General features: G+C 37.8%; 1 protein-coding gene across 1 annotated transcript; it reads right to left on the reverse strand.

Annotated features, from left to right (window-relative positions):
* Positions 1-11830: 11830 nt before the first annotated feature.
* MMP13 (matrix metallopeptidase 13) lies at positions 11831-54972 on the reverse strand. Its single transcript, XM_082339972.1, has 10 exons — positions 45927-54972; positions 45597-45838; positions 44767-44915; positions 44475-44600; positions 42358-42519; positions 40803-40920; positions 39669-39802; positions 38545-38704; positions 36581-36684; positions 11831-35914 (listed from the first exon to the last, which is right to left on the reverse strand). Exons 1-10 carry the CDS (start codon positions 46044-46046, stop codon positions 35814-35816), a joined length of 1416 nt encoding a protein of 471 aa, XP_082196098.1. The 5' UTR covers positions 46047-54972; the 3' UTR covers positions 11831-35813.
* Positions 54973-72089: the final 17117 nt, after the last annotated feature.

A 72089-nucleotide genomic window follows, 5' to 3' on the forward strand; every position in this document is an offset into this window, starting at 1 on the left:
AAAGGCATTAAGTTGGGGGCTGCTGAAAACAAAAGCAATGGTTTGGAGCACTCAGTCACCATATGCTCTCCCACTGGCTCAGTGTAGAACCAAGTGGGAGGGAAGCCCCAACTCCTGGCTTCTCCCTGGGAAGGGAAAGTGTTGGAACATGTGTCCAATCCTCTAGGTTTTCAGGGGCCTGCCTAAGGTACTGGTTTCCATCTCACCTGTCTTGGAGCACTGATGGGACCAAGCAACACAGATGGATAGGGACCTCTGAGAACAAATGAGACCTTAGCTGCATGCTATTTCTCCAGAAGACCTACAGTATAGCAGACAGAGGTTGATACAACTTGACAGTCTCTCTTTTGGGGGGAAGGAAGAGAAGTGAAGCATGAATCTAACATTCTGATTTTTCAGGGAACTGCCCAAGGGACTAGATTCTGTTTCATCTGACTCAGTGCTTACAGAACCTGACATACTCCAGAAGCCTGGGGACCACTGAAAACAAAAGAGACGCTGGTGGCTTGAGGTAGCTCCAGAGAACCTGCACTACTGCAGACAGACCCCAGGAAGCAAGAGATAACTAGCTCCTGAAAAAAAGAAGGCAGCAAATCCATCTAATTCGAATTTACATGTGCAAATTCAAAGAAGACACATCTACAGGGAAGGTTTGAGAGGTTCCCAGACTCTCTAGCTGGTCAGATTGGTGAAGGCTTTTCCTTATACAAAACAGTCCATAAATACCAGGAGAAGTGGCTGGTTTTTTTTTAATGTGTGGATCCTAATACAAATTTACAAGGCACATGAAGAAACAAGAAAATGTGACCCAATCAAAGGAACACAGTAGACCTCTAGAAACTGACCCTAAAGAAACAGAGGTATATGAATTAATTGACAAAGAATTCAAAATAACTGTCATAAAGATACTCAACTCAGGAAAACAATTTATGAACAAAATGAGAATATCAACAGACATAGAAATATAAAAAAGAAATCAAAAAATTCTGGAGCTGAAGAATACAGTAACTGAATTGAAAATGCCACTAGACTTGTTCAACAGCAAACTTGATCAAGCTGAAGAATCAGTGAACTTGAATACAAGTCATTTGAAGTTATCCAGTCAGAGAAAAAGAAAAATAAATGAAAAAGTGTAAGGAAATTCTAAGGCACTTACGAGAGATCATAATGAGGACCAATATAAACATTATGGGAATTCCAGGAAAGGAGAGAGAAAGGAGCAGAAAGTTTATTTGAAGAAAAATAAATGGCTGAAAACTTCCCAAATCTGGAGAAGGAAGTAAACTATAACTATACTATAAAATAACTATAACTATACTATAAGATAAAATAACTATAGCTATCAAAAATAACTATAGCTATCAAAAATAACTATACCTATAAAAATACATTAATGGAGTCACAATACAGAAAGATGTAATTTGTGATATCAATAACATAAAGTGGGGGTGATGTAAAAATGTAGTTTTTGTAGGCCATTGAAGTTAAGTCGTTAACACCTTAAAACAGATTACTATAACTATAAAATGTTTTATATAAACCCCATGGCAACCACAAAGAATGTACCAATGGCAGGCACACAAAAGAAAATGAGAATAGAATCAAAGCATGTCACTAAAAAGATCAGTGAAACATAAAGGAAAGCAGCAAGAGAGGAAAAGAAGGAAAAAGAGCTACAAGACAGATCAACAATTAGCAAAATGGCAAATGGTAAGTCCTTCTCTATCAACAGTTACTTTTAAATGCAAATGATTAAACTCCCCAATTAAAAACAAAACAAAAAACACAAACAAAACCCAGAAAGTAACAGGTGGTGAGGATTTGAAGAAATTAGAAATCCTGTACACTGTTGGTAGGAATAATGCATCCACTATAGAAAACAGTATGGAAGTTCCTCAAAAAAATAAAAATACAACTATCATGTGATCCAGCAATACCAATTCAGGGTATTTATCCAGAAGAATTGAAAACAGGATCTTGAAGAGATATTTGCACTCCTGTGATCATTACAGCATTATTCATAATACCCAAGAGATAGAAACATACTAAATGTTCATCAAAGAATGAATGGATAAAGAAAATATGCTATATAAATAAAATGGAATCTTATTTAGCCTTAAAAAGAAGAAAATCTTGTCATACACTACAACAGGAAGGAACCTTGAGGATATTAAGCTATGTGAATAAGCCAATTGCAGAAGGACAAATATTGGATGATACCATTTAAATGAGGTATCAAAAATAATCAAAGGGACTTCCCTGGTGGTGCAGTGGTGAAGAATCCGCCTGCCAATACAGGGGACACGGGTTCAATCCCTCGTCTGGGAAGATCCCACATGCTTTGGAGCAACTAAGCCCATTCACCAAAACTACAGAGCCTGCGCTCTAGAGCCTGCGTGCCACAACTACTGAGCCCACGTGCCGCAACTACAGAAGCCTGTGCGCCTAGAGCCTGTGCTCCACAACAAGAGAAGCCACTGCAATGAGAAGTCCGTGCACCACAATGAAGAGTAGCCCCTGCTCACCGCAACTAGAGAAAAGTCCACAACAAAGACCCAACACAGCCAAAAAAAAAAAAAAATCGAAGTCGGAAGGAGAACATACAATGGTGGTTTCCAGGGGTTTGGGTGAGGGGGAAATAAAGAGTTTCTATTTAATGGGTATGGTGTTTCAGTTACACAGGATGAAAAATTTCTAAAAATCTGCTATACAGCAATGTAGATATAGTTAACAATACAGTACAGTACACTAAAAAAATTGTTAAAAGAATTCATTGCATGTTATATGTTTTTTCTACAATAAAAATTGTCATCTTAATGGGTGTGATGTGATGTCTCACTGTAGTTTTGATTTGCATTTCACTAGCAACTAATAATGTTGATTACTCATTGATTATTAGTAAGCTTCTTTTCAAATATCTGTTGGCTATTTGTATGTCTTCTTTGGAGAAATGTCTATTCAAGTTCATTTCCCATTTTAAAAAAATATTTATTGAAGTATAGTTGATTTACAATGTTGTATTAGTTTCAGGGACACAGCAAAGTGATTCAGTTATACATATACATATATCCATTCTTTTTCAGATTCTTTTCCCATATAGGTTATTACAGAATATTGAGTAGAGTTCCCTGTGTTCCACTTTTTAACTAGGTTATTACTTGTGTGTGTGTATGTTCTTCCCACTATAGGACATTTTTGTCTTTAAAAATATTAACTGCCACAACAATATTTTTTCTTTCCCTGTGGGACAGAATCTATCCATTCTATCCAGAGTATTTCCTCCTGGTATGATACAATCCAAATCCCAGTTTTGAAGCTACATGTAACAACCAAGCATCACTTCAAAAGTCTGGGTCAAGCAAGTTCCAGGACTGGACACCCCATGCCAAACAACGAGCAAGACAGGAACACAACCCCACCCATTAGCAGAGAGGCTGCCTAAAATCATACTAAGTTCACAGACACCCCAAAACACACCACAGGACATGGTCCTGCCCAACAGAAAGACAAGATTCAGACTCATCCACCAGAACACAGGCACCAGTCTCCTCCACCAGGAAGCCTACACAATCCACTGAACCAACCTTACCCACTGGGGGAAGACACCAAAAACAACGGGAACTATGAACCTACAGCCTGCAAACAGGAGACCCCAAACACAGTAAGTTAAGCAAAATGAGAACACAGAGAAATATGCATAAGATGAAAGAGCAAGGTAAAAACCCACCAGACCAAACAAATGAAGAGGAAATAGGCAGTCCACCTGAAAAAGAATTCAGAGTAATGATAGTAAAGATGATCCAAAATCTTGGAAATAGAATGGAGAAAATACAAGAAACATTTAACAAGTCCTAGAAGAATTAAGAGCAAACAAACAATGATGAACAACACAATAAATGAAATTAAAATTTCTCTAGAAGGAATCAATAGCAGAATAACTGAGGCAGAAGAATGGAAAAGTGACCTGAAAGATAAAATAGTGGAAATAACTACTGCAGAGCAGAATAAAGAAAAAAGAATGAAAAGAATTGAGGACAGTCTCAGGGACCTATGGGACAACATTAAACACACCAACATTTGAATTATAGGGGTCCCAGAAGAAGAGAAAAAGAGAGGGACTGAGAAAATACTTGAAGAGATTATAGCTGAAAACTTCCCTAATATGGGAAGGGAAATAGTCAATCAACTCCAGGAAGCACAGAGAGTCCCATACAGGATAAATCCAAGGAGAAACACGCCAAGACACATATTAATCAAAATATCAAAAATTAAATACAAATAAAAAATATTAAAAGCATCAAGGGAAAAGCAACAAATAACATACAAGGGAATCCCCATAAGGTTAACAGCTGATCTTTCAGCAGAAACTCTGCAAGCCAGAAGGGAGTGGCAGGACATATTTAAAGTGGTGGAAAGGAGAGGGACCTTCAAGATGGTGGAGGAGTAAGACATGATCACCCTCCTCCCCACAAATACATCAGAAATACATCTACATGTGGAACAACTCCTACAGAACACCTACTGAACGCTGGCAGAAGACCTCAGACTTCCCAAAAGGCAAGAAACTCACCACGTTCCTGGGTAGGGCAAAAGAAAAAAGAAAAAAACAGAGACAAAAGAATAGGGACAGGACCTGCACCTCTGGGAGGGAGCTGTGAAGGAGGAAAAGTTTCCACACACTAGGAAGCCCCTCACTGAAGGAGACGGCGGGTGGTGGGGGGAAGCTTCAGAGCCATGAAGGACAACACAGCAACAGGGGTGCAGAGGGCAAAGCAGAGAGATTCCCGCACAGAGGATGGCTGTCGACAAGCACTCACCAGTCTGAGAGGTTTGTTTGCTCACCCGCAGGGGTGGGTGGGGGCTGGGAGCTGAGGCCTTGGATCTGGAGGTCAGATCCCAGGGAGAGGACTGGGGTTGGCTGTGTGACGACAGGTGGAAGAGGGTTAGGGTGCCACAGCTAGCCGGGAGGTAGTCTGGGAAAAAGTCTGGAACTGCCTAAGAGGCAAGAGACCATTGTTTCAGGGTGGGTGAGGAAAGGGGATTAAGAACATCGCCTAAACGAGCTCTAGGGATGGGCGCAAGATGTGGCTATCAGTGCGGACACCAGAGATGCGCATGAAACACTAAGGCAGTGGCTGCAGCCACCAAGAAGCCTGTGTGCAAGCCACTCTCCACACATCCCCTCCCGGGAGCCTGTGCAGCCCACCACTGCCAGGGTCCCATGACCAAGGGACAACTTCCCCAGGAGAACACATGGTGAGCCTCAGGCTGTTGCAATGTCACACTGGCCTCTGCCACCGCAGGCTCACCCTGCATTCTGAACCCCTCCCTCCCCCCAGCCTCAGTGAGCCAGAGTCACCTAATCAGCTGCTACTTTAACACTGTCCTGTCTCAGCAAAAAACAGATGCTGTCAGGTGACCTACATGCAGAGACAGGGCCAAATCCAAAACTAAACCCCAGGAACTGTGAGAACAAAGAAGAGAAAGGGAAATTTCTCCCAGCAGCCTCAGGAGCAGCAGATTAAATCTCCACAATCAACTTGATGTACCCTGCATCTGTGGAATACCTGAATAGACAACAAATCACTCCAAAATTTAGGCGGTGGACTTCGGGAGCAACTGTAGACTTGGGGTGTGCTTTCTGCATTTAATTTGTTTCTGATTTTATGTTTATCTTACTTTAGTATTTAGAGTTTATTATCATTGGTAGAATTGTTTATTGATTAGGCTGCTCTCTTGCTTTTTCTTTTTTTTTTTATATAGATAGATATACATATTTTTTTCCTTTTTCTCTTTTTGTGAGTGTGTATATGTATGCTTCTTTGTGTGATTTTGTCTGTATAGCTTTGCTTTTACCATTTGTCCTAGGGTTCTCTCTGTCCCTTTTTTCTTTATGTTTTTTAGTATAGTTTTTAGAGTTTGTTATTATTGGTGGATTTGTTTTTTGGATTGGTTGCTCTCTTCTTTCTTTATTTATTTTTTTTCTGTTTTTTAAAATACTTTTTAATTTTTTATTTTTAATAATTTTTTAAATTTTTATTTTAATAACTTTATTTTATTTTCTTTTTTTCTTTCCTTTTCTCTCTCTTTTCTTCTGAGCCGTGTGCCTCACAGGGTCTTGGTGCTCTGGCTGGGTGTCAGGCCTGAGCCTCTGAGGTGGGAGAGCCAAGTTCAGGACATTGGTCCACCAGAGACCTCCCGGCTACAAGTAATATCAAAGAGCTAAACCAAAACCTCTCATAGAGATCTCCATCTCAACGCTAAGACCCAGCCCCACTCAAAAAACAGCAAGCTACAGTGCTGGACACCCTATGCCAAACAACTAGCAAGACAGGAACACAACCCCACCCATTAGCAGAGAGGCTGCCTAAAATCATAATAAGGTCACAGACACCCCAAAACACACCACCGGACGTGGCCCTGTCCATCAGAAAGACAATATCCAGCCTCATCCACCAGAACACAGGCACCAGCCTCCTCCACCAGGAAGCCTACACAACCCACTGAACCAACCTCACCCACTGGGGGCAGACACCAAATACATCAGGAACTATGAACCTGCAGCATGTGAAAAGGAGACCCCAAACACAGTGAGTTAAGCAAAATGAGAAGACAGAGAAACACACAGCAGATGAAGGAGCAAGGTAAAAACCCACCAGACCAAACAAATGAAGAGGAAATAGGCAGTCTACATGAAAAAGAATTCAGAGTAATGATAGTAAAGATGATCCAAAATCTTGGAAATAGAATAGACAAAATACAAGACACGATTAACAAGGACCTAGAAGAACTAAAGAGCAAAGAAACACTGATGAACAACACAATAAATGAACTCAAAAATTCTCTAGAAAGAATCAATAGCAGAATAACTGAGGCAGAAGAACGGATAAGTGACCTGGAAGATAAAATAGGGGAAATAACTACTGCAAAACAGAATAAAGAAAAAAGAATGAAAAGAATTGAGGACAGTCTTAGAGACCTCTGGGACAACATTAAACACACCAACATTCGAATTATAGGGGTCCCAGAAGAAGAAGAGAGAAAGAAAGGGACTGAGAAAATATTTGAAGAGATTATAGCTGAAAACTTCCCTAATATGGAAAAGGAAATAATTAATCAAGTCCAGGAAGCACAGAGAGTCCCATACAGGATAAATCCAAGGGGAAACATGCCAAAACACATTTAATCAAACTATCAGAAATTAAATACAAAGAAAAAATATTAAAAGCAACAAGGGAAAAGCAACAAATAATATACAAGGGAATCCCCATAAGGTTTAAAACTGATCTTTCAGCAGAAACTCCACAAGCCAAAAGGGAGTGGCAGGACATATTTAAAGTGATGAAAGGGAAGAACCTATAACCAAGATTACTCTACACAGCAAGGATCTCATTTAGATTCAATGGAGAAATTAAAACCTTACAGACAAGCAAAAGCTAAGAGAATTCAGCACAACCAAACCAGCTTTACAACAAATGCTAAACGAACTTCTCTAGGCAGAAAACACAAGAGAAGGAAAAGATCTACAATAACAAATCCAAAGCAATTAAGAAAATGGTAATAGGAACAGACATATTGATAGTTACCTTAAATGTAAATGGATTAAATGCTCCAATAGACTGGCTGAATGGACACAAAAACAAGACCCATATGTATGCTGTCCACAAGAGTCCCACTTCAGACCTAGGGACACGTACAGACTGAAAGTGAGGGAATGGCAAGACAAATTCCATGCAAATGGAAATCAAAAGAAAGCTGGAGTAGCAATTCTCATATCAGACAAAATAGACTTTAAAATAAAGACTATTACAAGACACAAAGAAGGACACTACATAATGATCAAGGGGTCAATCCAAGAAGAAGGTATGACAATTGTAAATATTTATACACCCAACATCAGAGCACCTCAATACATAAGGCAAATGCTAACAGCCATAAAAGGGGAAATAGACAGTAACACAACTATATTAGGGATTTTAACACCCCACTTACACCAATGGACAGATCATCAGACAGAAAAGAAACAAGGAAACACAAGGTTTAAATGACACAATAGACCAGATAGATTTAATTGATATATATAGGATATTCTACCCAAAAGCAGCAGAATATACTTTCTTCTCAAGTGCACCCAGAACATTCTCCAGGATAGATCACACCTTGGGTCACAGATTAAGCCTCGGTAAATTTAAGAAAACTGAAATCATATCAACCATCTTTTCTAACCACAACATTATGACATTAGAAATCAATTACAGGAAAAAAATTGTGAAAAATACAAACACATGGAAGCTAAACAATATGCTAGTAAATAACCAAGAGATCACTGAAGAAATCAAAGAGGAAATTGAAAAAACCTAGAAACAAATGACAATGAAACCACGATGACCCAAAACCTATGAGATGCAGCAAAAGCAGTTCTAAGAGGGAAGTTTATAGCAATAAAATCCTACCTCAAGAAACAAGAAATATCTCAAATAAACAACCTAACCTTACACCTAAAGCAATTAGAGAAAGAAGAACAAAAAAACCCCAAAGTTAGCAGAAGGATACAAATCATAAAGATCAGATCAGAAATAAATGAAAAAGAAATGAAGGAAACAATAGCAAAGATCAATAAAGCTAAAAGTTGGTTCTTTGAGAAGATAAACAAAATTGATAAACCATTAGCCAGGGTCATCAAGAAAAAAAGGGAGAAGATTCAAATCAATAGAATTAGACATGAAAAAGGAGAAGTAACAACTGGCACTGAAAAAATACAGAGGACCATGACAGATTACTACAAGCAACTCTATGCCAATAAAATGGACAACCTGGAAGAAATGGACAAATTCTTAGAAAAGCACAACCTTCTGAGAATGAACCAGGAAGAAATAGAAAATATAAACAGACAAATAACAAGCACTGAAATTGAGACTGTGATTCAAAATCTTCCAACAAACAAAAGCACAGAACCAGATGGTTTCACAGGCGAATTCTATCAAACATTTAGAGAAGAGCTAACACCTATCCTTCTCAAACTCTTCCAAAATATAGCAGAGGGAGGAACACTCCCTAGCTCATTCTACAAGGCCACCATCACCCCGATACCAAAACCAGACAAAGATGTCACAAAGAAAGAAAACTACAGGCCAATATCACTGATGAACATAGATGAAAAATCCTCAACAAAATACTAGCAACCAGAATCCAGCAGCACATGAAAAGGATCACACACCATGACCAAGTGGGGTTTATCCCAGGAATGCAAGGATTCTTCAATACACACAAATCAATCAATGTGATAAACCATGTTAACAAATTGAAGAATAAAAACCATATGATCATCTCAATAGATGCAGAAAAAGCTTTTGACAAAATTCAACACCCATTTATTTTAAAAACCCTCTAGAAAGTAGGTATAGAGGGAACTTACTTAAAAATAATAAAGGCCATATGTGACAAACCCACAGCCAACATCATTTTCAATGGTGAAAAACTGAAACCATTTCCTCTAAGGTCAGGAACAAGACAAGGTTGTTCACTCTCACCTCTATTATTCAACATAGTTTTGGAAGTCTTAGCCACAGCAATCAGGGATGAAAAAGAAATAAAAGGAATCCAAATCAGAAAAGAAGAAATAAAGCTGTCACTGTTTGCAGATGACATGATACTATACATAGAGAATCCTAAAGATGCTACCAGAAAACTACTAGAAATAATCAATGAATTTGGTAAAGCAGTAGGATACAAAATTAATGCACAGAAATCTTTTACATTTCTATACACTAAGGATGAAAAATCTGAAAGAGAAATTAAGGAAACTCTCCCATTTACCATTGCAACAAAAAGAATAAAATATCTAGGAATAAACCTACTTAAGGAGACAAAAGAACTGTATGCAGAAAACTATAAGACACTGATGAAAGTAATTAAAGATGATACAAAGAGATGGAGAGATATACCATGTTCTTGGATTAGAAGAATCAACATTGTGAAAATGACTATTCTACCCAAAGCAATGTACACCTTCAATGCAATCCCTATCAAGCTACCAATGGCATGTTTCAAAGAACTAGAACAAAAAATTTCACAATTTGTGTGAAAACACAAAAGACCCCGAATAGCTGAAGCAATCTTGAGAAAGATAAACCGAGCTGGAAGAATCAGGTTCCCGGACTTCAGACTATACTACAAAACTACAGTAATCAAGACAGTATGGTACTGGCACAAAAACAGAAATATAGATCAATGGAACAGGATAGAAAGCTCAGAGATAAACCCACAAACATACAGTCATCTTTTCTTTTATAAAGGAGCCAGAGTATACAGTGGAGAAAAGACCATTCTTCAACAAGTGCTTCTGGGAAAACTGGATAGCTACATGTGAACAAATGAAATTAGAACACTCCCTAACACCATACACAAAAATAAACTCAAAATGGATTAGAGACCTAAGTGTAAGGCCAGACACTATAAACTCTTAGAGGAAAACATAGGCAGAACACTCTATGACATAAATCACAGCAAGATCCTTTTTGACCCAGCTCCTAGAGAAATGGAAATAAAAACAAAAATAAACAAAGGGGACCTAATGAAACTTAAAAGCTTTTGCACAGCAAAGGAAACCATAAACAAGACGAAAAGACAACCCTCGGAATGGGAGAAAATATTTGCATACGAAACAACTGACAAAGGATTAATCTCCAAAATATATAAGCAGCTCATGCAGCTCAACATCAAAAAAACAAACAACCCAATCCAAAAATGGGCAGAAGACCTAAATAGACATTTCTCCACAGAAGATATACAGATTGCCAACAAACACATGAAAGGCTGCTCAACATCACTAATAATTAGAGAAATGCAAAGCAAAACTACAATAAGGTATCACCTCACACCAGTCACAATGGCCATCATCAAAAAATCTACAAACAATAAATGCTGGAGAGGGTGTGGTGGAAAGAGTACCCTCTTGCACTGTTGATGGGACTGTAAATTGATACAGCCACTATGGAGAACAGTATGGAGTTTCCTTAATAACTAACAATAGAACTACCATATGACCCAGCAGTCCCATTACTGGACATATACCCTGAGAAAACCATAATTCAAAAGGAGTCATGTACCACAATGCTCATTGCAGCACAATTTACAGTAGCCAGGACATGGAAGCAACCTAAGTGTCCATCTATAGATGAATGGATAAAGAAGATGTGGCACATATATACTATGGAATATTAGTCAGCCATAAAAATAAAAGAAATTGAGTTATTTGTCGTGAGTGGATGGACTTAGAGTCTGTCATACAGAGTGAAGTAAGTCAGAAAGAGAAAAATAAATACCATATGCTAACACATATATATGGAATCTAAAAGAAAAAAAAATGGTTTTGAAGTACCTAGGGGCAGGACAGGAATAAAGATGCATACGTAGAGAATGGACTTGAGGACACGGGGAGGGGGAACGGTAAGCTGAGCTGAAACAGAGTTGGAGAGTGGCATTGACATATATATATATAACGAAATGTAAAATAGAAAGCTAGTGGGAAGCAGCCACATAGCACAGGGAGATCAGCTTGGTGTTTTGTGACCACTTAGAAGGGTGGGATATGGAGAGTGGGAGGGAGACGCAAGAGGGAGGGGTTATGGGGATATATGTATACGTATAGCTGATTCACTTTGTTATACAGCAGCAACTAACACAACAATGTAAGGCAATTATACTCTAATAAAGATGTAAATAGATAGACGATAGATAGATAGATAGATGATAGATAGATAGATAGATAGATAGATAGATAGATAGATAGATAGATAGATAGATAGATAGATGATAGATAGATGATAGATAGATAGATAAAAAGTCTGGGTCATATTGTCCTCTAATAAACATAATGTATTAGAAAAAAAGACATAAACTATTTCTATTACCTCAAGAAAATTCTTTTCCTCTTTTGCATAAAACCCCCCTCTCCCACACTCAGTCCCTGGTAACCATGGAGCTGATTTGTATCCCTGTGTTTTTGGTTTTTTCTAAAATATTGTAGAAATGAATCATGCAGTACCTTTTGCCTTCTCTCACTTTTTAAGATTTATCCATTTTGTTACATGTATCAAAAGTGGTTTGTGGGCTTCCCTGGTGGCGCAGAGGTTGAGAATCTGCCTGCCAATGCAGGGGACACGGGTTCGAGCCCTGGTCTGGGAGGATCCCACATGCCACGGAGCAACTGGGCCCGTGAGCCACAACTACTGAGCCTGCGCGTCTGGAACCTGTGCTCTGCAACAAGTGAGGCCACGATAAGTGAGAGGCCCGTGCACCACGATGAAGAGTGGCCCCCGTTTGCCGCAACTAGAGAAAGTCCTCGCACAGAAACGAAGGCCCAACACAGCCAAAAAATAAAAATAAATAAATAAATACATTTTTTTTTTAAAAAGTGGTTTGTTTTTTTAGTTGTTGAGTAATATTTCAATTTTTTTGACTTTTTCAAGAATTTGGTTGTAATCCCTCATGTAATAGTGTACCAAGGATACCTGATAATGATGTTCCCCCAAATCAAACTCAACACCTGAGAAACGGAAGCCATATTGAATCACAAACACGTTAAAAGGGAAGTAAATATCCAAAGTCAGACAGACTTTCTTGCTGTGTGATTTTGCTTAGATGATTCTGTACACTCTTCTTTTAAGGCCTATGGAGGATTGAGGAGATTATTATTGGAACCCAACTTTTCTCCTCTCAAAACTGGAATAGCACCAATGTGTGCAGTCTGTCATTCAGTGAAATGAATCTCTTGCTCATTTGTGGAGGGGGAAATAAAAGCAAATTGTAAAACCTCTCATTCAAAGCACTGGTTTTGAATCCTGCTTAAGCATCAAAATTACTGTTAGAAACCTGTACATATGCCAATCCCTACCCATGACTTTGGCATTAGAATTCTCAGGTTGATGGTAGAGTGTGAGTCTTTTAAACATGGTGATTAGCTCCAATGAATAATCAGAGTTGAGAATCCATGCTTGAAGCTCTCCTTGATTCTGAGAACTTGCATTCTTTGGGGTAGTAGACTTAAATTTCACCTTTTCTCATCTATTTCCTCCTCTTTTCCCAGGATGGGACAAAGACTTTGAGACAGTTCATCTGTGGAGAAGCCAGTGACATCCACGTTCACATTTTCTAGGGTTGGGTGTGGGTGCCAGGACACACAACTCGAAAGGGTCCTGAGGGCGCCCTTTATCCACGCCTGCTGCACTTATGGAGAGGGAAGGCCAGTAAAGAGCCAATGTCAGGCATGAAGGGAGACTGAGGTCAACTTACTGGTTTACTTTTAAGGAGAGCACAACACTCAGAGTGGTAGGAGCCACATAACATTATGAGGGATGGTTAAGTATATGTGACCAAAATACTGGACTACATAGTGTTTGGGCCAGCTTAATGAGTAGATTATATAAATTCTGTAACTAAACTTGTGTATAAATTATGCAAAAATAGTCACTAAAATTGCCCAAACTGTTGTGTAATGGAAAGGAATTGATCCGTTTTCTAAATATAGACGCAGCTTCTTTTTTTCCCAGTCTTAATTTTATGACGACTATTAGTGACCTTTGTAGAGGAAATGAAACCATTCCCAGACATACAACACATTTCTGAAACCAGGGTAAATTTACAGTGAAAGAACTGACCACATCTTTCTAAATAACTTGAAAAACTCTAAGTCATGCACTGAAGTTTGAAGAGTTCTTATTTTCTCTTTGTCTTTTGCAGAAGAGTCAGGATGATTTAATTTAGATTCTCACACATTTTTGTAGTTGGCGTAGTTTAGGTGGGAATGAGAATAACTGCATAACTGACTTAAAAATTAATACAAAAGTAACATTCGGTCTAGGAAAATGGTACAGATGAACCGGTTTGCAAAGCAGAAATAGAGACAGATGTAGAGAACAAATGTATGGACACCAAGGGGGGAAAACAGCAGGAGTGGTGGTGGTGGGATGAATTGGGAGATTAGGATTGACATATATACACTAATATGTATAAAACAGGTAATTAATAAGAACCTGCTGTATAAAAAATAAAATTAAATTTAAAATAAGTAGCATTCAGTGATCTGGGTAGCAGTGTGGGATATGGGAAAGAGCATGTACAGGGCATGGAGCTCTGAGTGCCTACTCTGCTCACAGCTTCTTCAGAGCCAATGCCAAGTGGTTTCCTCATCCTCAAATCACCACACTTCTGTGTAAAATGTGACTTGTCTGTGGCCAACAGATGATTAGCTCAGAGAGGGATGCCTCACCCAAGACACTTATGTGTTGGCAGATGGTCTCTGAGACATGGACATAAAAGGTCTGCTCAACAGAGTCTCCATACCAAGTAGTGACTGGTCAACCAGTTGGGTCAGACAGAAGAAGAATCAATATAAGCACACATTAAAAGTTGAGTGACTCCTTGAATAGAAAGTTAAAGTAAGGAGTAATCATGCCCCCTTCCAAGGAGAAGCACACAAGAGCCTTCATAGCTAATGAAGCAAGACTGTGCACAGGTCTACTCCAAATATTGGTGGGAGACCAAGGAGGAAGGATCCAAGTAGAGATCTACTTACTACATGTCTAAATATTTAGACTAGAGGCCAAAGAAGCTGTGGACTCGCACCTCTCCCAACACTCTCTCCACCTCCACCCCCCATCCAGCCCCCATCCCTCAGCAGCCTGTGAACCTGATAGTGCACATCTTCTGGGGCAGGACAGAAGCTGGGCTCTTGCCAGAACTTCCTCATCAAGCGCCCTCCCCAATGCTTCACTTTTCTGATTCAAGATTTCCAGGTAGTTCTAGGCACCTCCCCAGAGGAGCAAAGGAGAAAAGATGTCTGGGGAGCTTCACCTGCAAAGACACCCACTTCACGTGATTTGGGGGAGACATCCTTCTCACCTGACCCTCCCATCACTCACATATATACACTGCCACACCCTCAGTCTTGCCTGTACTGACTTGAACAGCCAATGCAACTTGTGCATCCTCCTCCCATAATATCGTTCACTCAGGGTGGTAGCAAAATTTCAAGAAAACCTTCTTAAGATATAAAACAGGGAAAAAAGAGGCTTTATTTAGAGTTTTTAATATGCAAGACACTCTAAAGTATGGGGCCCAGTTTGGGGGCCCTTCTTGCCCTGCTTAAAGGGTGGCACTGGCTGTGTGCCTGTGGAGCTTCTGCCTATCTTCCTCATGTCTGCAGGCAAAGGTATCCTCACCAGGAACTCCCACTATCGTGTAACCCAGTGTTTTCTTGTGCTCAGTATTTGAATGAACATAACTGCAGGGAACTAGATCGTGAGGTGTGAGATAAGTCACATTACCTCATTACCTCTTTCCTCTCAGTTTGTGTGTGTATAATATGTATGTGTGTGTATACACGTGTGTATATATATATATATATATGCATATATAAGTGTATATATATGTATGTGTGTGTGTATATATATATATATATATGAATAAGGCTTTCATTTCCTGCCATAACTGGGCTTAGAGTCTTAGGGGAGAATACAGAAAAAAAAAAACACACAATTATAATGCAAAAAAGAGGCTCATGTCCTTAACCCAGACCTAGGGTCAGGGGAGGCTTCCCAGATGGCTTCCCAGACATTTAAAATTAGATCTGAAAGTTGAAGAGGAAGTAAACACATATTCTAAGGCCAGAAAGGAAAAAGGGTTTGGTGTCTTCAAGGAACTGAAAGAATGATGGTTGAATCAGGGAGGGCAGTGGAAAGGTGGGAGGGGACATAAGGGAATGGAGGGTCACAGAAATGAGAAACAAGGCTAGAGGGTCAGGTGGGGGCATGGGGTCAGACGAGGTGATGTCTGTAAGCCACACTGAGCAGCTGGAATTATTTCCTGAGAGCTAACTGGAACCATTGCTGGGTTTTATGCGAGGGAGTGACACATTGCTAAATAAGGAGGAATTGACCAGATCTCTCTCCCTCCTCCAGGAACAAAAGCCACTGACTACTAGATGACTTTTGTCTCCAGTGTAAGACCATGACTCTTTGTTTTGATGGCCAGTGCACAGGACTTGGTCACTTGGATTTCCAAAAGTATTTGGATTCCATTCATTTCAGACCAGTTTTGCCCATGATGTCTTCTTCCTGTCCCCAGGCCTGCATTCTAGGAACACGAATGACTCACTTGAGATCTCTTTGAAACAAATTTGTCCCTACAATGGATGTGTCCAGCAGTAGCTAGCTTGAAACGCCTGGTATGGACATATACCTCAGAAATAATTGTGGGTGCGGTTCCAGACCACTGCAATAAAGTGAGCCACACAAATTTTTTAGTCTCCCAGTGCATATAAAAGTTATGCTTACACTATACTGTAGTCTCTTAAGTGTGCAATAGCATTATGTCTGAGAAAACAATGTACATACTTAATTTTAAAATATTTTATTGCTAAAAAATGCTAACCATCATCTGGGCCTTCAGCGAGTCATAGCAGTGACATAAAAGATCACTGATCACAGATCACAATAACAAATATGAAAATAATGAAAAAGTCTGAAATATTGCAAGAATTACCCAAATGTGGCACAGAGACATGAAGTGAGCAAATGCTGTTGGACAAATGATGCTGAAAGACTTGCTTAATGCAGGGCTGCCACAAATCTTCAATTTGTGAAAAACATAATATCTGCGAAGCAAAATAAAACAAGGTGTACCTGTAGTTTCACTTCTCTGCAGAGAAGTCACATTCTAAAAACATGAGGATTACCAAAGTGAGGCAAGTTAAAATTCTCTCCAGCCCAGTCAGCAGTATCCAGGGGAGTGCTAGAGAACTCCACCAACCTCAGCCTACAAGACTAGGGGCAGCCAGGGAACACCTTAGCCTTTGTGTAAACTATAAATTTATTTAAAACTTGTTGGTTTTACTTCTTACATTTCAATATTTTCTATAGGTTAGAGTAAAAATAACCAAGTCTTCTCTTTACTTAGAATCTTTCAATCTACAAGAAGTCCTCATAGAAAGTCTCATTTATTTTTCCCTACCTTGGCTGTTGCTTAGTCCATGGACACTGGGCTTGCCTAACCAGGTACTTTGGAGTTTTTCACATGACAGTCATAAGATTTTTGAGACTTTCATTCATCAGCCATTTCTTCATTACCATGCTGCCTCTCAATAGCTTTTCTCTAAGTCTTTTCCAGCTTTTTTTTAAGTCTTAGATTGAGGTGCTGTGTCCTGGGCTGCATAAATTATTAAAAGATATTTTGTACAAGCATGGAAAAATACTTTTATTAAAAATATGCATCAGGACTTCCCTGGTGTCACAGGGGTTAAGAATCCACCTACCAAAGCAGGGTTTACGGGTTCGAGCCCTGGTTTGGGAAGATCCCACATGCCACGGAGCAAATAACTACTGAGTGTACAACAACTATTGAGCCTGTGCTCTAGAGCCTGTGAGCCACAACTACTGAAGCCCGCATACTAGAGTTGGTGCTCTGCAACAAGAGAAGCCACCACAATGAGAAGCCCGCGCACTGCAAGGAAGAGTAGCCTCCGCTCACCACAACTAGAGAAAGCCCAAGCACAACAACAAAGACCCAACGCAGCCATCAATTAATTAATTAATTAGTTAAAATATGCATCAATCATCTCATATAATGTGCAGTCAATATATCAGAGTAGTTAAAAGCCTGAGTTTTGGGGTCACACAAACCGAGTTTCAAAGCCTTTTCTATTTCTTACAGGCTGTGTTTTTAGGAAAGTTCTTAACCTCTTCAAGTCATGGTTTTCTTGTCTGTAAAGTGAGTTTAATAAGACAATTACTGTATACATCTGCTGAGAAAATCAGATGAGATAATGCATATAAGACACTCAACACAATATCACTGTGTTTGCTCAATAAATGTTAGACATTGATAATAATTTCTGATTATTAAAGGATCAAATAAAATTAATGAATGGACCCTGCCTGGAAGAGGAAAATGTATTACTTGCCCCATTTAAGTAGGTGACAAAGACAACTCTGCAAACAATTGTAAAATAGAGGAGGGTGTGTACTGCACATCTGTTTTGGTTTTGTTTTGTTTGTTTGCCTGCACAATATTCTCTCTTCTTTCTTTTAGTAAAAAGCATCCTCCTTTACTTTGATTCTCTCTTCTCTATCCCACGGGATGATTGTGCTGTGGAACTGTCAGTCCAGTTCAGGCCCATTGCCACTCGCCCCTACCAAGGGTGTCCAGCGGTCTTGAGCTGAGAGAACACAACTCTCTCTTCCTGAAAACTGACTCTTGAGTGGACTGACATAAAATGGAAGCAGTGAAGTAGAATCATTTCAATGGAACTGCCCAGAGAAAGTCTGGATTCCTCCTCTTGAGATATCAGGACTGGGCTGGAATCTGTCCTTTCTGATATCTAGGAGTTTAGCTTTTCTTTCAATTCTGTGAACTACCCAGAATCCTTAGCCAGAGTTGAGTTCTATATTTCTCACACTCAAAGAGCCCTGAGAGAGATACAAAGTGCAATAAGGCTAAAATAAAGGGGCTAAGTGCTGGGTTCAGAAGGCAGATGACTTTGCCTAGCATGACAAGGTGAGACTTCATGGAGGAGGTAGTATATCCAACAGGCATCCATCAGGTGGATCAGTCACTTTCTATCTCCATTTCCACTTCTACGCTTGCTGTCAAGGAACTTTGCTCTCTGCATGATGGTCTCTTCCCATTCACAACTTTTCCTGCCTCTTGGCTTCTGCCCAGTGCCTCTTCTCTATGTTTCTCTTCACTCTTTTCCAACCTAATATCTGCAGATTCTCTCAAATCTTGCATTTAAATTTCCCAGGAGTAAGTATCGATTGGTCAGTCAACTGCCGTCCAGTTTAGAACACCTATTAGACAAGGTTTTTTTGCCAGGTTGACCTAGAGGCCACTGCCCAGACTGTAGATGTCTGGCCAGATGCGTTGGCCAGGAGAGTGGGATCCTATGTCACAGAGAACAGTAACCCCTGTGTATGGAACTGTGAGAAGAGGACTGTGGACACGGTAGACTCAAATAGGGCTGTGTCCAGGAGAGGCTCCAAGGTAAGTCTTTTGGATTCATTTTATAGGCAATAAAAAGCCACTGAAGATTTTGAAGAAAGACTAACTACTAGAATATTATTTAGAAAAATCTGTTAGTAATTTGTGGGGAAAGAATTGCCAGCACAGGTTGCAGGGAGAGCAGTGTGGAGGCTACTGTAAGGGTCCAAGTAAAAGGTTACCAGATCCTGACCTAGGGCTTAGGCAGGACCTCCTTTCCATCCTTGGAGAATGGAAATGAAAAATTGATGAGGAAGGCATTTAGAATAATTAGGCACCAGATTGGATAGAGGAGGGGAGGAAGAAGGAACTGTCAAAAATAACTCTGAAGTTTTGAATTTGTGTGACAATTCCAAAAATAGTAATAGGAAATTCAGAGTGGTTTGTGGGAGGACAGGAGAGATGAATTCTGCTTAGGACATAGTCATCATTCAAGACAGAAGTTGCCTTGCTATGATCAGAATCAGACATTTTAAAAGTTTATACTTTTAATTTTAATGTGGACATATTTCTTTAAATGAAATCATAAGTGGAAGACCAATATGTCAAGCAAAATAAAAGTAAAAATATTCTTGTTGAGGTAGGAGTGGGTAGGAGGGTCCCAGAGCCTTCCCACTCAGCCCTGCTCTTATTACGTCCCCACTCTTGACACATACCTAAGTGAGCATCTTAGATGATGCATGGAAAATAGTTGGAAAGTGCTCGCTCTTTTATAGATGGAGAAAACTGCTGTCCAAGGAGGAAAATGAACTGCCCAAGAGCACACAGCTGGTCAATAAAAGATCTAAGACAAAACCCCAGATTTCCTAATGCACAGTTCACTCATGGAATGTTTAATGTGTGCCTGGCCCTGTGCTAAGTCTACAATGTGACAGAGATAGTCAGTCTGTTTTCACAGAACCTATATTCTAAACAAACAAGTGATACATTCAGAGTGATGAGCCCCACAGAGGAAACAGAACAGACTGCTGTGGGAGAGGGCAGCCAGGCTGGGACTGGTAGGGGGTAAGATGGAGCCAGCTGTGTGAAGAACCAGGGGAAGTGGGCTCCAGAAAGGAAGAGCAATTGCAAAGACCCTGAGGAAGAAATGAACTCTATATGTTTGAAGAACAGAAAGGCATCAGTGTATCTGAAAGGCAGTGAATAAATGAGATAAATGATAAGAGGTGAACGATGTCAGAGAGGCAAACTGGGGCCAGTCATGCATGCCTTTGCTTTGTGAAGTTTGGTTTACCAGCAAGATGTTTGAATAGAGAGGTCTAGCAGAAACTGGAAATTCGGATCAAGTTCAGGGTAGAGATACATGTTTACAAGGTTGCATCTTTTCAGGGAAACTCTGGAAGTGCATCAGGCAGCCAAAGGCAAGAATGCAAGGAGAAAGGAAAAAGAGCTGACAAGAGAAACTTAGGGAACATTTATGGAAACGGGGAAAAATCACAGAATAGAGCTAAGAGAAGCACCGGTTAAGCACATTCTCACAGAAGCCCTGGGTGCCATGACCTTCAAAATTGGGGAGGGTGTCAACAGTGTCAAATGCTTCCACCCCCAAAAAAAAGTCAAAGACACTAGATATAAAGACTCTGGGCATGGCAACTAGGAAAACAGCTGTCCAGGTGACCTGAAACACAGTCTCCATAGTATGATGGTGCTTTTGGTTGAAGTCAAATAGCAAGGATTTGAGGAGTGAATTACTTCAATCAGAAGTATCAGTAAAACTCAGTGCAGTTATAAATTACGTACTGTGTACTTACACATGCTATAGCAGCACTTGGTATTGGAGATAGAGAGATAATAAAGAATTGTCAATGAAAAGGGATAAGTAAATGTGACCCTACACTCCCGTATTGCCTAGTGAAAGAGATATGGAAACAAACATCCTAGGACAGTGTGACAGTCTGTTGAAATCAAGTGTATTCACAGTCACACCAGAAGTTTAATGTTAAATGTGTCAAAGATGAAACTGCTCAGGACACAATTTCTGTTAGAGCATTTGCTCATTTAGAAACATTGGCACAATTGTTGTGTTATAGAACCTGTGTGATGTGAAAACCCACAGTTCCATATGGGGGTCAGCCTTCAATTTAATGTGACTAACATTTATTCAGAACTTTCTATACAAAAGCTGTAGCACTAGCCACTAGAAATGGTCCCAACCCTCAGTACTTTTACAAGTTAGTAAGAAATAGAAATACTGTAAGAAAAATAAAAGTAATGTGTTTGCAAGTTCAGAAGAGGGAGGCTTCAATTCTAACTGAGCTCTAGCTGAATTCAACAAGCTGTGGCATTTCAGCTGCATTTAGAAGGTTGGGTAGGACTTTGCCAAGCCCTCCTGTTCAGTCATATAAAGCTGATAGAGCACAACTTCGTAATTGTTAATGGGCTGAGGGGTCCTGCCTGTCTCGCTCCTTCAACTAGGCTTAAGAATGAACTAGGGGACACTTAATGAATGTTTGCCTGCTGAAAATAGGAGCAGCTTCTTGGAGTGACACTAGACTACTGGGTATATATGCCTCATTGTCATATTCCTCTGAATCTTCTGGATTATATTACAGTTACTGGAACTGGAGCTTGATGGCAAAACTTCTTCTAGGGTGGTGAATAAATGACATATACTACCACAAGAAATGCTGCAAGCAGAGAAAGTTCTGGGTTACTAATGAACCATTTGTTTGTTTTAAAGCTCTTCCCTGTAATAACATTTATTTATAATACAATCGGTTTCTCTTTTTCCCCAAATTAGTCATTTGAAAACCTACAAATGAAATACAAGATCCAGTTTGTCTCAGGGCTGTGTTTTCTCTGTCAAGCGTGTCCTGGCTTAGCCATCATGTAATAACAGAACTCTTCTAAATTTATTGGTACAACACCTAAGGAATCCCGATTCAAGTCAACAGGCTTTAAAGAAATAGATTTTAAAAGACTACTGAAAACTAAAGGACAAAATATTTCTCAGTATGAAAAATATGAAAAATGCTTTCCTGTGTAACAAATCACCTCTAAATGCAATGTGTGAATTTACTCTGCCTCCATTCTTCCTACTGATTAGTATTTGTTACTTGGGTTTAAATTTGAACTAATTCATTCAGAGTGAGATAATTTAAACAGTAATCCCCAGTGATGGAAGCTGAACTCCCCTTTGCACAGACCCTAGCCCTGGAGATTGTAGAAGATTGGAGGGATATTTGTACTCTTCCAGTGGCCCAAGCTGGAGGTAAATAGGACTAAGGTGTTTTGCAGCATCCCCCCTGCCAAGTACATACACATCGACACACCCCAGACAACATACTGCACCTCTATACTGTTTAATTTGTGCCCTCTTTTGGGCAGATGCATTTCCCAAGTGTCCTTTGTGTATGGCAATTATGGCAGGGTAACTAGCTGCAAAGGACATACTTTTTCTATTCCCAAAGGCCCCTCATTTCCTCCCATTTCCCCTTCTCTTTCTCCTTGCCCTCTGCTCCCACTTGGCAAGCCCTCTTCTGAGCCAGTGAGTAGCATTTCATACACAATGATGTTTCTGAGTCAGAATAAGACCACGAACCCAGGGAGCTTTGTAGTCAACATGACTATTTTTGAAGCAAAATGACTGCCAGATTCATTCAAGGTTGTACAGCTGGCCCTTGTCTGAAAGTGATGTCATCCAGTCACCTCCTCACATAGCCAGGCCTATGGGTACTACCCCCCATGGGGACCACCACCCCATGACACATTGAAGTTCCTGTCCTTTGTTGCAGGTGAAGACAGAAATTGCTCAATGCCACAAAAATGAAATGAGCATTTGTCTTACTCTTCTTAATTCAGTGATTGGGTATTACAGTAAAACTATACCAGAGAGCAGCTACATAGGGAAAATCACTGGAACTTTTTGCACTTTCATTGAGGGTGAGAAGGGAAACCTTATCAATTTCTAAGACTCACTATTTCCCAATCTACTCTCCCCTTGTCCACCAGTTATGTTCCCAGTGGTCAGGGACCATGCGTATTTACCTACTCTGCCATGGAAATTACTTAATCCCTATTTGTAAAACTATATACTACCTGACGTTTTGTAATTGTAACCTACAAATCAATTCACATGTTTGATTAAATGTGTCTGTTATCAAGCAAAGTTTCCTGTGCCCACAGTGCAGAGAACCAAATTCTGACTGCAGGTATCTGCAGCAAAGTAAGGGTTATTTTCAGGATTCCAGGAAAGGAGAATGGGCAGCTCATGCTCAAAAGACCCAAACTCCCTGGATGGCTTTTAGGATAGATGAATGGGTAAAGAAGATGTGGTACATTTATACAATGGAATATTACTCAGCCATTAAAAAGAATGAAATAATGCCATTTGCAGCAACAGGGATGGACCTGGAGATTATCATACTAAGTGAAGTAAGTCAGACAGAGAAAGACAAATATCATATGATATCACTTATATACAGAATCTTTAAAAAAAAAAGAAAGATACAAATGAACTTATTTACAAAACAGAAACAGACTTATAGACTTAGAGAATGAATTTATGGTTACCAGGGAGGAAGGGTAGAGTTTGGGGAGGGATAGATTGGGAGATTGGGATTGACATGTACACATTGCTATATTTAAAATAGATAACCAAAAAGGACCTACTGTATAGCACAGGGAACTCTGCTCAATATTCTGTAATAACCTAAATGGGAAAAGAATTGGAAAAAGAACAGATACATGTATATGTATAACTGAATCACTTTGCTGTGCACCTGAAACTAACACAACATTGTTAACCAACTATACTCCAATATAAAATAAAATAAAAATAAAAATAAAGACAATGTTAGAGGAGAGGGTCATAGGATGCCTGATCGGCTTGTGGACCTTCTTCTGATTAGTTGATTGTGAGGTAACAGTGTGATATTTCGGTAATCTCAATCATCAACCTTCTGGTTCCAACCTTCTGTTTCTATCTGGTGTCTCTGTGCTTGTGTTCAGCATGTAGTCACCATCCTCCTCGGGGCTCCTAGTTTCTGCAGAACATTTCAAAGATATGCATCAGATTGTTACCTATACCCCTTCAGGGAGATCTAGGAGTCCTGTGACTCTACTGTTTTAATCATTAACTGCTTGAGTCTGCTCTTTGTAACTCAGGGAAGGCCTAGGAGACTAAAACCTTTTTCTACAAACAACAAATGGGGAATATGGAGGGGTTTTGTACCAGGAAGGTCCTGCAGCGTTCTGCTTGGTTTCAATCCCCCTTTTCTTTTGATACTCCTCAATCCTGATGGTCACAGGGGTCAGACAAGAAAGTGAATAAAGTTTTGGATAGAGAGATTAATCATAAACTCACAGGTGAACTTGGTTTTAGGGGGACTCAGTTTCATGTCCTGGCACTTATTACTGAAATTTGTTGCCTAGGTGCCCTGGCCCAATTTTACACCTAAACCTAACTTCACTTCCTCCCTGAGAAATACGCCAACAACCTCAGTTAGCAAAATTAGGCTGCAATATACTCAAAACTACTTTGTTTAATGAATGAGGAAGTGATGAATGAAAACTCTAACAGTTAAATTTTATTCTAAGAAATTTGGAAGACAACCTTATCAATGGTAAGCTTGCCAGTCTCTTTGAGAGCTTCAGCTGTGAGAATTCTACTCTAGGGCATATAGCAAAAGCCTTCTCAAGCTTGACTCAACTCTGATTATCATGACTTCATGTTCAGTAACAGGCATTCAGCTGGTATAAAACCATGTTTCTATAGGGTGTGTTTTGCCCCCCGGGCCCAAAGTCTTAATTCTTCTTCACTAAGTAAAGAATCATCAATGATTATACCACGAAAGGGAACACACCAAAGGGAACACCTTAATCCATTTTCTTTCTTTTCCCAAGGAGGAGGGACTGGGAGTTGATAACATCAGCTGTCAGTTGGGGTTGAAGATGGGCAGAGATAAGTCAGCATATCCGGGTAGCGTGAGACACACCTGTAATGCTGTAACCTAAGGGTGTGGTCATGTAGATGTACTGTCTATGGAATGAGTACATCCACTCCATATAGCTTTAAAACAATAGGTTCAGGCCCAGAGGATGTGGCGTTTTCAGCTGCAATATGAATGCTCAGAGTTGATTCAGCTACTGATGCAGAAATAAAGTCAGGCACATGTCTGGAAAAATTGACTATCTTGTGCTTCAGCTGACTGGGCCATGTCACATGGTTAAGTTGTATAACATATCAGAAGAAATAGGTTTAAGAAAGGGCTGGATATCAACAATTTCTGTCCATGCTCATCCTGAGGATCCAGCAGGACTTTAGTCTCAGATGAGCTATACCCCAGAGTGCAGTGTCTCTGTCATCCCACCTAGACCTTACCTTTCCTTGGGAGAAATCCTTGATGACTGGCTAATCTTCCTTGCAATTTAGAAGCCTCTGGGTCTTTCCACTAGGCTTTGCGCATACTGAGGAAATATGGATAAATTTTAAAACTAACCTAAATAAGACATTTAGTAAAGAAAATCTATTTCCTCCAATAAACCTTAAAATGTATTTCACGGACAAATAATAATAAATCCTTTATTAGGTACTCTTTCTTTTTTTCTAAACTACTGTATTCACATGCTGATATCTACTGTTAGTATAGATAGTACAATAGTTGACTAGATGATCCTTGCAAAGGACAGAAGGGCCTTTTGATGCTACCACCCACATAAGAAGAATCCTCTGTTGGCCCAGAACCAAAGAAAGGGAGTCAGGACTCATTAGCTGTAAAGAAATGGATGACTGATATTTTTTTATTTTCAATTCCAGAGAGCTCCTTCTAGGAATTTTAATAGCAGAATTCCATATTCTCAGGACTTCCCTCGCAGTCCAGTGGTTACGACTTCGCCTTCCAATGCAGGGGATGCAGGTTCGAGCCCTGGTTGGGGAGCTAAGATCCCACATGTCTCCCGGCCAAAAAAACCAAAACATAAAACAGAAGCAATATTATAACAAATTCAATAAAGGCTTTAAAAATGATCAACAACAACAAAAAAAGTCTTAAAAAAAAAAAGAATTCCATATTCTCAAGAAAAATAGCAGACATACAAGCACTTATTCATTTGACTAAACTGAAGAGAAGTAACATTTAGTTTGTGTGAACAAGGGAGTACTTAAGGATTACAGCTGTAAACCTGAAAAAATGGCTTCATTTTCACTATTGCCTCCCCCCTCCACCGTCTTCTCTGCACTGAGAACAGCTCTCCGGCCACAGCCCCTCATCCCCTGAAAATGTGTGCCTGCACTAAGTCCATCTCCACCCCCCTCCTTGGTCAGCCACTGCGCCCATCACTGTCTGCAGTGGTGCGGAAATGACTGACGGGAGCCCCAGCAGGTTGGCTGCTCAGGTATCCTGATCTCAGTCCTTCCTAGCCACGGCTTCCAAACCAACACCATTTCAAGGGACATTGACACAGAAGCCACGTTCACTGGGGCTGGGTTTCCAAGTTAGGGGTGGTTGGCTCTGGGGGTGGAATTGGGACTGTGTATGGGAGTCTCATTATTTGTTATGCCAGGAAGCCTTCTCTGAAGCAACAGAGAAGGACTTCGTCCTCTTAGAGGCAAGGGGCTCTTTTGTCTGATGGTGGCCTTTCTCATCCTCTGTGCCATGTGAAGGAGCCATCTCCTCTCCCATAGTTCTTTTTCCCATGTTTCATCTGCCCTGTATTGTATGTTCTTTTTCCTATAAGCCTCCAGGCAGTCTGGGGAAAGTGGGTGACTCAGGGTTTAACAGAGGGAAGATAAATAATACTGTATTTTTTTTTTAAAAGACAAAAAAACAAGAATGACTTCAGCTACTGATTTTGAGGATGTGCTTCCTGTCTCTGATTTAGTTAGACCCGTCATTCCATACCTCTACCCTCCCACGACCCACCCCTACCTCCATCTTCAGAATTGTTGAATTAGCAGCTGTTATTTCTTGAGCACTTGCTACAGGCCTAGGATTCTGCTAAGGGCTCTACATGAATTCTTTCAGATTACAGCAAAATTCCCACCTCAAAATGTCTCTTTGGCATATGCATATTTCATATGCATATGGATTGTTTCAACAGTCAAGGCCCGAAAGACTCAGGAAGAAACTTTGACCTTCCCCTAACTGCCTGAAAGAAGGTAGAGCACCTGTTCCAGGAAGGGAGCTGCCACCATGGGTAACTATAGTATGAACTAGGTGCACACAGGGAAGCACCCCACAAAGTCAAGTCGCTTGTTAAAATTCTTCTCTGTGCCCCACTGTCTCTGCATGGGCCAGCAAACATTTGCTTACCAAACATTTGCTTTTCCATCTCCATGTGAATTGCTTTGAAGTCCCAGACCACTGCCCCCAACATCCTCTTTTGTCTTCAGCTGAAAATGGTGTTTAAGGTGAGGGTTTCAGCCATTTTGGCAGGTTACTAAGTTCTCCTGGGTCTCTCCCATCTGTACATGTTATTAAACTTTTGTTTGATTTTCTTTTAATCTGTCTCACATGAATTTAATTCTTACACCAGCCAGAAGAACCTAGAAGGGTAGAGGAAAATTACTTTCTTCCTGACAGACAGCTGTGACTAGCTTTTGTACTGATGATATCCAGAGGGGCTATGGGGTGGGTGCTCAGGTGCTGTGAAGGAGCGATCTTTGTAGTTGTACTTTTTTTTTTTTTCCTGAAGAAGCCAATTGGATGGCTAAGAGTGAGAGGGGGAAGAAAAATTTAAGATGTTTGAGATGGACTGAAGAAAATTGAGATAGTTGTATGTATTTGTCAATATTTCTGCCTTCACTGAAGGAAGAGACCAGCCCTTCATGCATAAGCAGTGGGGGAGGGGGTCTTCCCTGGTGGCGCAGTGGTTAAGAATCTGCCTGCCAATGCAGGGGACCCAGGCTCGAGCCCTGGTCCAGGAAGATCCCACATGCCATGGAGCAACTAAGCCCATGCACCACAACTACTGAGCCTGCGTGCCTAGAGACTGTGCTCCTCAACAAGAGAAGCCTTCAAAATAAGAAGCCTGAGCACCGCAACAAAGAGTAGTCCCCTCTCACCACAACTAGAGAAAGCCTGTGCACAGCTACGAAGACCCAATTCAGCCCCCCCAAAATTCATTAATTAAATAAAAAAATAGCAGTGGAGCCCAGCCTCTGGGCTGAGGCAAGGACCAGAACTTGGACCGGTAAGATCTGGTAAAAAGAAGGCAGTATCCTCTGGGCACAGAGTATTAAGAAACAGGGATTCTGGCATAGGGACTAAAGGAGGAGACAGTTTGTAACAAAGGTAGGGACTCAGTCTTGAGAAAATCACAGAAATTGAGTTGTCAAAACTGGATGCAAAACCAAAGTTGTCCTGGCAAAGAAAATTTCTTACTGAATCTCAAACAACTGAACCAGAGCCCTTTTAATCTCTCCTGACTAAGGTCAATCAGAGACCTGAGCTGTGGGGATAAGATGGCCAGCAAAGGCTAAGAACCTGGGGGGGGCCTGACTGTTATCCAAGATAATGTAGACACATGGACTCAGCTCCCCTTGTACCGTCAGATTAGTGGTACCCTTATGGTAGAATTAAATGTATTTCATGACCCTTGATAAATAATGGACACCTAAACACATAGTGGACTGTGGAAGTAGAGGAATTAATAAGCTAGAAGGAGAAAAGTGGGATTGAGGCAGGTGATAGATGGGCCCTCAAGCTAAACGGTTTGAGTTCGTTCCCTGTGGACCGATACTCTGAGATGGGAATAACAGGACAATTAAGAGAGGAGGCTGGGCCCTGCACAGATAGAAGATAAGAGACCACCTATCCCTCATTCTCGAAGTCAGGAGACCTCCCCGACTACACACGAGCAGAAAGGTTCCTTGGAGGTCAAAAAGGGAGTGATGCTAAGTGGCTAAGTCTACCCATAGGCCTCTTCAGTAGCATCCATCTCGGCTAAGAGATGCACGTGCACACATGGGAAGATCCTGAGATACACTAAATATGGACTCTGACCCAGGCAAATCAAAATGATTGGTCAAAGGAAACACGGAAGAAATGCCCCATATAAGTGATTCAAACTGCCAAGAGGGCGTGACTCTTTCCCTGAGCCCGCCCGTGTGTCTATCCACACATACTGTACTTCTTTTTTTCCCTAATAAATACTTTACTTGTTTCACTACTTTCTTTGTGGGAATTCTATTTCTGTAAAGTTGTAGGGCCAGGGCCTTGTCACTGACCACTGGTCTAGTGGCTAGGATTCAGTGCTCTCACCGCCACAACCTGACCTCAATCACTAGATGGGAACCGAAACTCTGCCTCAAGGCGCTGCAGGCCGAGGCCACCCGAGATCTGGAGGATTTTTATGGTCCAGCCTCCAACACTACGGTATGGTCTTGAAGAGATCATTTCCTTTCTCTTGGCCTCAGTTCTCATTCGTAAAAATAAAAAATGAATCAGATGATCTAATTGGTTCCTCTAGTTATTTTCATCTTAAGTAAACACAGGATATACAATATTGCCTCGTGCCCCCAGCCCCCAAATTTGCCACATTGAAATATTTCAGGAAATGTTTTGAACTTAAATGTAAATATCAAGCAGAAGCATATTACATATACAGAGGTTATAAGGCAATTCTAGTAAAATAGCTCTGAGTTCTTCGTTCATATTCCAGTTAATTCCACATAATCCCTGGGTAACTTTGTTGTACAAGTATTCTGCTTCTATTACCACTACTGCAAAATATTGCCCATTATTTCACTCCCTCATTACCCTGGTTCCTTGGCCTTTATTTTATCTCTGTTATTCAAACCATTAATCAGTTTGGACATTCCCTATGAAATTGGGAATACAACTACTTAGGAGGTATCTTACTTATTATGGGATAAATCCTGATAAGTGAATTCAGAAAGGTGGGCTTGGCTGGAGGCATAGCTGCTGTTTCTCAGCCCTCTGTTCAGCTCAAAATGATCCAAACCAGAGTTTTCCAGAAACAGAGCCAGCATAAGCATACACACTGTGCCCCATGTGCTCAGAGGTACTTAGAACTCACAGATTTCCTTTTTCCTTGTGTTGCTTTGGAAGCAAAGTCACAAGCCACTTGGCACTCATTAAGCTGAGGCACAGACTGGCTAGAGGATAAAACACAGAAAGGCCACACCTTTAACCACAGAAAACAATAGTCCTTTTCAGATAGAATTGGAAGGGTTCTGTGAACTGTTTTGCTTGCGACTTGTACTGTGCTAGCTTTTAGTGCTCAGTCTGTTAAAGGAAAGGGAGGGTTGTCAAGAAAAGGAAGCCTACTGGTATATGTAAACATTAAAACACAAATAACCCAAAACACACTTTTAGTTACTAATTTTAAATCTTTTTGGCATAGCAGATGGGGCCATAGCTAAGGATGCTTGGATGATGTCCTTTAATCCAGCAAAAAGCCATGAAAATGAAAAAGAGTAATATCTTCACTTGTAAAGAATTGTAAAATATAACAAGCCAATTTTGAATAATGTGAGTCCATTACCATTTCAACCAAGATTTAAGAGTCTCACAGACTCACCAGATATCAAGTACTTATAATCTTTCCTTGCTCAGTTGTTGTGTGGGGACATTATTGAATGACGGACTTCTGGACTGGGTTATAACAAATTTTAAATATACGGAAGAGAAATTTTCTTTCTCACCGCATCTAATTTTAGGGCATAATTTTCACCATTTATGTCCAATAAGATACCATGATAAACTCTTACCAAAATGGCCATGCTGTTGGTGTAAACCTACCATATCTTTGATCCTCCAGAGGTCATTAATAGAATAGTTGTAGTCCCATTTGAGTGCCTTGTGAGCAGTGAGGTAGAGCAAAGCCAGGAAATCCTAAATCAGCATTTCACGAACTCTGGAATATCAGGCAGGTATAAAAGTCCAAAAAATTTAGAAAAACTAAACCATGTGAGAAAGAACATTTGGAAAGCTTAAACATTCTCTTCCTCTAAGCTTAACATTGTCTCCAGGTAATTGGACTGGTAATTTGGGATTTTCTTCCCTCTTGCTGCCAGCTAGTTTGGTTTCTTTTTAGTGTGATTCCATTCTCTGTGTACATTGTGTATTTTGTGGTTCATGTTGGAGCCTGTCACCCAGAGGCCTGTGGTGAAGCACAAACCCCAGCTCCAAGGGGTCTGCAGCAGGTCTTGGTGGCTTGGTGTGACACACCTTCCTGACTCTCACCTCCCGTGAAGGAAAACTTTAGAGTTGAGATGAGTGACAGGGACACATAAGGAAAGTAGAGCAAGCTATTCTTGAATTCCTTAGCTGTTAAACCTTATTTGAAAGTCAACGGCATAAAGTCAGGAATTAAACCATCAGCGATTTGGCCAGATTCCTCATCCTTACATTAAAGAACGAAGTATTAGTTTTGTGTCGTAATTAAATCGATTCATCATTTTCAAAACAGTATGGCTGATGCCACCTAGTGGAACTATTTTGAATCTCAACCTTATGATGAATCCTTAAATACCAAGGTATTTCCTGTAACTGGGACTTAAATTTAGTAGAGAGGTATGGTGGCTATCTTTTTGTGAGGTCTGCTATATATGTCTTGGCATTTTTATTCTCATATGAGGATGCAGGGATTGAGGACTCTATTTTTAATTTAACGTGAAAGTTCTCCCAGGATAATTTCCAGGGCAAAATTTGTTTCACCAGCATAGGATCTTGTCAATTGCTCCTATTTCAAAACATTTAAACTACTGGTTCACTTCGAGGGGGTTTTCAAACTTTTCACCCTTATTATTTGATGAAGAGGCTATTACTAGCTACAATTCGACTTGAGTGCAGTGTGTTGGGCAAATGCACCCTAACTTGGTCTCTTCACATCATACGTGAATATCTGTGTGAACAGGCTGTTTGTATTTTAACTGTAACATATTTTATAGCATAGCCTATTAAGCCCAACCACTCAACTCATATTGAGTTCTTTTTAAATAGTACCCCTGCCCCCATTGGTAAACTCCAAATAGACATTTGGTATAATTTGAATTTGGTGCTCTGGCCACAGTGGAAGGACACTGATCCAAGTAACACCAATCAGATTGGGCATTTGAAATTGAAGCTGGAGCAGAGATGGGAGTTGGGAAAAATCCTGACTATATATCTCTATCTATTGGTTTATCTATCTAGCCATCCATGAGAGAGACCATGCAAGCAAATAATAAAGCAAATGAAAATTTTTCTGAAATCAAGTTAAACATCTCTTTTAAAAAGAGAGTAAAAGAAAGTAAATGATGTTCCATGTTCAGATATGTTTGGAAAACCTTGTTCAATTGGTTAAACAGTTTCTTTGACACAGGATTATTTGTAGCCTTTAATATGCTAGTATATACTATGAAACTTCTGGAAGGGGTGTAGAATACAGTGTTCCCCAAGATCTTAAGAAGCTTTGGTCCCTGGGAACACCAATGTCATCTCTCTCAGAAAAAGGGTTGCAAGGAGCACTTCCTTAGAGATTTTCTGAGGGACTCTGGGACCTGAGGGACTGGAAGCCTTGTTAAAACACAGATCTCATTCCGTGGCTCTGGGGGAGCACAGAATGTGCACTTCTAGCAAGTTCCCAGGTGGCACTGATGCTTCTGGCCTACAGAACACACGTTGAGAAGTATTGTTCTAAAGCAACCATTCTTATGCAGAGAGGAATTAGACACCATCCACCTGGGGTTTCCCTGAGAGTTAAGTCATCCACTTAAGACGAGGGGTGGGGATGGTGAGTGGCCTTTTACCACACCAGTACCATGCACTGACTCACTGGGCGCCAGGTAGGACCAAGGCCTTCACTGGGGAAGGGCCTCCCCAGTGCTCTGAGGGAAACAGGTCCCCACCTTGTTTCAGAATAATGTAGACACCCATATGCTCAAAAAAGTTAATATTTCCATCAACTGACTCAATTACCAAGAAGTCGATATTCACATGCCAACCCCTACAATGACCTATGTTTATTTTTAGCATAGACAGTTATTTTGTGCTAACAGTCTTTAAAAATCAATACTTTTTTTTTTTTCTTGATCATAGAGAGATTCTCTGATTTATATTTGGTATTGTGAAGGATAGGAGGAACATGGTTGGATTTAGGGGGGTTTCCTGGTACGGTTTACCTAACCATACTCTGTCAACATCATCATAAAATTATCTGTAAGGGAGTTCCCTGGTAGCCTAATGGTTAGGATTCTGAGCTTTCACTGCTGAGGTCTCGTTCAATCCCTGGTCGGGGAAATGAGATCCTGCAAGCAGTGTGGTGCAGCCAAAAAAAACCTCTCTGTAACTCTCTACTGGGCTCCAACAGACCCATTCTAGTCTGAAGGCATGGGCCTGGAACCCTTTCCCTAATTCCCTTCACTGCATTGTTTGTACTGATTTTTTATGTCAGTTTGGGTATCTATCTCTTCCTTTGTGTTGTCCTTCTTGAAAGACCCTCCTGTGTCCCTCCCCCCAATATATACAGTAGGTAAAATCCCTCTTATGAGAGGATCTCAGAGCAAGTTTCCTTACCTTGTAGCATTTATCACAGTTGTAATTTTTACTTATCTGATTAATGTCTGTCTCCCCAACTACACTGTGAGCTCCAAGAAAGTAATGAGGTTTTGCTTTTCACTGTACTCCCAGAATCTACTTAAGTTTCTGACACAGGACAGAAATTAATACTTACTATACTTTATATATTTATTGGATGGATGGATGGATGGATGGATGGATGGATGGATGATGTTCTACACCAATAGCAAAACTTAGAAATCAGGAATCCTATTAAATTGTCAAGGAAGATGAAAAGTGCATAGTCTGACTTTGGGGGTGCACTGGGAGGAAGGAAAGAGCAGTCTTCTCTGCACCCATAACAGGTGGTCATTTCTCCCCTGGAAAAGCACTTTATTTACTCAATTTTAATCGCTTTGTTTTCATAGTAGGATAGAAGCTCTTCAAGGGTAGAAATCAAGTTTTTCTAGTTTATCTCAATGTCTTAGGTGCCTGACATAGAACGGATACTTATTAAATGTTTGGGGATGAACACTGTTTAAGAAAACACAAAAGACCTAATGTTTAAGCTCAGTGGCCCTGAGTTTCCTAGGTAGTGTTTGTCTTCCCCATTAGAGTTCCCTGCTTCCTCATATTTCCCCAAAGCTGCTAATCCTTTCATTTTAAACATCAGCAAAGTAAAGCCCAAACAAATTAAATGAGCTGCCTGAAGTAACATGCCCGAGTTCATGGCAGAGTCGGCATTAGGACTCAGTCTTCCTAACCTAGATATACTGCTTTCTCCACTTCATTACCAAGTAATACTCTCAGCAGAGAAGATTCTGAGGAGCCTGTGGGCTCGATCAAAGGAAGCTGGCCCAGAAAAGGGGGCTCATCAGCACGAGGCTGACCAAACTCGACCAGAACTTGAGTTAACAAAGCAGGGTACAATTAATACTAAATTTGAATTTAGTGTTCTTATAAAAAACAACCAAACAAAAAGATTAGCAAGAAAAAGGAATAATTTAAATGGACATTCTTTGTGTGAGGAAAAGCTTAAAATTATACCAAAAGACAAAAATATACTGTATGACAATGTCTGTTGAAAATAACTTTTTATTATAAACAATATAAACATTTCCTAATATTTTTTGCATATATAATACACTTTCTTTTCTTTGCTTGAGTTTTTATGAACATGATCTCTCAACACAATGGTTCTTCCCTTGATGACCATTCATATATTCAATAAGTACCAAGTGCCAGGCACTGTAAAAAGTTCCCGGGGATTAAAGAAAAAAAAAATAAAAAGGAGAAAAAAGGCATAGTTTCATTTTGCAAGAGGACCATAATCCAGTAGAATGTTTCCTTTATTTAGGATATCTCTGTTTTAACATATATACTTCCAATTTATGATATATTTTAGTCTATTTCTTTCAAAAATAGCTTATATACCCAAGGTAAACTGGACAATTAAAACAATTGTTTAGATAAAATAGGGTTAAAACACTACTTTTAGCCTTAAATAATCAGATGATTTATGAAAAAGTGATTCTGTGGCCTTAGATCATTTTGTTAACAATTTTAATATACTTTGATATTTTTGAAAGACCTGAAATATTTTAATACAAAGAGAGATCATCTCTCTTTGTCTTCTATAAATATGAAAAGAAATATTTGTCTTCTTTGAGAGTAGTCCTTGTCAATAGTGAAAATTAAACACAATACAAAGGCCACATCTGCTGTCCTCACCATTAGTCTTTGTCTCATATCTTTAGTGACTCTGATATTTCTGAATGAAGAGGGGCACATACATCCAAATATTTTTAGTGAAAAGCCCAAGTTATTTCTTTGGAAAGTTGTCTACAGTATATTTATTACAGACATTTCCCTTTGGTTTATTGTTGTTTGTGTATGGCTGTCATACGCTCCCCTAAAATTGCATTTTCATACGACTTTATACTATTTGGTAAAGATGATTCATTAATTATATAAATGTGATTTACTTTTATGTCTTTGCAAAGTTTCCTTATAAATATATTAAGTTAACTCTCTTTGACAGACCATATATCCCATTTTTGATGTTGAATATTGTCAACTACTGCTTCTGTATAGCACACAAGAATTAGGTGATCCTTAGAGATAATGAATTTCATGACTTTAAAATTCATTGTGGTTCCACCCCCATGCATAGCTGTATAGATACTAAATATTCAAAGATAACTTACTGAAGCTTGTTCACAGAACTAGGCTTTCCCCTGATATCTCTCCCTCCCCCATGACCCCCCCCAAAAACATCTGGAAGCATTATCCCAAAAGGTCTCCAGGATTTAAATAACAATATTTTTAAAACATTTAACACCACAATAGGGAATTTGTTGGCATGACACGAACAATACGGTTACTACAGATGCTGTATTCAAACTGTATGGGCCCATTGAAAAAATAGATATAACCTATAAGAAAAAGACCAAAAAGAAAATTTCAGAGTTTGAAAATAATGTTTTACTCTAGCTACCTTTAAAAGCCCAATCTGTTAGATTCACTTTTTTTTAACATTCCAGTGTTTATCTTTATAAATACTACTAATGCTTTAATATATTGTTTATAATTTAAAGAGGGGGAAAGGTATGAATGTCTCCAGCTCTCTTAAACAGTCACCTCGAATTAATTGCTGTATTGGCAGGAGTTCCAGTTTTGATGCTTGAATTATTGATATTGGTTATTTTTTGTAAGTTAGAGATAACATCCCTTTCCATAATTCAAGCAAAAAATCATTATATAGTTATGATTATTGGTCTTCATATATAAATTACTCCCCACTCCACCCCTGATTTGAACTATACTTTTTGCATCTTAATATCTTTAAATTTAAGGTAGTGTTTAAGATTTGGCATCTTTTATTCATAGAATTAGCAGTCATTAAGTAAAATTCTCATTTATTCTAAGCATATTAATTTTTGTTTGCTGTCTGTGTAAGTAGTCACACAAGAATGAGTAATCCCTTAACTGCCAGACATTTATCAGCACATCTAAATTCTGTGTAAAATTCCTTTATAAGGAAATTATTTCAAGGGGCTACAGAAGCCCTCCATTAAGGTCAGTGCAATGGAACTAGTTACCATTTTTCTCGAAGACAGCATCTACTTTATCACCAATTCCTGGGAAGTTCTCTTCTATTAGTCTGGGGTAGTCTTTATGCATCATACGGTTAGTTTCATCATAGCTATTTAATAAGAAAAAGAAACTCTTGAGTAGGTCGTAGGTAAATTACTTTAGAAATAATACAATGGATATAATGGAAGCTTTCAAAATTGACAGAAGTTTCAAATTTTTAAGTCCATTTGAAACAACCAGTAGCTTTTTAAAATTAGGAATTATAATACTGAGTACATAGTGGATACCTGGTGAGGTATTTTGACTTGCCTAAAGACCATCTTTGTAAAGACAGTTATAAGCTCATTTCCATTTCAAAATTTGCATAGCTGTTATAAAAGAATATTATTAGGAAATTGTTCTTAGAGTGAAATAAATATATGTTTATGCATTGAACAATTATCTGTTGAGCTCCCACTGTGTGTAAGACAACTTGCTAAGTGCAGTAACGGATGCCAAACTATTTAAGGTTCAATTTCTGCACCAAAAAGTTATAGAGGCATACAGTGGAAATAAAACTAGGAAGAGGAGCACAGCTTTCCCCTCTCATAACTTTATATTCCATACTCCTCTTCCTCTGCACATACTCACACCCTAGCCAACCAAACACACTCAGAAATTAACCTAAGAGAACAGCCTCCTGTGATGTAATATTCCTACTGTTACTGATGAAAGTTTTTTATATTTTTGAGGTATGTTTCAATAGATAAAAAGTAAGAACCACTGCACTATCAAGAAAGCTAAGACGTATACACACAAAACTGCAACACTAGGCAATAGCGGCTAAACATCATGAGAGAGTAAACATGAGATGTCATGGGAGTTACATGAGAAGGGAGATAACTTTGAATGGGGTGATCAAGAAAGACTTTCAAGTTAACTTTAAACAGTGGATAGAATTTCCAAAGAGAAGAGATGTAGGGAAAGACTTTTAGCAAAGAAAATTTCATAAGGGAAGGTTATGGGGAGATAAAAGCACAGTGCATTTGAGATATGGTAAGCAATCCATCTTGACGGAGCCATAGACCTCATATAGGGTAAACGGACTGGAACACTAGTGCAGGTAGAACCTGGCAGTAATATTTAAAGTTGTAAGTGTCATTATCAGAAATAAAGAAACCAAAGGGTATTGATATGTAAGAGTGTGTGTGTGTGTACACATGCATGCATGAGTATATATATATATATATATGTATATATATATATATATATATATATATATATATATATATATATATATAGTGAGTGTATATATGTGTGTGTGTATATAGAGGGAGTAAAGTTACCATTTTAAAAATTTCAACTATTGTGTACCTATGAGATAATCATCCCTGAATATAGACGTGGATTTGGGCTCATAAATATTGCCAATGTCAATGCTGCCTTGAGCTCTACACGTGTTTTCAATATTCCTGTTCTACTTGTTCTTCAAAAGGAGCTGGCTTCACAAACTACAAGCCTAGCAGCTTCCTGGCCAACCTCTCCAATGAATCAACAGACTAGAAATTGTAGCCTTCTCTCGCTCAGTCTTTTCCTGTACCTATTCTTGTGTCCTCTCTGGCCACAGAAGATGAAGCTCCATGTAAATTAGGAGAGGATGACAAGAAAGAGAATCCAGGAGAAAGATTACAAGGAATTAAGATGTCAAAATAAGAGAGAGAGTTGTGCCATGGTTGAAGTACAACAAATGCCTAAGAAAGAGAAGAGTGGCCCAGAAAGGGCAAGAATTATATGTGTATTTTCAAGAGAGCTTGAGACTTTTAAATACCTGTGTTAGGAGCTACCTGCTGGAGCTGGCATGGAAGAGAAATGAATGACTGGTATGACGTTTAAAATACTGCATGAGATAATTTTAAGTAGCAAGAGATTTTCGAGACTCACTTTGCCTCTATGACACAAGATGATGGGTCAGTAAATATGGCTGCCATACCTCCAGACTTGGTTTCCGGAGAAGAAGAGCGTCTCCCCTGTATTCTCAAAGTGAACGGCCGCACTTATCTTTTTAACCTCTTTTGGAAATCCCAGTTCGGATATTTTTCTGGGATAACCTTCCAGAATATCATAACCATTAAGAGCCCAAAATTTTCTGCCTAGAATAAGTAAAAGAATTGTTTTATTATTCAAGGGAATCTATTAAAACTCACATAAGTAGATATTTAACAAAGAAAGACTCATTTTGCACATTTAGAAATAAATTAGTCAGTGTTTGTGGTCACCATGTTTATGAAACACAGAAATATGCACATTCTTCAAACAAAAAAAAAAGGATTTAAGATGCCAGTTTCCTAACTGTAAGTATAGCCAACTAAATATCATGATTAGTTTGACAATTTGTTACCTCTGAATATTAAGTTTGGAACTGGGTGAAAAATACGTTAAGATTTCTGTATGAATAAGCAGTACAGTAGGAATAGGAAATTAACTTGAAAACTCAAATTTTATACCAGTAGAAAATTATTTTCTTCTCTAAAAAGTGACTTCATTATAGCATTAATTATAATAGTCAAACAATAGAAACAATGTCAGTAAAATGCTATGTAGCCATTATAAATTATGATCATGAAACTGGAATAGCAATTTGAGAACCTATGTCAAGGGAACAAGTAGAATATTAAAATGTATATACATTATGAATATAAATATTTAAAATACATATTTCATATGGTGAAAGACTAGAAAATAAAGTGAGAAAATAAAATAAGTTGACTTTTCAGAAGGGGAATTACGGATAATTTTTTTCAATTTTTCAAAATGTACATTGTTATAACATTTGCTTAGTAAATAATTTTTAAGAGGAAATAAGAGAAAAAAACTGACATGATTGGTATGAAATAAAGAGTGGATATGATAAGTAATAACGTAGACTTTTTACTTGTCAAATTTGGGGACACTTGGTAGAAAGGTTTCAGGTGCTTTCTGGTTCCCATTTTGTTATACTCGATTCTTAATTTAGGTGTATTTTTGACAACAATCATTTTATTAAGTCTCTGGTAGCATCAAGTTCATCACTGTCTGCTCTGGACATGTGGGAGGTCTCACTGGTGGAAAGATTACCTCTAAAGATGAAGATAAGGTCATGGGAAGGGTGCTCATATGCAGCATCAATACGGTTGGGAAGTTCTGGCCAAAAGGATTTTGTTAAAAACAGCTCTGCGTCAACCTGCTGAGGATGCAGACGCCAGAAGAATCTAACACAAAAGTAAAAATGCAGAGTTTGCCATCATTTTTTCAAGTACAATATGTCTATCCTGCTAGCCACCTGTCTCCACATCAATACAGGTAAGTTAGACACAACCATTCCCTAGCATCCGTGAAGGGGAAAGATTTCCACTTCCCTTAAGTGCCAGTTAAACAAGCTGTTGCTATCTTAACTCTATCCTATAGTATTGAAGTCTAAAATCTCACAGAGCCTTTGTGAAGGCTCCAAGTCATTTGTGGGCTGGGACCATGCTTTGTTCAATTTTGCATATCTTGCAAGTGGCAAGCAAATGTGCCAGGCACTGTGCTGGGCTCTGTAAAGAAAACATGAGTGACACAAACTATGCTCCCAAGATCTCATGGCCTGGGGAAACTGATATATGAGAAAATACTGGAGCACAATGAAATTAAAGCTATAGTAGAGGAGATAGGAATGCTATAGGATCACAGATGAGGGAACAATTAATTCATTGAATAGATGAACAAATGAACAAGTAAGGATATTAAAACAATATCAAAATTAAAAATTAGTATTTCATTTTTCATCACCTATAGATTTAGGTTGTACAGTGCTTCCTCTCTTAAATTCCAATATATGTCATCAGAACCAAAGTTTTTCCATATCAAAAGGAATTCATGTGGAATTATGAGTAACAGCTTACTAATATGGTAATTGATTTCAATAACTGCGTTTTTAAATAAATAAATTGTATTTTTATATTTACTTTGTAAATATGTCTTTATAAGAAAAACTACAACCAAAGATGTAAAAGGAAGCTATACAATGCCAAGATTATCCATTGAAAAGTAAAACATTTATCCATCAGTTATTTATTTCCTCTCATATATGTAAATAAACTACCCAAAGTTCTATTATTTTCACTAACTTCACCTTTCTTTGGAAGTTTGACCACATGTTTTGGCAATTTGAAGACATGGCTTCACAAATGTTTGTTACATGCAGGTTTTATAAAATAATATGAAGAGTACCTGTCTTTAAAGATCATTGTTTCTCCTCGGAGACTGGTAATGGCATCAAGGGATAAGGAAGGATCACATTTGTCTGGCGTTTTGGGATGTTTAGGGTTGGGGTCTTCATCTCCTGGACCTGCAGTCATGAAATGAGTGAAAGAAGTTACTGAGGATGACCTGATTCTGCCAATGGAGAGCAGAAAGGTCAGTAAGTCCTGCCACCCTTACATAATGCTCCAAAGAACCTGTAATCCTACTTTCTTCCTCCATGGTTACCAAGTTCTTGCCTACGGGACTTCTCCTTCTGTTTTCATCTTTCAAGACCCTTGAGAATCATCTCAGCTACAAATTTAGCTTTCTTGAGGTTGGTGATAGAAATGGGGTAGGAGGGAAGAAAAGACTTTGAGGAAATTTTCCCCATGCTTTGCACAACCTATTGACGGACTTCTATTGAGAGACACGTTCCTCTCAAAGTCATTTCTGGTGGCATGTTATCTCTGTGGGAGCCCTCATTTGGGCTCTTTCTCTTGCCTATTTTATCAGCTGTCAGCATCAGCTCATGTCGCTTTATCAGTTGACCACATCACAACTGCATCTCAGTGAAAAGCTAGGTCTTCAGCCACTCTGGTATGACTGGCCACATGTTGGGAAATGTTCCACCAGCTCACATGAGTGCAGAAGAGGTGCAGTACATAAAATAATTCTAAACTTATTTTTCCCTAAATAGGTCCTATTAGTTCTATCATTAAGTTCCTCATTCAAGATATTGTAGAAATAGTAAAAGTTGCAAAATTCTTGCCTGTGGCTACACTAGCTGCTGTAGTAGATTTAAATCCAGAAGGGAAAATAATAGGTTGGGGTGGCCTGAACTAGTTTTCTGAGCTCTGTGTTCTAGAAGTGTTTACACTGATGACTGTGTACTGTGGTTTTACTTCCATTTATGGTAGGTGCTTTTGCTTGTTTGGGTTGAAGTTTAATTATTTTGTAAATATTATTGAAAATTTGGAAGAAAAAAAAAGGAACAGATTCTTACAAATGGCCACTGTAGATGTTGGTTAAAAACTAACACAGGCCACTTGAATGGTTTCTACTGTGGCAAACAGGAGTAGTTGAAAGAATACCCAGATTTTGTAAAAGCTGGTTAAAATCTCACTTTCTCCCTGTATAAGCTGGGTGAAAGCTACCCCAAAAGCTGTGTTACTATCCAGCTGTGTTTCACCCAGCTGTGCTGCTATCGATACACTATTTAAACTCTACAGGCTTAGTTTCTTCATTGGTTAAATGGTGAATAAAATATTTCCCTTTCTGATGTCAGAGGTATTGTGAGGGTATCAAATGTACCCTGCAATGTATAAAATACAAACATGAGGAGTTACATTCTGCAAAAACTTTGGAGAATGGAATATTTTCTACTTGAGCAGGTAGTTTGATTCGGAAAGAAAAAATGAGCGTGTTTCCCCAGGTTTTAATAACAAAACCAGGACAGCAATATTGGTAATGGTAAATTCACTAATAATTTAGAAAACAAATGTATATATCTCTTCTGCTGTTAAACTGGTAAATTAATAGTTACCATAGAGAGACTGGATCCCTTGTGCATCATCATCAGGAAGCATAAAGTGGCTTTTGCCAGTGTAGGTATATATGGGAAACATGAGTGCCCCTGGGTCTTTGGAGTGGTCAAGACCTAAGGAATGGCCAAACTCATGGGCAGCAACAAGAAACAAGTTGTAGCCTATAAGAAAACAAAGAAACTGAGAAAAAAATGTCCTCCAATGACCAATTCACAGAATAAATATTATTTTCCTCATCTATCTGGTATGTCACCATTTCTCTTTCTTGGCTATTTAACTCACATTTTAAAGTTAATATTCAGTGGCTTAAAGGAAGATTTAAAACATTGATTTAATCATTATAAATATTTGGTGCTCTCTTTGATTATAGCTGCCTACACAGAGTACCAACACATTGATTAGTAATCAAAAAAGATTTATTGTGAAGACACTAGTAATCCTGATTTGCTCTTTGTTTTCTCATGTCAGATGAGGAAAGTAGACAGTGATGACTTTAACTGGAAACTCATGGGAAAAAATATAGGGTGATACATATCTACGGTACTGCCTAGAACATCATCTAAATAGGAGGCATCATCCAAAGGTATAATGACCAAGCATAGAGGATGCATTAAACAGGATCTCCAGGAATCTACTTGGGAGCAAATTCCAACCAAATGATCCTTTCCAGAATATCTCTAGACTCTAGAATTTAAAGAAACAGAAATTATGGACGTGATTGACCAACTTTCCTCTATTCTCGAAGACTACTATGTCAATGTATTTACATTATTTCCTCTAGTCACTCTTTCCACCAATTTTTGAGCCTCCTAATACTGGTAATTTAAATTGGAAAAAAATAATAAAATATTAAAAGAAAAAGAACACATGAAAGCTGGAGCCAGTGGTTTCAATTTGACCTTGAATGCACTTTGCTATCATAGCCTATGCATGAAGAAAATGTATAACAAATTTAGTGAATTGTGCAGACCATAAGAGTGATCAAAGTTCATGATAATCTGAATGACAAGTAATTCTTCATTGAAATAACTAGCAGTGGGTACCATTCTTGGCCTTCAGCTGAAAAATTAATCCTGACTTGTGGATGTTTTCATTCATTTCACTTAAATATTTCAAACCCAGAATTTATGCAGGAACCAAAAACTGAAGCTTACTGTGACTATGTCTTAACAATACTATGTGTTGTTCTTTCCTCCTAAAATCATTCTTACCTGTGAAATATTCAGACCTTAAATATATAAATTCTCACCTTTCCTTCCAAAGACAGATTGGAGATGTAAGCATTGAGACATTGACTATTCAATGCCCAGTTTTACTTCTTGGAAAAATAATTCTTTTTATTTAAATGAATAATAAAAAGTAGCTGTTTTTGAAGGCTACCCTCTAATTTTCACAACTAAGAGTCCATATAGCTCCAAAATTAAGTCCTAGTTGGGATAATCTAGCTTTTCTGCCTAAATTAACATTCCCAATTCTTTTGAGCCTTGACGATTCAACTACTGACTGAATTCACTCAACAGTCAGTTTCATTTTGCTCTTGTAAATACAATTTAATCTGTTTTGTCTCATGCTTTCTCAAGTAAGACACTATATTGATTTGTTAGAGTGGTATTTGTAAAATCAGTGATATAGACAAGTCTAAAGCAAGTAACATATAACAGAGAACAGAAATTTGACTGCACTTGTGCCATTAATATTTCTACAAGGAAAAAAAATTCCAACTCACATCCAACTCATTTATGATCTACATATTTAGCCTTAATAGTTTTTAGATTTATATTTGTAATAAACTGTACTTCTTCAACATGTCAAAGGTAATCCACAATAATAATACCTTGGTTGACAGAAAGCATTCTGATCCTGTTTCAAAGTTAGCTAGTATCCCTTGAGCCACTAGACTTAGTAGATTTTGCTCATTTTTAATGTTTCATATTGGCTTATAGAAATGTCACTTGTAGAGACTAATAAGTGGAAGATTATCATACTTGTTAAACTTTTTTGGAAAATAGAATCAAATACCAAATATAATTTACAGTATGCTTAAACTTCTTATTAATGGGTTAATAATCTAATCTAATCTGATAATCATGAATTATATCTTTATAAGAAATACTACCTTTGGAACTACTTGTCCAGGTTTCATCATCATCAAAATGGGCATCTCCTCCATAATTTGGTCCAGGAGGAAAAGCGTGAGCCAATAGACCAGAGGGTCCATCAAATGGGTAGAAGTCACCATGCTCTATACACAAAAACAAGAGTTAAGACTCTAATTATATGAAGTAGCGCCTAGCACAGGTGCTTGGTGAATTTTTGTTGAATTCTGTAAAAATTAATGAATAACTGAAAGAAGGAATAAAAGAATGGAGCCAAATAAGGAGCAGAATATAAAAATTCTGCATCATTACCTTTAGTTCCAAAAGAGATCATGATATCCGCAGTGCCACTGTGAATTCTGGTAAAATTCAGAGGTGTCACATCAGACCAAACTTTGAAGGCTTTTTTGAATGCCTTTTCAACTTCAGAATGAGTCAAGTCAGGGGTATAATTCACAATTCTATTCAACAGAGAAAGTTTCAATCAAAATTTTGGAAGGTGAAAGCTATTTTAGAATATATTTTCTTGGAATACTGCTTTTCTACTCAAAATGCAATGGTTTCTCTAAAAGTTCTACTAAAGGTCCATTGTTTCCAAGAACTTATTAATTATGATGCCATAGAAAGACTATAAAATGAAGAATTCAATCAGATATTTGAGTATCTCCAAATATTTGACCATTTGACATCTTAAAGTATTTAGATGTTTAATAAAGCTTATACTGCATGCTAAAAGTTCTGTATCACTATAGCCTAAACAAATGAAATAGTTCTGTAAAGTTCATAGAGAATGAAACTCTCCATTTTTAGCACTGTTATAATAAATATGCCTGATTACTGCATCTGCAAATTTTCTTGAAACTACTTTTACCTCTATTTTGATTTCATATCTGAAAGAAATAAATTGAGATTTGCAGTGAGAAATAATGCTGGGTTTATGTAACAATAATAGATGCTATGAGATATTCTCATCAACAGTATTAAAGTTATTCCTGGACCTACTTAACTTCCAGTTTAATATCTAAGGCCTACGTAAAACAATGGGACCACACGTGTTCTGTCACCTGTAGCTTGTGCTGAAAATTAGACATCTGATATTACAAAATATAACAAATATTAAAGAAAGATAGTCTATGATTTACCTGTAGGTTAAGTTCATTTTGGGCCATTTGAGATTTCGAGGAAAAACATTGTATTCACCCACATCAGGGACCCCACATCTTGGTTTTTTCATGATGTCTAAGATGTTATCATCAAGTCTGCCAGTCACCTCTAAGTTGAAAAAAGACTGCATTTCTCTAAGCCTGTCAACCACAGAGCTTGTTGCCTTCTTCTTCAGGATTCCAGCAGGATTCAGAGGATAGTAGTATGATTTCAGGTAGTTCTAGGAAAGAGACCAAAATGATCCTCTTTTAAAAGAAAAGGACATTTATGAAATGTATCACACCATTGGGATTGGCAAAATACTCTACCTCTGCAAACTGGAAGTCTTCCTCGGACAAATCGTCAGAATCTCCATCATTGGGAAGAGGCAGGGACCAACAATGAGTCCAAGTCAAGAAGAGGAAGGCAGCCAGGACACCTGGGTGCATCTTGAATGGTTGTGCCTGGAGGCTGCTGCTTTTCCACAGGCAAGTACCTTTACTTTTATAGGCCTATGATGGTGAGTCATCATTTGTGGACAAGTTTCAACTTTCTAGTCAGTTAAAGGTAAACATGTTTACATGGGGACTTTTTTTCCTCCCAAGAAGTGTGGTTTGTGGTAGAATTTGAGGGAAATATAAAATGAGGGCTTCTCTTATTTCAGCAGGGTCTCAAAAACCATCTGGCAAAATAACGGCCTCAGCATATTTATGGCTATTGTGGGAAGAGTAAAATTTTCACTTCACTTGGCAAAAATGTTTTCCCCTTTGTAGGAAAGTAGCTACTTCTACGTTTTCAGATAAGAATATCAAGATGGTACACTTACTTCTGTAAGAAGAAATCTAGTCTTGTTTCCAGAATGTTTATAACCTGGTGAGTTTTAAACTTCATTTTCTCCAGAGAACCTAAGAGGGAAATATTATATATACCTGAAGGCCACAGAAATGGACCAGAACCAAGCTTGGAGACTCATCACAGGATTGAGTGCAGCAGCTCGAATTTAAAAGCACTGGTGTGACCTCTCAACAAACATGGAGCCCTGCATGAATTCCCTACAGGTCCAGGCAGAGGTAGAAGAATGTATTAGAATACAGTATATTGGAATACAGTATAATGGCTAACACATATTGAGGGATTATTGCATGCTAGACTTAAAAGGTATTACCTCATTTAATCCTTACAATAGTCTTATGAAGTAGGTATTGTAGGAAGGCTTGTTTTTCACTTTACGTATGACTAATCTGAGACACAGAGAAGTTAAATATTTGTTTAAGGTGATATGGTTAATAAATGCTACTACCAGCATTTGAATCCAGGCCAGTAGACTTCATGTTTTTGACCGCCATGGAATATGACCTCTACTCCATCCATTCTCAGATATTTTCTCAAAAACAGAGCTGCTTAGTGCCCACACCTCTGGGAGTGCTCAGGAAAACTAAGACTCTATGGCCATTTTCAAGTTTCTTGATTTTCACTTTTAATTTTGAATAATAGAAGTACCTTTGGTCTAACTCCAGAAAACTGTCCTTTAGGGGCCTCTAGTCTATTATTCCCTTTAGAACTTCACACATTTAATACCATAAAATCAGAATGCCATCTCTGGTCCCTTGCAGATGTAAATGGATAATATGGACCATTTTATAATATGGACCAGAAATATGGACCATGATCTTCAGATTGACTGAATGATTGAAAACGCAAGTTAATTTAAGTGATTGTCAGAGAGAAGTTTAGGTCAGAAAATACTAAGACAAACAGGAGGAGCATGAAGACAGATTAAGGTGAGTAGGGAAGGGGTATCCCAACATGTGGGTAAAATGCTATAATCTAAATTAGCCAGTACCTCAGAGAAAACCAGAAAAACCTATCACATGTAAGCAATCACTTGAGGGAAACATTATGCTTTTATCCAAAATAGAGCCAAATAGATCCTTACAATAGATTATTTCCAATGAGTTCAATATTAGATTTGGGCTCAATCAGCAATGCAAAATAATAATTTGATTTAAGCCTCTTCCATGTATAACATTTAACTTTGAGATTAAGTGAAAATTATCCACAAATTTGATTCATCTATTAAGCTTACAAGAAATCGATTCATTAGAAAGCATTTCCTTTTACCAATAAATTTTTATAGTCTTTTAAGGTCACATTAGATAATAAAAAAGAAGTCCTTGAACAAGAAGTTTAAAAACAAGTGTCATTTTGTTTTATGTTTGAAAGTGGGTGAAAAGAATCAAATAGGCTAACTCTACTTATAGATCTTCATATATTTATAGAAATGTTACCACCTGAAACTAGAATTTTTTTAAAGCCCTTTTCATTATTAAATCAATGAATGCTGATTGGGCATCAACTATGCAGGATACTATGCTAGTCGCTATGAAGATGGAATGAAGGGTCAGATAAGAGCCTTTTACTTGCGGTGATTGCAATATTATCTCCCCCATAAAGAAGGATTTTTAATGAACAATAAAAATAAATGTCACCATTTCCAACTTTCAAAATTATGCTTATGTCAAACCGCTTTAATATTTTATTAGTTTCTTGTTTCATTTAAGAATATAAACAGTGCAAAAGATAAAACACAGAAAGTTTAATGAGAACATGTTGTCACACATTTCACAATTTTCTCTAGTGGAATAAATAAAAATTCCTCAGAAGATTAAAGTAGAAATTGATTTCTTAGGAAAATCATCAGACTGCTCGACTGTAGGCTATTGTTCACGGAGGACTGGTTTTACACAGTGATCAGGATGTGTCACACATGGAAATGTGTTGACAAACTGCTTGTCAACACAAGTCCTTATCTCGGGTTAATTATTAAAATGAAAGCCAGGCCTTCTGGTTATCACTGGTGATGTGGTTTGTGGTTTCAAATGACAACTTAAACACAAAGAGGCTGAACTGGTATATACAAATTGTTCTAAGCAGCTTACGAATCACTGGGAAATTTGAAAACCTGTAGAACAAGCAAGCAAAACTGTAGACGAAATTAGATATGTGCAGGTATGTGTATCTACTGCTGATTCAGATATAAGCAATGTGGGACTTTTTAAAACATATGTCATCATCAGTTTCTAAGTTCAAAACATCACCCAGAAGAGAACCTAAAATGTCTATGAACAACGCTTGAGTAAAGCACAGGGGTGTTTCTGATTAGAAATAATGAAATAATAGGAACAATGGGCCATTTGAGTTGGGTTAAAATTATGAAAATTCTGTAAATCAAAGAACCTTTATGATAAAAAATTTGGCTTCAGCTTAGAGCATTGTAACTTATCAGTGTTGACAACGACACTTAGTAGTATCTTTATTTTTCTAAAAGGCAAAAGATTTGATTCTGTAACTGCATAAATGATTTTTTTAAACACTCTCTGATGGTTGCTTTGCTCTAGTCTCTGATTTTCTTTCATTCTGTCCTTTTTTTTGCCCATGACCCCATGAAATGGGCTCACGTGCTCTTAAAAAAAGAAAACTAAACTAGAATTTAAACACTTAATCATATTTACACCCTAGATTAAGGTGTAAGAATGCCCCACCTAACCTACTTATGCACAATCATGACATAATCCACTATTTTAGATGCTACAAAGCAGAAGGTCAGCAATTTAGGAGGTCATTTACTTTTAACATTTGAATAGTATAGTCTTCAGAGATCCTGCATTCATACTGGGTTGATCCACAAAAAAAATAAATAGAATCTGCAAGAAAAAATAAAAGTCTTTTCAGTTCTTACTCGAGTATGACATCTGAAAGTCAAGACACAATTTCCTGGGCTCTATTCCTAAATGAATTTTAATTTTTATTGTGCTTTGTTCAAAAGGGTGGTCACTGAATGTCCACCTCTGCCAGCTTTAACCAAATACTGTAAGAGAAAACAACCAGGAATAGAACACACATTCAAGCCCATACATGCCCAAATGTCTCTGAAAAGGAAAAAAAACAGGGTTTGGCAGTGAATAATAGAAATGAAAACCAGCTCGAGAAATGGGGCCTGAGGTTTTAACAACAAGCAGTTTCAGTGTATTTTAAAATCCCTAATATTTAAACAATGAATCAAAAAGTCTATTTTTAAAACAACCTAACCTCACCTTGCTACCTCAATTCACTAACGTAGAAGTTGTTACATATTTTTAAGCAATAAATTTTCTGATTTAAAAAGTAAAATACAAAAAAGTAATAAACTTATTGCATAATGACTGGAAAATAGGGAGAAAACTAGAAGACAAAATTTACTGTAATACCCCAAGATTTTTTAGATAACCCCATATATATATAAAATTTAAGGATATATATATCCTTTAAATTGATTTATTTAGATGACAGTCAACCTTAAAAGTTTTTAAAAACAGTACTTTCTAGAATAGAAGAACTTGCCAGGTTAGTCATACGTTGCATCTATTTTATTTTCAATTCTAGGAAAGTTATCTTTAATAAATTTGGGGTAGCCATCTTCCATAGTTTGCCTTTCTTGATTGAGTCTATTATAAAATTGAGAATGAACTAAAAATGCACAAAATGTATCTTAATAATGCTATACATTAAAGAGGTTAACATTTAAATTTTTTCTATATGCTCTAGTTAGTTAATTTCAGAAAAGTATAGACAGGAATTCACTGCAACCATGAACTACCAACAAAGGCTTCTACCTCAACCTGGCTGCTAAGATGATTTCATCCCTTCAGCACTGGTCTGCAAGTGAAAAAGGTGGTCATCCCAGTGTTAGGTTCATGGACAGCAGTATCAATCTCTTAGGTGTCTCCTGGAAATCCAAGCTCACTTATTCCCTTGGGACATTCATCTAGCACGACATGAAGGCCCTAAAGTTTTTTCTTGTTAATAACAATGAATCAAAGAAAGACCTTAATTTTGGTTGGAAAGTTATGACCAAGCAAGGGACATGTCTAAGGTTAAGAATGTAATAAACTGACTGAATATAAACTAAATTACAAAGAAATCCTTCTAAGTTATGGACTACAGGATGTGTGTTTGTTTCTTTTACCTCTCCAGGATCCAGTCCTTAGCTAAGTCTGTGGAGCTCACATAGAGATGGATAGCACAGGGCTTGGAATCAGTTATACCAACTGAAATCCCAACTCTGCCATTTATTAGCTCCCTAATCTCAGTGATACAACAGTGAACAAAACACATCAAAATCCTGGTCCTCATGAAGCGAACACTCTAGTAGAGAGAGAGAGAGAAAAGGAGAAAAATAGAGCAAGATAGAGAGTTGAGGGCTCAGGGAGGACTGTTGTAATTTATATATGGTGACAGGGAAGGGATCACTGAGGAAGTGAAATTTGAGAGAAGACCTGAGGGAAGGTCAGTGAAGGCATGAGCTATGGAACTGTCTGAGGAAGAATGCTCTTGGCAGAGAGAACAGCAAGTGCAATAGCCGTGAGGTAAGAATGTGCTGGTATAATTGGGGAAAGCAGCAAGGAGACCAGTGTGGCTGGAGCAGAGTGAGGAGAAAAGTTACTCAATCTTAACTATACAAATGGGATCATCACAGTACCTGTGTTATAGGTTATATGAGGACTGAGGGCATTTGCAACAGTGCCTGGCACACAGGAAGCACCTGATATATATCATTAATTAACAATAACTAACCTACCTAGCACCCAGCAAACCCATTGTGCCAGGCACTCTTATAGGCATACAGGATATTGCATAAACAGTATTGACGAGAACTCTTAGATATTAGAAGGAGAAAGTAGACATTGCAAAAAAAAAAAAAAAAGGCAAGTTTATCTAGTTAGAAATATTATTAAGAATGTAAAATGAAGTGATGCTATAGAATGGTTGGAGGCAGGGCTGGGGGGATGGACACTTTCACCTGAATGTCAAGGCAGGCCTCTCCAAGGAGATACACTTAAAACTGAGACCAGATGACAAGAGAGTCTCAGCCATGAAAATATCTGGGAGCAGAGTATTAGTCTAGGCAGAAGGAACTGCAAGCACAAAGGCACTAGCATGGAAGAAAGCTTCTGTTCAGGGAAGAGGAAAAACGTGTGCCAGACTGTAGCCAACAAGGAGAGTGGTGGGAAAAGCTGAACTGGGGAATTTGAAGACTGTCAACTTGGGGTGTTTCCCAGGTATTCCACTGATGTTAGGCTCCAAATTTGACTTACGTGTCCTTAAAGATAATTTTTTCTCCTCGTAACTGCATAATAGCATCAAGTGTGAAGTCTAGATCACATTTCTTCGGCGTTTGCCCACCAAATGATCTCTTTCTTGGACCTAAAAGTAAGAAAATAATGACCCAACATGGTCCCTTGATCTTCTTCAGATTCTTTTCAAAAGTAAAATAACCTTAGCATTCTAGTTTTGATGTCTAGATTAAAATGAGATAGGAAAACGTCTTCAGATCATATATTGTGGCTTATTCCTAATTCTTAGTCTCAAATACTGACCTGTGTTTCCGTGTGTCTGGGGGAAGGGCCACTGCTTAGCTTTAAGGTGAAGCTGATGTTCTTAACTTCCTATATTCAACCCTTCCTCTGTTAATTAGTACTTTTCCTGGGCCCTCTTGCCAAATGGCTTCTAGGTAGGGTCAGCCAAAGGGAGGCACTGGAGAGCAGGAGAAAAGCCAGTATTTCTTGTCCTCTCCTCTCTCTTCCTTGGGAAGAGTGGTGGCTGTCTCCAGTTCTCTGTAGACAGCCCCTCCCTCTGTGGTTCCAGCTCCTCCCAGGCAGCCCCACCATGCTTTCTAACTCCTCATCACTCAGGGTTCTGGGTTGGTCACATCATCTGCTCCCTGTGTCCCTCTAGCCCCAGGGACTGGTAGAGGTTTTCGGTGTTGCTAATTTGTGGGTTGTTTCTGTTTCTCTCCTAATCTTGTTTTAATACCTAAAGTGATTTCTGGTTCCTGGTTGGATCCTGACCGATAAAGTTGACAATATAAGGATTAAAATGGGAAAACTGTAATACATTTTCCAGTCCCAATCAGCACTGACTTACTGTATCTTCTTGTATAGTTTAATGTATATCTTCATGTATAAATTATATATTTATTTTCAGATACAAGGATAATAATAGCTCCCTATTTTTAAATTTCACAGAGAGTGAGAAAATGAAATGAAAATTGTAGTTTGACAGCAAATGTAATAATTATTTTACCCGGTCCCCAGGACCTATGGGTAAGGAACATTTTCTCCTAGGTCTGGCCAAAGACTGATGCCATGTCCTTCATTAATTAGATTCTATGGTAAGTTATATTTTAATTAGATTATGTATTTCAATTAATAAATACCCCACCTTTAATACAAATTTCTGGGTGTTTTTTTTTTTTCTTTTGGATGCACCACACGGCTTGCAGGATCTCAGTTCCCCTACCAGGGATTGAACCCGGGTCACGGTAATGAAAGCCCAGAATCCTAACCCCTAGGCCACCAGGGAGCTCCCAGAAATTTCTTCTCATACAAAATTTGGAATGAATTTAATATAAATTATATGAATTTTAACAGAATGGATTTTATAAAATGGTATTCTGTAGTCTGCACCAGCCATGTATTTGCTAAAGTGCAGCATACAATTATGAGCCTCTCTTCTGAGATGGGAAAAAGATTTGGAGAATCGTAAACTACAGGTACAGAGATAACTAAATTACTATAAAATATACCTTTTGAAATAAGATTGAAATTTTGGGTGAAAAGTAAATGGAGGCCAACCTGGTAATCCTGATTCTGTCAGATTTGGACTTCCACAAACTCATGGAGAAAATCATTCCTCACTGTTATGTGTCTTAGGACTGCATTTTTCAAAGGGGGTGATGTGAAACCTCATTCTATGGGATATATCAGAGGTGTTCCACCAATATTAATGGTGGGAATGAAGAAAGGTAGCGAGGGAAGGAGGGAGAAAAAGAGGGAAATGTCTATGGTCAAATAAACTTAGGAGACATTGGGTTAAACAACTGTGAACCATTTCTTTCCTGGAGGACTTCCTAGAGCTTCATGACATTATGAAATCTAAGAAAAGGGCTAGAGCTTGGAATGAGTCCCTCAGTTATTTGAGCTTGGAACAGTCTTTTCAGTTGCTTCTTGCAGCATTGGAATTCCACAGTACACAGATTGAGAAAAGCTGTTTTAGGAGATTAGCAGGGCAAATGAATACTTCTAGAATGAGAAGAAAACCAAATGTCAGCAAACCACAGAAAGTCCAGATGCCTTTGACATCATCCTCAGAGAAGATCTTCCTCTGGCTAAAGTGGGTGTATATCAGATAAGGTACATCAGAACCTTGGGGTCCCTGGAGTGATGGGGGCCCAAGTTGTCGCCAAATTCATGTGCAGCAACAGCAAACAGGTTAATGTCTATGAAGGAACACAGTGTTGATGATGTAAGTAGAACCACACCAAAATCAGTTTTTTTAAAAGATTTTTTTAGACAAATTCTTTAAGCCTTATTAATTACATCTCTCCCTTGTTGCATATTTAATGAAGAAGGACAAAAACCAAAATCTGTTAAGGATACCTTCATCAGTGGCCCTGACACAGCAAGTGCCCAAGGGGTGCAGGTTGGAGCCACTGAGATTCCATTACTGATTTTGTTGTGCCCTTTGACTGCTGTGTTATTAGGCAGTAATGAATAAGAGAAAAACTATGGTCACTTTACTTTCAGTGAAAAAGAAATTTTGGGCACCACACAACTGTACAAGTATATACAGCCACTATGGAGAACAGTATGGAGGTTCCTTAAAAAACTAAAAATAGAACTACCATACGACCCAGCAATCTCACTCCTGGGCATATACCCTGAGAAGACGATAGTTCAAAAAGAGTCATGCACCACAATGTTCATTGCAGCTCTATTTACAATAGCCAGGACATGGAAGCAACCTAAGTGTTCATCGACAGATGAATGGATAAAAAAGATGTGGCACATATATGCAGTGGAATATTACTCAGCCATAAAAAGAAATGAAATTGAGTTATTTATAGTGAGGTGGACAGACCTAGAGTCTGTCATACAGAGTGAAGTAAGTCAGAAAGAGAAAAATAAATACCATATGCTAACACATATATATGGAATCTAAAAAAAAAAAAAATGGTTCTGAAGAACCTAGGGGCAGGACAGGAATAAAGACACAGATGTAGAGAATGGACTTGAGGACAAAGAGAGGGGTAAGGGTAAGCTGGGACGAAGTGAGAGGGTGGCATGGACTTATATATACTACCAAATGTAAAATAGATAGCTAGTAGGAAGCAGCCATGTAGCACAGGGACCACCTAGAGCGGTGGGATAGGGAGGATGGGAGGGAGATGCAAGAGGGAGGAGATATGGAGATATACGTATATGTATAGCTGATTCACTTTGTTATAAAGCAGAAACTAAAACACCATTGTAAAGCAATTATACTCCAATAAAGATATTTTTTAAAAAAATCTTAATTAGTTTGTAATATGTAAAAGAAATAACGAATCCTGTACTGGTAGTGGATATGGGCCCCAAAGCCAGACAGATTCCTCACCTGTGAAGTGGGGATAATGAAACCAGTCTTACAGGATTAGTGAGAGAATTTAATGGTAAAGCACATGGCACATTATAAGAATTCAATCACTGTACTAGAGATTAGCTTTTGTTGTTGTTTATATTATTAATATCCAAAGGACCCAGCAAATAGTAAGTGCCTAATGTACAGTAGCTACAAAGATTAAAATCTGAATAATGATAATGGAGTTTATCCAGAGTTTATTTTGGCACTATGAAAACAATTGCTGAACTGCAAGCTATAATGCACACACTAGGGGTATTCAAGTGCGAAGCTTTAGGTTGTTTTAAAGCATTTAGCAATATTTGCATAAAATCAATAAACATGCCAATTAAGGTAATTCTTGTTGATTCAGGCAAGCCTTCTGACAGAAAGTACTTGGCAAACATGACTATTAGTATGTAGTTGATATAAACACACACCCTCCTAATTCCACATTTGCCCAAGTTAGAGAAGTTTTTACAGCAAGCTTTTCTAATGTTCATTAGTTTACTATGAAGGATATATTTTCTATGCCAGCTCGGGGACAGAGTGACACATTGTTTTTCTAATAAGAAAGAAGAGAGATTATAGATCGATATTTAATGCCTGTGTTTTCTACCCCTTGATATGATATTTAGTCAAAGTGTTAGTGAAGAATAGGAATATAATATAAAGCAGCAAAACATGAAATAAAGATCATTGCTTTATATCTGAATATATGACAATATGTTTTATTTGTAAATCACTATAAATTATTTCCACCATACGGAAGTTTAAATGATCAATTAGCAAACTATATTACACTTTCTTCAACCATAGGAGCGAAAAAACCTGGGTCAATTCAAACTGTAGTGTTACCACACAATCCCTGCAGTGTCAGCTTAACAATCAAAGACCTAAAAAAGCATTTTGGTTGATTCTGTTTTATTGCCTTAATTGCTGTTGGGGATATGAGATGGAAAACTCAATGTTTTGACAACCTATTTACATAAAATGGAAAAAGCAATTTTCTCCCAAATGGGGGATTTCTGTAACTTTCACCACTCTTTGATGTCAGTGATTACACAAGTTCAGTGAATAGGATTACATCAATTCTAATTGAAGGACATTCACCTTTACCTTTGGAATCATTTGTCCAGAGTTCATCAACATCAAAGTGAACATCATCTCCCAGACCCTCACCAGGAGAAAAAGCATGCGCTCGCTGTCCAAATGACCCATCAAATGGGGAAGAAATCTCCATATTCTAAAAGGGAAACAACTCAGAAAATAATTGTGGAAAAATTGTCAAGACAAGAACAAACCCTATCACTTCAGGTAGAGTGTATTAAAAAATGAGACATCCTCAATAAAGACAATCTTTTCATCATTATTAACTCTGCTTTTGAAGACGATTATATGTCAGTAGTGTCCCAGAAAACTCTAGTGAATTTGAGTTGGGTCTTATCACTCCAAACCTTGAATGCTGCTTGGACAGCATGGTCCACACTTTTAGGGAAAAGAGTTGGAGTGTAATTTGCTATTCTGATAAACACACAGAGACATTAAAATGTGACATTTTAAAGATTGTTGTACTCTTGGATCTAGCCTTTTCATGATTCTTATTTCCTTATAGAATCAGAAATCTAAGGTACACTATGATATATTAAAATTTCTTTAGAGACAGGCTTAATTTTTAATGTGATACAAGTATCCTTACTTAAAAAAATCTAAATTGCACTATAATCAGCTAATATTTAAAAATTACTATAAGACATTAATAATTTTAAATAAGGGTGCAAAATTCCACTTAATATAAAATATTTGAATGTTTGTTTTATTTCATTGGAGTACCAGGCAAGAGATAATTCAGTACAACTAATAAATTAACATTTAGCCTATGCTACATATCAATAAGTAATGCACTAAATGATTGAATTGGTGGTCCCATAGTTCAGAGGCAAAACATTTAAAAAATATTACTGTAAAAAAATTAAAGAAACATTAAGTTCATAGATTCTTGGGAAAAATTAGCTACTGCACTCTAACTGGATTTGCCTTTCAAGTAAAACTAAACATTAGCACAGAAAAACATTAAAGTGTTTCCTTTCTCCATCATTTTGCTAGATGAGATTTATGTATACTAAATAAAATATTAAACTATATCAGCAGGCTTTTAATCAGTGAGGTCTTACTTTAAAATGCATTCACTAATGGAGAAATATCTTTCTGATGTACTAGAGATTGAGTGCAAAAATGCTTCTTATTCATTTTAATATACCTAGAGATTCGACCCATGCTTCTTACTCAATTAAAATGTGTTGAATGGATAAACCAATGACTAAATGAACAGATACAAATAAAAACAGGCTCAATGTGAGTATCTACAGATTTCATGCTGGAATTATCTCATGTCTTAATCCTTTGCTTCACTTGAGTTGTAATTTAGAACCTCACTTGAGAAAGAATCAGTTCCAAGAGGGCAGAGAGCAGAAGCAAGAAGAACTACAATCCTGCAGCCTGTGGAACAAAAACCACATTCACAGAAAGATAGACAAGATGAAAAGGCAGAGGGCTATGTACCAGATGAAGGAACAAGATAAAACCCCAGAAAAACAACTAAATGAAGTGGAGATAGGCAACCTTCCAGAAAAAGAATTGAGAATAATGATAGTGAAGATGATCCAGGACCTCGGAAAAACAATGGAGGCAAAGATCAAGAAAATGCAAGAAATGTTTAACAAACACCTAGAAGAATTAAAGAGCAAACAAACAGAGATGAACAATACAATAACTGAAATGAAAACTATACTAGAAAGAATCAATAGCAGAATAACTGAGGCAGAAGAACGGATAAGTGACCTGGAATACAGAATGGCGGAATTCACTGCTGCGGAACAGAATAAAGAAAAAAGAATGAAAAGAAATGAAGACAGCCTAAGAGACCTCTGGGACAACATTAAACGAAACAACATTCGCATTATAGGGGTCCCAGAAGGAGAAGAGAGAGAGAAAGGGCCAGAGAAAATATTCGAAGAGATTATAGTCGAAAACGTCCCTAACATGGGAAAGGAAATAGCCACCCAAGTCCAGTAAGCGAAGTGAGTCCCATACAGGATAAACCAAAGGAGAAAAATGCCGATACACATAGTAATCAAATTGGCAAAAATTAAAGACAAAGAAAGATTATTGAAAGCAGCAAGAGAAAAACGAAAAATAGCATACAAGGGAACTCCCGTAAGGTTAACAGCTGATTTCTCAACAGAAATTCTACAAGGCAGAAGGGAGTGGCATGATAGATTTAAAGTGATGAAAGTGGAGAACCTACAACCAAGATTACTCTACCCAGCAAGGATTTCATTCAGATTCAATGGAGAAATCAAAAGCTTTACAGACAAGCAAAAGCTAAGAGAATTCAGCATTACCAAACCAGCTCTAAAACCAATGCTAAAGGAACTTCTCTAAGTGGGAAACCCAAGAGAAGAAAAGGATCTACAAAAACAAACCCAAAACAATTAAGAAAATGGTCATAGGAACATACATGTTGATAATTACCTTAAACGTGAATGGATTAAATGCTCCAACCAAAAGACACAGGCTTGCTGAAAGGATACAAAAAGAAGAACCATCTATATGCTGTCTACAAGAGACCCACTTCAGACCTAGGGACACATAGAGACTGAAAGTGAGGGGATGGAAAAAGTTATTCCATGCAAATGGAAATCAAAAGAAAGCTGGAGTAGCTATACTCATATCAGATAAAATAGATTTTTAAAATAAAGAATGTTACAAGAGACAAGGAAGGACACTACATAGTGATCAAGGGATCAATCCAAGAAGAAGATATAACAATTATAAATATATATGCACCCAACATAGGAGCACCTCAATATATAAGGCAACTGCTAACAGCTATGAAAGAGGAAATCGACAGTAACACAATAATAGTGGGGCACTTTAACACCTCACTTACACCAATGGACAGATCATCCAAAATGAAAATAAATAAGGAAACAGGAACTTTAAATGACACAATAGACCAGATAGATTTAATTGATATTTATAGGACATTCCATCCATAAACAGCAGATTACACTTTATTCTCAAGTGCGCATGGAACATTCTCCAGGATAGATCACATCTTGGGTCACAAATCAAGCCTCAGTAAATTTAAGAAAATTGAAATCATATCAAGCATCTTTTCTGACGACAACGCTATGAGATTAGAAATGAATTACAGGGAAAAGAATGTAAAAAACACAAACTCATGGAGGCTAAACAATACGTTACTAAATAACCAAGAGATCACTGAGGAAATCAAAGAGGAAATCAAAAAATAACTAGAAACAAATGACAATGAAAACACGACGATCCAAAACCTATGGGATGCAGCAAAAGCAGTTCTAAGAGGGAAGTCTATAGCTATACAAGCCTACCTCAAGAAAAAAGAAAAATCTCAAGTAAATGATCTAACCTTACACCTAAAGGAACTGCAGAAAGAAGAACAAACAAAACCCAAAGTTAGCAGAAGGAAAGAAATCATAAAGAGCAGAGCAAAAATAAATGAAATAGAAACAAAGAAAACAATAACAAAGATCAATAAAACTAAAAGCTGGTTCTTTGAGAAGATAAAAAAAATTGATAAACCATTAGCCAGACTCATCAAGAAAAAGAGGGAGAGGACTCAAATCAATAAAATTAAGAATGAAAAAGTAGAAGTCACAACAGACACGGCAGAAATGCAAAGCATCCTAACAGACTACTACAAGCAACTCTATGCCAATAAAATGGACAACCTGGAAGAAATGGACAAATTCTTAGAAAGGTACAACCTTTCAAGACTGAACCAGGAAGAAACAGAAAATATGAACAGACCAATCACAAGTAATGAAATTCAAACTGTGACTAAAAATCTTCTAACAAACAAAAGTCCAGGACCAGATGGCTTCACAGGTGAATTCTATCAAACATTTAGAGAAGAGCTAACACCCATCCTTCTCAAACTCTTCCAAAAAATTACAGAGGAAGGAACACTCCCAAACTCATTGTATGAGGCCACCATCACCCTGATACCAAAACCAGACAAAGATACTAAAAAAGAAGAAAATTACAGACTAATATCATTGATGAATATAGATGTAAAAATCCTCAACAAAATACTAGCAAACAGAATCCAACAACACATTAAAAGGATCATACACCATGATCAAGTGGGATTTATTCCAGGGATGCAAGGATTCTTCAATATATGCAAATCAATCAATGTGATACACTGCATTAACAAATTGAAGAATAAAAACCATATGATCATCTCAATAGATACAGAAAAAGCTTTTGACAAAATTCAACACCCGTTTATGATAAAAACTCTCCAGAAAGTGGGCATAGAGGGAACCTACCTCAACATAATAAAGGCCATATATGACAAACCCCCAGCAAACATCATTCTCAATGGTGAAAAACTGAAAGTATTTCCTGTAAGATCAGGAACAAGACAAGGATGTCCACTCTCAGCACTATTATTCAACATAGTTTTAGAAGTCCTAGCCACGGCAATCAGAGAAGAAAAAGAAATAAAAGGAATACAAATTGGAAAAGAAGAAGTAAAACTGTCACTGTTTGCAAATGACATGATACTACACATAGAGAATCCTAAAAATGCCACCAGAAAACTACTAGAGCTAATCAATGAATTTGGTAAAGTTGCAGGATACAAAATTAATGCACAGAAATCTCTTGCATTCCCATACACTAATGATGAAAAATCTGAAAGAGAAATTATGGAAACACTCCCATTTACCATTGCAACAAAAAGAATAAAATATCTAGGAATAAACCTACCAAGGGAAACAAAAGACCTGTACGCAGAGAACGGTAAGACACTTATGAAAGAAATTAAAGATGATACCAACAGATGGAGAGATATACCATGTTCTTGGATTGGAAGAATCAATATTGTGAAAATGACTCTACTACCCAAAGCAATCTACAGATTCAATGCAATCCCTATCAAATTACCAATGGCATTTTTTGCAGAACTAGAACAAATCAGTTTAAAATTTGTATGGAGACACAAAAGATCTCGAAGAGCTGAAGCAGTCTTGAGGGAAAAAAACGGAGCTGGAGGAATCAGACTCCCTGACTTCAGAGTATACTACAAAGCTACAGTAATCAAGACAATATGGTACTGGCACAAAAACAGAAACATAGATCAATGGAACAAGATAGAAAGCCCAGAGATAAACCTATGCACCTATGGTCAACTAATCTATGACAAAGGAGGCAAAGATATACAGTGGAGAAAAGACAGTCTCTTCAATAAGTGGTGCTGGGAAAACTGGACAGCTACATGTGAAAGAATGAAATTAGAATATTCCCTAACACCATACACAAAAATAAACTCAAAATGTATTAGAGACCTAAATGTAAGACCAGACACTATAAAACTCTTAGAGGAAAACATAGGAAGAACACTCTTTGACATAAATCACAGCAAGATTTTTTTTGATCCCTCCTCCTAGAATAATGGAAATAAAAACAAAAAGAAACAAATGGGACCTAATGAAACTTCAAAGCTTTTGCACAACAAAGGAAACCATAAACAAGATGAAAAGACAACCCTCAGAATAGGAGAAAATATTTGCAAACGAATCAACGGACAAAGGATTAATCTCCAAAATATATAAACAGCTCATGCAGCTCAATATTAAAGAAACAAACAACCCAATCCAAAAATGAGCAGAAGACCTAAATAGACATTTCTCCAAAGAAGACATACAGATGGCCAAGAAGCACATGAAAAGCTGCTCAACATCACTAATTATTTGAGAAATGCAAGTCAAAACTAAAATGAGGTATCACCTCACACCAGGTAGAATGGGCATCATCAGAAAATCTACAAACAAAAAATGCTGGAGAGGGTGTGGAGAAAAGGGAACCCTCTTGCACTGTTGGTGGGAATGTAAATTGATACAGCCACTATGGAGAACAGTATGGAGGTTCCTTAAAAAACGCAAAATAGAACTACCATATGACCCAGCAATCCCACTACTGGGCATATACCCTGAGAAAACCATAATTCAAAAGACACATGCACCCCAATGTTCATTGCAGCACTATTTACAATAGCCAGGTCATGGAAGCAACCTAAATGCCCATCGACAGACGAATGGATAAAGAAGATGTGGTACATATATACAATGGAATATTACTCAGCCATAAAAGGGAACGAAATTGAGTCATTTGTTGAGACGTGGATGGATCTAGAGACTGTCATACAGAGTGAAGTAAGTCAGAAAGAGAAAAACAAATATTGTATATTAACGCATGTATGTGGAACTTAGAAAAATGGTACAGATGAACTGGTTTGCAGGGCAGAAGTTGAGACACAGATGTAGAGAACAAACCTATGGACACCAACGGGGGAAAGCCGCGGTGGGGTGGGGATAGTGGTGTGCTGAATTGGGCGATTGGGATTGACATGTATACACTGATGTGTATAAAATTGATGACTAATAAGAACCTGCAGTATAAAAAACCAAAAAAAACCCAACAACTAATACTAAACTTTCTTTGGGTTATTTGTATGGAAATATGTTAATATAAATGTTTCAGACGTTACATGAAATTTCTAAAAATCTTATATGGTCTGGTATAATGTTATATAAGTCACAATTCTAGTTATTACTTTAAAATGTATATCTCAGAAATAACTAAATTTCCTTGTCAATTGCATTATTATGAACTTTCATCAAATTGTTAACCATGGTCATTTTTAAGTCTTTTGTCATTTACAGACAGTTCTGGGTGTACTCTGATGCTTTTGCAAGATTGTTCCTATAAAATGGTTTCATCTTCAAGGAATTCATGGAAAAGACTCTGACAAGTACAGGTTTCTGGCAACTGACTATACTGCTGAACTGAATGAATAAGCATTTTCAGAACTCTAACAGAAAACTGATGAATTCATAAAAGTGCTAACAAAAGATCAAGATAAAAAAATTAATTACATGGTACTGAGTGAACTGATGAGGATGATTATAATTTTTGTGACTGTTTGAATAAAAAAAAATCCCACAAGGACTCAAAGGCAAAAAATATACAAACCAATTTTCACTGCAAAGTAAAGGAGCTGTTACATTGGAGGATTACTGGACTGAATGTCAATATTATGACATAGTATGAGTGTGTTTCGTGTTTGGTAATTGCAATCATTGTTGATTTTGTTGTGGTCATCCATTTACAATGCTTGGTGTCAGTTTATTTATCTCTTGTAAAAATAAAATAAAGTGTGTGTGTGTGAGTTGTGAAAAAAAAAAAAGAATCAGTTCCGCCCAATAACATAGGTTCAATATTTGTTGTTTTTGAGCTCTTTAAATTTGCAGGAAAATTCTTAACACTATTGTTTTCAAGAAACAACTGATTTTAACTATTTTAAAATTCAATTTTCATTTAAAATTATTACACAAGGAAAAAATGAAATCATTAGTTCTCCATCATATTTTTTAATTACAAAATTATTTTCTTCTAAGATATGTTAAGCCCTTTCTAGAAGATTTACTAAGTCAATATTCAAGTAACTAAGTCAATATTCAAGTATCAATATTTACTAAGTCAATATTGATTTACTAAGTCAATATTCAAGTATTCCAGACCAGACTAGCCTGGTCTGGAACACACAAGAATGTGATTTAGGGATAACAGACTTATATAGACCCCAAAAGTACACCTAGAGATCATCTAACCTAATCCCTTTATATTACATTGGAAAACAGGTTCAAAGACATTGAGAAACTTCCTCAAAACCACACCAAAAGACAAAGTTAATGCTAGGATTAGAATCTCAGACTGCTGGCTGGGATAGTCTAGGATACTATGTATTCCTCCAACTACTTCTTAATACATGCTAAACTGCTAAAGCTGATCTTGCCAGCTAAAGTAATATTACACATTGCACAAAGAAAAAATTATAAGCCACTTTTTTCCCTGTAGGTCAAATTATCAGTTAGCCATTTCATTTTCTTAGGAAAAAATTATACTCGACTATGCCAGGAACCTCCCCACACACGTACACATACACCTTAGCTGCTTCATAAGGTTTAAAGTTTCAGCATCTAGTTAGCCTTTTGCTTGTAGACCAAAGAAGGCTCGCATGTGCTGAAGTCTATTCCCCAGGAGCTCTTCTTCCCATGTGTTCATTTCAAGGGGAGTTGATAAAAGCCTTTCAAATAGTGCTAGAAATAAAGCACACAATTATACCCATTAAATGTAACAACTACATGCTAAATTCAGAAAACTAAAAGAGAAGGAGATATTACCTCTGTGAGAAGCAATTCTGCCTTGGTGAGGAGATCTTGTTCTCTACAAGTATAATAGATTTGGGACTGATAGGGGCCTGCAGACATCGAGATTCCAGAACAGAAAGGCCATCAGCACAAATATGGTGGTCTCTGATGCTTGGGATTCTGCAGAGACCTTCACTTGAGGGTGGGGGTTTGGAGGGAGATACTTTGATCCTCTGCCTCACTGAGCCTCTTTTATAGGATCAAAATGTTGGCAGATGATTCATTTATCACTATTTTTTTTTTTGCACTATTTTCTGTTCAGGGACAGAACAAGTATAACCCATTCTTTTGTCCAAAGTAAAAGTTTATGGATAGAAGCAAAGGCTTCACTCCTTGTTTAGTGGTTTAAATGTAGAATGTAAGTTTTGTTCTTTTTTTTTTTTTTTTTTGAGGATTTTATCACTAAAATTGGCTGAGCAACAGGGATCTTGTAATTTGCCCTCTGACATTGGAAGGAAGGTAAGGAGGGAAAGAGGAAACAAAGAATAGAGTGAGAAAGGAAGGGAGAGAAGGAGTGAAGGAGGCAGGGAGGAAGAAAGGAAGAAGAAAAAGGAAGGAAGGAAGGAGAGTAAAAAAGGAAAGGGGCAACATAATAGAAAAAGATGGAAGGAGAAAAGGTAAGGAGGAAGGGAGGTGGGTTAGAAAGAAAATGGCATTTATTGTGAAACAACAAAGGACCAAGCACTGTCCTTTTGCTTTGACTCTTATTTAACTAGAGGGTGGCCAAGAATCTGAGTGAGTCTGTTCCAGACACCTAAATACAAAGATACTAACAGAACTAGACAGGACTGTAGGGATGGGAGGAATTTTCCCTATGGGTCATAACCCAAGGACCCTCACTGCTAGTTTGCCTCAATTTGGGAACTCATCTAATCACCTTGCTGCCAGAACCATTTTAACCATGAGTCCAATGCTAATGGGATTAATATAATCCAGATGTTAGGAAATGAGCCATATTCCTGGTAAAGCATCACTGAGGATATGTGTCAATTTTTTCCAAAACCAAAATTCTTTTCAAAATTTCCACAACACTGACAAACACAAATGATTAAGTAGATCTTGACCCCTTCTTGTACAAATATGCAAGCTGATGAAACCAATCAAGCAAGAGGTTAAATAGAGAATTTGGTCTACACTTCCTCCAATGATAAATACTTTACACATCTTGGAAAGTCCTATACCCGCCAGTTTTTGGGTGACTGCAGAGTGGAGTGTTTTCAGTTTGAAGAGGCAAGTACATTGCATAAGAGACATTCATCCTAATATTTCATTTGCTTCAAGGGTATTTTGCCATAACCAGATTAAATGAATGATTTTGAACCAGTTTGCTCCACCATTACTCATTATCTTATAGAATTTAGTCAGCTGATGGGAATGGAGATAGGTCACAATCTCAAAAATTAAGATGACCCACGCCCCCAAATTTAGGCAGTAAATCAGGAAATGGTTCCCAGAAACCAGTGGTGGTCAAAAATGGCTTGCTGGGGCTTCCCTGGTGGCGCAGTGGTTAAGAATCCGCCTGCCAGTGCAGGGACCCGGGTTCAAGCCCTGGTCTGGGAAGATCCCACATGCCGCGGAGCAGCTAAGCCTGTGCACCACAACTACTAAGCCTGCGCTCTAGAGCCCACGAGCCACAACTACTGAGCCCACATGCTGCAACTACTGAAGCCTGTGCGCCTAGAGCCCATGCTCCGCAACGAAGAGAAGCTACCGCAATGAGAAGCCCACGGACCGCAACAAAGAGTAGCCCCCGCTTGACACAACTAGAGAAAGCCCGTGCACAGCAACAAAGACCCAATGCAGCCAAAAATAAATTAATTATTTTTTTAAAAAATAAAGAACATTAGGTCTCTAAATCATGATATAATCACTGTTTTTAAAAACTGGCTTGCTGATGAGATCCATGTAAACGAATCCATTCTCAGCCATGTTCTGTGGTCCCCAGTGATAGATAACATTCAACTGCACAGGATACCACCTGAAACTCTACCTCTTTCTCTCCAATTCAAAAAAACACACTAGAAAGCAGTGAGAGTGACACTATCAAAACAGATAGCCCAGAAAATGATACAAAAAATGTAAAAATGTAAATTGTTTGAAAAATTCAGCACTTTATTATTCCTCATGACCAACCTCACACAATTAATGGAGACAAATTACTCAGTTATGACAGCAAAGTGGAGGATTTCCCCAAAATTTTAGGTATGAAGATGAGAATATTGAAATTAGTTCATGTATAGGAAAACTTCATTTACAAATGATGAAACAAAAGCCTATGAAAATAAGTTATTTTTATTTTAACAATTTATTTTGATAATTTATTTTAGAAAGATAATACATATTTGACAAGTGCTTATAAATTTTATGTCCTAGAATATTCTCATAAATTTTTATATTTAAAATGCATTAACTAACTTATTTCAATGATTCTTAAGTTTTTTATAAATTCTTAATATGTTTTAAAAAAATAAAATGAGTATCAAACACAGAATTTTATGAAACAATCACTGAAACACCAGTATTATCATTTTGTTAATTTCAGAAATTTATTGAAATCTCTCAAGTGTTAATAAACCCTCGCATTGTCTTGGTTCTTATAGAGTTTTATAACTTTTGTTTCTTTTATATAATTTTAACAGAATAAGGATTGACATATAGACGCATTAGTCTGCAGCAATATCTACTTGTTCTGCCTGGGGTATCTGGTCTGTGAGGGAGAAAAGAGTAACAGATAAAATCTGAAGGAACAGTCCTTTAAGATCACCCAGGGCCTTTTGCTCTGTCTCCAAACAAACCAAGAAAACTCTGCTCTTGATTATATTTCTCATATAGGTATCTCAGTGGAAAAGAATGCATAAATTATTGGATATGATTCTTTAATAGTCATATTTTTACCAAGCAGATATTCCTCTATCCAAATTAACACTGGTGCACTGATTTGTCAGTTTCTTGTGAATAGCTCTGGTCTGCATTGAACTGCCATGATCCAGAGACGATTTTTAAGGCAAAAGATATTAGAGCAGTAGAGATATAAGACTAACAGTGGTAACTTAGTTGAGCTTTGTAACTACTCTTCCATCCCAGACCAGCCTAACCCAGATTACCTGTTATAAAGTGTATTTATCTGCTCTTTGCTCTGCCATAGAAATGCAATTGCCTTTTTAATACACACATGTTTGAGTCTCAGGAAAACAAATACAACAAAATATGAAACAAGCAACTCCCTGATCATGATATAATCAATCAGGAGGAGGCTTAGAGATTTCTTTTTAGTTGTCTGAAGAGAATTCTCTGTGAACCTAACCTCTGTATAATTCATAAGGTTTTCTGTGGGTTGCATGCTATTTGCAATTATTTATTAATTATTGATATTTATGAACTCAGTGCTCAAAAATTACTTGGTTGATGGATAGATTAAACAGAAAAATCATCTAAACCCAAATTCAGTTTAAATTGTAAGTAGCCTTATTTAATTAGAATGTTAGTAACCTAAATATTATTATTATACTATTAACATTAATACATACAGTTTAAAGAAGTTGTTTGCAATCTCTTGTAAGTTAGTAAGATTTTAAGTTACCAAGAGTCGCTAAATAATGTGAGTCATGTTGTCTGGCTTCAACTCCAGACAATGATTGTGGCTTACATTGGATTAAAGTATAAATGATATGAAGAGTTTGTGAGCCATGCCCTTGGGGCAGGGAAGACGGTGCTGCATACCTTTAGTAAAAACTTTGAAATTGATTCTGTATGTATGAATCACTATTGGATTTTCCATAACCACAAAAAAGAGAGAGAGAGAGCGAAAGAGAGAAATATAAAAAACAAATAAATGACTTTTCATTTCCTTAAAAGCCATTTAAGGAAGAAAAATCTTAGTTCAGAAAGGCAAATTATTTTCAAAATAAAGTAGACAGCTATAAAAACAAATTTCAGGTAATAAGCAACAGTGGTACTTGAGCCATAGAGTCCCCTCACCTGAAAAAGTTAACCATTGGTGTACAATGGAAACAGGCACTGAGTGTAATCTTCATGGGGTGACTTGAAAGCTGTGTGACTTTGGCAAAATTATTTAACTTTCTGAGTTTTATTTTTCTGTGTATAAACTAGGAGTGAAAACTATTCTTCTTTCATAACAATATAAGGAATAGAGATAATATGAGTAAAGCAGCAGCACCTTACCTGATATATAGCAGGTCCTCCTACTTATCATCAATGTCAGTTATTGCTGTTGTTAATTGTTATTACTGGAGATTAGCCAATATTTGTTGAGCATCAGTCATGCACGAAGCATAGTTAAAGTTTTAGAAGACATGCAAGACGTAGAAGATTTAATCTTTTAGACAAAACAAGGGAAAATCCCAATTAACAGAATCCTTTTTACAAAGCAGTAGTATTTCTCTTACCACATTCTAATACGGGACAACAGAAATAATCAAGAGGTAGGGCAGATCAGGTAGAAATCTCTCAACTGGAAAATACTTCTAGGAGGCTGTGAATTTTCATTAGATTCTGCAGGGCTTTGGTGAGGGGCTTGGACTGGTAGAGAAAAAGGCAAAGGGCATTTTAGGAGAGGGCATATGAGGCAAATGTACGGAGATAAACAAGCTGGTTTCCAGTTGATAAATCATGTTCTTTTTTGCTTTAATGCACTCACAGGAGTCTTCTCCTTGACGTTTCTCCTCACCAATCTTTACCTTTGAGTAAATAGTGCATGGGGTCTTAAAATCAAGGCCAACCTGAAAGGTGACTGAAGGTGTGAAAAACGTGCTGCTGGGATGCTTGGATACAGAAGCCCACAGTGCTGGCAGGTTATCTGCAAGCTAAAGAGAAAGGAAGAAACCGAGAGAAAGAAGTCAGAACTTGGTCACCAAGTGGTCACTCCCTGGGAACAGCTGAAGGGTTTTATGGAGGCCTGTTACCTTTAACATATTTACAGTCATCTAGCAGCTCTCATGGAGAACCAAACTTCTTTCCCAATTCAATGGCAATTCTAGTCTTCCAGCAGCAGTTCTGGTGATACCCCCACCAAAGCCAGCCACTAACTCAGGGACACTGCTGGCTTCGTGCCTCACTTCTCCTCTCTGATTCTTTGCTCCTGCTTTATTCTCCACTGCCTATACTAACTCCTGACTCTCCCAATCCTCCTTATTTCGTGGCTTCTGATATTTATGTCTTCAAAGTGTCTGCTTATCGTCTTCTTGGTTTTAGGTTTTTCAGTCTCCCCCCCCCCAGCCCTCCGCCCCCAAAAATTCTAAGAGAGAATCTGATTGATTCGTTTAGATACTCTCCAGTATAGATTTGCTCCTCCTATAGAATTTTCTGGCAAGCCTATGAATGGTTACCTTTGATTTCAAGGGTCCTGGTTAAATTCGATAGGCATGATGGTGTTATGATGGTCAACATAAAGTATGGTAACAAATGTGCAAGGAGTCACTCTTGGACAGGGGGCTGTGGGCATGGTATGTACTGAGCAAATCATTAACTCACCTAAAATTCTGAGGCTGCCTCACAGTCTTCCCTAGGGTTAGCTAATCCTGTTAGAATATAAAAGATAGTGCAGGATGGGCAAAGAGGGTGAGGCAGTAGTCAAAGTTAATTGATTTAAGGGATATTCCCAAAAGAATTTCCCTTAAATCAATCACTTTTATACTAAGGAAACTTTCTTCTTGACTAATTTGTTCCTATACAACCGTGCTGCATTATACATATTGATACAGAAGCTAAATAAGAATAATGATAATAACACCTAATATTTAGTAACTAGGCTAAATAATCTTATTTCATTTATGTAATAATACACAACTACATTTTAAAATTATTATTATTATCATTCCCTTCTTACAGATAAGAAAATAAATTCAGAAAAGTCACACTTCTTAAAGTCAATAAATGATAGGTGCAGGATTTAAACCTAGCTCTTTCTGGCACTAAAGCCCATGCCCTTAACCACTATCTTATAATGTTAGTCAACTAAAAAAAAAGAATTTGGGGGGGAAAAAAGAAGCATATCTCACAAAGGAAACCCGAGGCTAGAAGTCAAAAGAGCTAAACACTCAAGACTGAAAGATTTAAAAGATCTCTATATAATACTTGATCAGCAACTTTGATCCAGTAGGGCACAAAAACCAGACAAATCACTTTCTGCTTGTTGTTAACAATATGTATGGTGATTCAATGACTTTTTTGCTGTAAGAGTCCCCAAGGACAAAGCTGGGGAAAATATGACAGCTGTCTTAGACTGGTGATTTCCCAAGATGTTACTCCAGTACTTTTCACCTGCTGATTCATGCTAAAGCATTTTACACTAATCACTGAGTAGGCATCTTGAAAACAAAGTGTACACTTAATTGTACTGCATAATTCTCGATTGATCATGTCTTTACTACTAGAAATTTTGTCATATAAAGCCAAATTTGCTCAGATCAAAAATAACATTCCAATATGGATATTGACTTATATTTGACATATGGTATTTCCACATAACACTCCTAATTAGCCTTTGTTTAAACCTTTCCTATATAATTACTGGGGCAGAGTTCTTCAGACTTCAGACAGAAAACAATTCTAAGTCAAAATAAAGAGAGCTTGTCACTCAGATTCCCATCTCTGTAAAATCACCAACAACGAACCAACAGGTAAAAAAGAGATTAAAAATAAGCAAAAAATAATTAAAGATTCATCAAGGTCCTGTTATAAGATCTGGAATATTGTTATTGAGTTAAATGTTTCACTTTCTGTTTTGAAGAAAGTATCATATTAGGGAAAGAGTTTAACATAATATTTTTCTTTAGGTTACTGGAAGCCACTGTGGTGCTACCCACCGAAATTGGCACTGCTTTACTGTGGGGTGAGGTGCCCTCCACTTATGGGTTTTCCTCTTTTACATACACCACAGCATATAATTTTTGCCATACAGACATTGAGCAATGCATTGGGTCTGTGTTTGGTAAGAAACCTGATGAAATTTCTGTATTTGCTAAGCTGTTGGAGGGTTTCCCCGAACATCTAATTCCAGAGAACACAGGAAATTAATGGAAATTTGGGTGTAAACCACCCTGGAGTTCTCCTTCCTGACAGTTCACATGCCCGCATCCCAGCCCCTATGAAGCTACATTTCTTGGGCTTTTCATTTTTTAAGCCTAAAGGGTAAGAATTCAATACAGACACTAAATTGATCTCCTGATCTCATTCTAGTCATGGTAGCTGCAATTAATAAAGCACTCCTGACCTGGATCTTCACCATTTCAACCCAGTTCCTATTAGTGGTCACCCTGTCTCCTCACTGGGCAAAGCCACAGGAATCCATCCAACCACTGAGTAGGAAGTTCACCTAGTTGAAAAGTCAAGATCTGAACCATTAATCAGGAGATGGAACCTGGGGGGTGACAAGTCATTTCCAGGAGACTGAATATGGGGGCGGCAAAATGATAGGACATTGCTCATTGCAAGTCTGAAAAGTCGAAAAACTATTGTAATTGAGGCTGTCTCAGGGCTGGCCCATTCCATTGTGCTAGCAAATAAAGGTGAATGAGCAAAATATTATGACTCACATCCTGACATCAACATGAGACAACACCTCAGGGTTAATTAAGGAAATAAAAAATAAATATCAAGGCAATGTCAAGGTGCATTTTTAATTTGCCTTGGAAAGTTGGGTATATTCTATTTTTAAGCTTCACAAATTGCTTC

The sequence above is a fragment of the Balaenoptera borealis genome, assembly GCF_965194805.1.
Source record: "Balaenoptera borealis genome assembly, chromosome: 11".
Taxonomy (NCBI): Eukaryota; Metazoa; Chordata; class Mammalia; order Artiodactyla; family Balaenopteridae; genus Balaenoptera; species Balaenoptera borealis.

Bases quoted from the DNA above. Each gene is read 5' to 3' on its own strand.
- MMP13 (XM_082339972.1), bottom strand. From the start codon at position 46,046: ATGCACCCAGGTGTCCTGGCTGCCTTCCTCTTCTTGACTTGGACTCAT. The intron at 45,839-45,926 runs GTAGAGTATTTT...TCTCTTTCCTAG, and splicing joins AAGACTTCCAGTTTGCAGAG to AACTACCTGAAATCATACTA. The intron at 35,915-36,580 runs GTAACTAGTTCC...TTTTTCTTATAG, and splicing joins TGCTGTCTTCGAGAAAAATG to GTTATATCTATTTTTTCAAT.